Here is a 65,571-nt window from a genome sequence, read left to right as displayed (position 1 = left end):
GTTATATGGAAGAGCCAGCCACGAAGAGATGGCCCTCTTCAAGAGAAAGGGGAGCGTGCCTTAAAAGGGCCCAAAGAAGGAAGGGGAAGGAAAAAGGCCCAATGGGCAAGCCTAATAGAAATCAGCAACAGATAATAAGATGTTGGAAATCCCATAAGCTTAAGAAAAGATAAGATGGGAGGGGGGGGGGGGGAGTCCAACGAGCCCACATCGTTCCTCATAAAGGGCAAACACGAGTGAGGGGCTTTAGCCTCAATAAAGAGCAAAAAAAGACAAAACTGAGTAGTAGAGGTAGAACCTGTGTGAGAAAGGAAGAAGACAAGGCAAGAAGCAATAAAACAACCATGCTATGGCCGGAGCACCATAAACTTGTACCCAACCAATGCAGAAAGGGGTGGGCCCACAGTCAAGGGACTTATAGAGGGTATGGTTTGGTGAAGGGGGGAAAATGACCTATTTTTGGTATCCAGCCAAGGCCTCTTTTAGGAGGCATTCTGCTAGGAAGGCATCTTTGCCTAAAATATGTAGCAAATGCCTGAGACCACTTGATGAATGCTAGAGAGATAGGTAGAAAGAGCCCCTAAGCTTTACTCGTCGAGAAGAGAGAGAAAGACTTACAACAAAATCAAATGGATAAGAATTTTTTGTGAGATGGGTAGTGGAAGAGAGAGAAAACATTGGGCATGCCTAGGTTTAGAGGAGATCGAACGACCAGTAGGATAGTGGGCAGCTCTGAAGAGGTGTTCGCAGCAGACAAAATTGGTTGGTAAGTAATAAGGGCAAAAGAGAGAAATTACATAGGAGATAAATAGGAAAAATAGCCATAAGTGGAAAAAAAAAAACCGACTCAGGCAAGAAACAGAGGGAATTGAAAAGGAAATAAGGGAGAAAAAAGAAAGAGCGAAGTAAAAACTTAGAAAGGCAAAATGAGTGAGTATGGCATAAAAAGCATGCATCAATAGACATTCTTTTCCCCCCCTCTTGTAGCAAACCCACTCTTTGTAATCCCAATAAAACAAGAGGTAGCTATCTAGACCCATTCTCCAAAATGCACGACTTTAATGGCGTAGTCCAATAATAAGGTTGTCCAACTTGGGGTTCAGGTTCTCTTTAGTTCACTTCTTGCGGAAAGCCCATCATTTTACATTCTACTGCTTTAAATACGCTAACTATTTTCTCTAACTAACCTTTTTGCCATAATACATATACCAATATATATATATATATATATGCGCGCGTGTGTGTACGGATATATATGTGCATTCACTAATATACATTTATTGTTATTTGTTGTCTTTCTTTTGGAATGTTTGTCTTGTGCACAGACTAGTGCTTTAGCAACATCCTGCTAGGATAGTGGACCAGACCCAACTCTCCAACCCACAGCAGAAAGGGCCCTTGCCCAAGAGCACAAAGAGCCCTTACAATATTTTAAAAATTGTATAATTTTTTTACTTTTCAAAAAATTTGTGACTACCCTAATTTTTTTTTAGGCCTAACATAATTACATTTTGGACAAATTTTAGCAACAAACTTGGTTGTAAATTAAAACTATAACTCCACTTAATATTTTTTTATTGGATGTGAATTTTGACAAATCTGCCATTGGATTACCATTGCAAACTTTCAAGAAGATAAAAAAAATAAATAGCTATATTATCAATCAAATGCTTAAATTTTGAGCTTTTATAGTATAAAATTAGACATAAAAATAAGTTTATGGATCGAATATTAAATAACATTAATCGATTGGCATAAAATTTAACGCGTGTTTTAAAAACATAAAGAATATATAATTCAATGGTTAGATTTTCAAAATATGTTGTCATGCGTTGTAGTTTTCGGCTACAACTAAGTTGGAGCTGAACTTTGTCCTTAAACTTTGGCTCCCTTAACAATATATTAGTCCTTTACAAACAAACAAAAAAATGCCAAGAAAAATTATGTTTAACTAAAATTTTGAACGAGATGTAACTTGTAGTATTGATAATGAAACCATCATGCAACGATTTTAAAATAATAAAACTCGTAGAAGAAAATTGTAATACTTTTATGTGTGTGTGTGTGTGTGTGTTTTTTTTTTTTTGGTCAATATATGAAGTTCTCTTTTTATTAGATTTGGTATAATTTAAGTTTTTTAATGACTACCTTGAAAAAAATTCTTGAAGCCACCATTGCTTGTTCCTTTAGAATATTCATTAATAAAAGTCTCTATTTTTTTCTTTCTTTAAGTTAGACTTATGTACACATGGTAATTTTTGCAAGTAGGACGTAATTTAAATTTGAGCGGATTAAATTCCCTTTAATTTAAAATGGAAGTATATTGTATGTTTTTTAAGTTTTGGAATCATTTCTAAACTTTCAAAATTTATAATTTACATCATCGATTATATTTTTTAGAGATAATTACAATATGCTGCTAATCCCACAGTTTGAGCCCTTTTCCCCTAGATCCCTAAGCCCTTTATGCATGGGAGGTGCTAATTCAGCTACCCCATTGAAGATTATAATGATATTAAGTGTCCATTTCATTATAGTCCATCACATTTTTGTAGTTAAAAACAAAGTTTTTCTATTTTTCTCCATTATAACGTTTTTTTTGGGTGGGTTAATGGAATTATTTTAGGATATATTCATTGAAAAGTCACATTGACATTACCATAATACTTGATGGTGTAAATTATAAGTTTTTAAATCAAATGAACATTTTTTTTTTTAAAAAAAAAAGGCCACCAAAAATTGAAAGAGTGTGCCCAATACACTAGCAATTCCAATAATATGAAATGGGTTAAATACCCAAATAATTCAATTTTTATGTAAATGATTCATTTTTCGGAAATTAAGAAGATTTTAATATAATGCCAGTAGATATTTTGTTTTAGGAGATGGAGGACACTTGTTTGTATGTCAGCTAGTATAATTTTTGTACGAATAGGACATGAGTTGGATTTTTAAAAATTATTTCCCCATTCTTGAGAAAGATGTTTTTGTGTGTATATATATATATTCCTTTTAGATAGAGATTAGAATTTAGATAGATTATAATTTTAACATATGACGTTTGCTCTATAATAATTGTTTTTTATAATTAGACAAAAATACTAATAATTTTTTTAAAGGCAAAATTCAAATCAAGGTTTATTATTTAACAATAATAAATTTTACCGGATGAACTAATTAAAACCTACAAAGAGATATAATATTATAAATAATATTTCAAGAAGAACTTCCTACCACAAAACTTTGGAACTTAATGATATTTATCTGCTTTTTAGAGGTGGAACCGTGCAAACCTAGATGCCATAACACGTACATTGCAATTTAGGAATACCATGGTAAAGTCTCTAATGCTTGAATAAGTAATCTGGGGTTCAATCCCTACCTACACCAAAAATCGATTGGTGTCTCGGTTTGATAATAAAGAGCTATCATCAGGATTTAGGAGCGGACGCTATAGGTTGAAACTCTTTCCAAAAAAGAAACTGTTCCCCTTGATAAATATTTTATTCATTTACCAAATCATATTATAAGAAAATTATTAAATATAAATGGTTTAACAAAGGGGTGTGTGATTCATAACCTTATAAAATTGAAATCCATTTATTAATTCCAAATAAATTAGCGGTCTTGACATGTCTTGATTAGAAAAAAAAAGCCATGGGGGCATGAAGCATTGATATAAGTTAAATAACTAATAACTAATCCAAGGAAGGTTTATAAGAATTAAATGGTTTGTGAGTTATGAGATTGTGATGCACCCAAAGAATTAAGTGAAATTGTCTTCATTTTCATCAAAAGAAAAAAGAAAAAGAAAAGTGAAATTGTCTTCTTAATATTACACATTAAATATGACATCCGGAAATAACTACCATCCAACAGGCCAACGCAACACTACATATCATCTTTTATAGAATAGTAAAGTTTTGATTTTGATTGATAAAAAGGTTTGACTTGTGATGCGAATATCTTTATAACAAAAACAAAACAAAAATCACGGAGATTGGAGATTATCATGTGGCTCCCCGTGTACTTTTTCATTCACACTTCATTATATAGTAGTAATTGAAAGTTTGAAACTTGGAAGATTCTCATGTGGACTTTTATGGCTATAATTTGAAGCACGTATGCACAACATGAAAACCACAATGCAGGGTCCTTTGTGTTACCATCACCACCATCAATGCAAATGCACTTTTGTTGTCCTCTAATGTGAGGTTCAATTTCTCTAATGATTTGAATCTTATCATAAAAGCCATAAAGGCTCTAATTATGATAGGGATTTTGTTTAACTTTAATTGTGGGTTTGATAGCACAATTAAAACGCCAAGAATTCAACTTTGAAGCCTGCGATTGTACACTTTAAGCATCAAATATTAAAGAAATGGATCTCAATATATATCACACATGCATGGGAATACAAATATTAAAGAAATGATGGTTGCCAGTAATACATTGCAACACCTTTCTATTTAATATTTGTTTTTACATGTGAAATAGATCTTCATCTTAATTACGATCGTTGTATATATAGGTATATATAAGGATATGTTCTAATAATGATGTTTGAGTTTGGAGAATATGGTATCATAAAGTGAAAATTCAAGTTCTGAAATTTTCTAAGTGAAAATTTGAAATTCAGCATTTTCGATCAATCGAATCTTTGGCTTAATCGATCGAAATGATGGAGAAAATAATCCTAAAGTCTCTGGATGATTCGATCGCTATTCGATTCCTATTCGATCGATTGTTCAATTGATCGAAAGGAACTCTCGACTAATTGAAACTCAAAAACTGAAATTTTTTGCAGAATTTTTTGGTGAATATTCAAAAAGATTGAAGAGGTTTCAAGCTTTGTAAACGATTTTATGAAACATTTTAACTCTCCATACGTGCCTTTTGACGAAATATAACCCTATGAGTATAAATAGAGGCTTATGTTCAGGGTTTAGGGAGAAACACAAGAAATCTTGTAGTCATTTTGTAAAATTGCTATCTGTAAAACCCAACATCTTGGTTGTATTCTGGGGACAAATTTGCGATAACCCTATAGTAACAATAGTGTGGGCAAATATTGTCTAAGGAAAACAATATTATGCCTCCAAGTTATCTATTTTCTGTTTATCTTTTGTGTTAATCTTGTTCTTTCATTATTATATTGTGTAATATCCCTAACAACGATAACATTTAATCCAAATTCTAAGATCCCAACCTCGAAAAGAGAGATAAATAGCATCAAGATATTCTTGATTCGGAAGTATATTTACATATTTATGTAGTAACGAACTGAATGGTGGACCACAAATAGGGAGAATCATATTCCTTTCTCCAAAGTTTTTGAAAACATTTTAAAAATATGCTTAGAGCATGTTTGTTGGATTATAATAGACACTATAATTTAATAATTAGGGGTTGTAAATAAACTAAGTTGTTCATAAATAGTTTGGGCTTGACTCAATTAAAAGCTTGTTCATATTTGTTTGTTTATAAACAATCCAAGCTTGAACCTTAGTTTTAGGCTTGTTTAATAAATGAGCCAAGTTTAAGCAAAAAACATTGTTCATAAACAGGCTTGTGAGCATTAGGGGTTTATACAAAACAAGCTGAGCCTAGTCTTGTTTATGAGTTTGGTATTAGTTTGATATGAGATTGACAATTAAACTCATGTCTTCTTAAGACTTTTAAGTCATTGGGAGTTGGGACCACTATTCCAACTAAATAAACTTGATAATTAGTTTAAATAATATAGACTTGATAATGCACTTATTTTGGATCTCAAGTTCAAAAGCTTGATATTGAGCTTGAATTTGGCTTGACTAATGAATTAAGTCGAGCTAAGCTGAGCTCAAACTTTAAACTTTTTGATAAGCTCAAGCTTGAATATCATTTATAGGCTTGGTATGAGCTCGAGTCAAGTTTGAACATTTTACATTCATTATTAAACCAAGATAATGGGATGAGCTTGTTTAGTCATAATTTGGGACTAAGCTTGATGTTTTGAACCCTTTGGACTGGACAAAATCATTTTTGAGGGACCTTGCTAAATGTAACAAACCTTATCAAAGAGCTTTCAATTAAGGGTCCATTTGGGAACAACTTATTTAGCTAAAATTGAAAACTTTTTGCTGAAAGTGTTAAAAAAAAAAAAATACTAAAAGCTAGCTGAATAGTATAATAGAATCCATGAATAGTACCAAAAAGTGCAACGAGACTTATGAATAGTATCAAAAGGTCAGGTGCTTTTTCTTGGCTAAAGATGTTTAGACCGAAATTTTAGCCACATAAAAAGTAGAGCAATGAATGTATCATAAATTTGATAGTGGCAAACAAGTGAGCTTTTCCGATTCTCATATTTTGCAAGTGGCCCTAATCCACTTAACAAAACCTATATTTTGGGTCAATGAAAAAAAAAAAAAAAAAAAAACCTTAAAAAAAAAAATATACCTTTCAAACTACACTCCCTTAAATCTAGATTTAATTTGCATGGACTTTAGCCATGCATAAACAAATAAAATATGTATGATGGGCCCAAAGAGAGTCAAGCTTTGCTTCGCACTGGCTTGGTAGAATTTTAACAAAAATGGCCATCAACAGATAGAGAATTAATAAAAATTTTATTTATTTGATTGAGAAGAAAAATGAGATGATGAAAACAAGTAGTTTTTGTAAATTTACTTATGCTCCTAAAGGTAATAAAGTGGCTGGTGTTGCTAAACTTATAAATGAGAGTATTTACATTCTTTTCACTTGGTTTTCTCTTTGATACAGAGAGATTGAGTTTTGGTGGATCAGGTTGGAAAGTACTTAGGACCACTATTTTATTTTCTTAGCTTTCCTCCCTAAACCAAATAGGGGAAAACACTGGTTTTCTCCCACTTTTCCCTCCCCTTTCAATTTGCCTAATTTTCACCCCAGCCAAACAAGCGTCAACAAGATTTTGGTACGCTACAACCTGAGAGATATGCAGAAAAAAAGGACAAAGTTTAGCTTTACACTTGTTTGGACTATCTTCTACAACCCACTATGTGGTAATTTATAAGACTATCCATGTGTATTATTTAAATAAGTCACATGTTTCAAAAAAAAAAAAAAAACATATAACTAAAACTACACATAAATGATATTTTCAATCATTATATAATAGGTTAAAGGAAGATAATTCCAAGTTGGTTTGGGGCTAACCTTTTTCCATGAAAGATACCTTACTCCTTAGTCCTCTTATGGTTTGATGGTCAACAATGGGCATCTAGCTAAGAGTATTCATATCAAATATGCTAAAAATAGCATAAGGCCCAAAATTTACCCAATAAATCCCAAAAAACATCCTTATCAATTTATATACCTTGTGAGGCAAAATAGGATTTAGCTACAACACTTTTGCAAATTTAGAAGTTACTATTGCTCATGCAGAAGAATTCTTTATCATTTCTTTGCATTTGCATAAAAGAGTTGATGATGATTGTTGTGTATGAAGAGAGAGAAATGCTTACAAAAACCAATAAAAATTGATATTTGAATAAAATAGAGTACTAAAATAGATAATTTGATGTGAGTGTTTTGAAAAGTGATTAGGTGAAATTAAAAAAGTTAAGTTCTTATACTAAAATAAACATAAATTTTTACACAAACTAATGTGAATACTACAACAACTAGCCAATTTCTTAAGAGGGTGTTTCTGAAGTAGTCCTCAAATTGCTGTTAAGTGAGGAGATCTCTCTGGTGGTCATCTTGTAGATGAGACCAAACTTCTAGCAAGTACTTTTGTTTAGGTTAAAATTGAGAAGACAATTCAATTATTCATAAGTCATGACCATGTTAGTTATGCTAGAAATATTAGTGGTTTATTCGTGTGGATGAATGATGTTCTCCACAGCTTAGTATTGTAGTTTTAGCCGATTTGATTAAATTATCTTAATAAAAATTACAGCCTTTGGAAAAAAAAAAAAAAAAACAATAACAATAACAACATCAACAACTTCTATTCCACTTATTTGTTACTCAATGGGCCTCCGTGTTGCTTGCCAATCTAAGCCCAAGCCCGCCAACCAACTGAAAAGGAAACTGAAAAAAAAAAAGAACAAAGAAAAAGCAGCACAGATCCACTGACCGTTCGCTCACTCTTCTCGGCCTCCTTCAACGACTCTGGTTTACAGAATTCAATTCGTTTGGCACAGCCTTCCTTCGGATTAGGTATTCATACTCTATTTCAATATCAGATTTGTGTTTTTTAGTTAAACCCAACGTATTTATTATTTTCAATATCAGATAAAATTTTTGTTTCCTCTCCTCTGAGATATGAAAATTAGGAAAATTTGGATCTTTGGAAATGACCCTTTTGGGTTTCATGATTTTGGGTGTCATAATTTCCAGTTCAATTTTGTTTCCCTGGGGTTGATAGATAGCTATCTATTCAGGTGGAAAAATTAGACTTGAATGAAAGGTGTTCGATGAAATGCGCCAGAGACATTCATTTTTGCTTCCCCTTCATTTTTATGTACTAAAGCTTCACATGTTGATATGCATGGTGCCACAATGAGGGTGTATTTATTTATTTATTTATTTTTTTTGGGGTGTTGTGTATATAATGCATCATGATGTACTATATTCTTGTTAATTAATTGAAGTTCTGTTACACTTTGCAGGGTGTTAATGGCAACCACAGCTTGTTTTATCATTGTAAGCAGGAACGACATCCCTATATATGAAGCTGAAGTTGGATCAGCTGCTAAAGTATGACATTCTTTATTCATCTTTGTATTTACGTTTTCCTTTTCCTTTTGTAGAAACTGTAAATTCTTTTTTCCTTGTGAATATCTATTTTATTTTTCTTCTTTGGTAAAGAAATGCCTGTATTTTAGAGTAAAAAATTGGGAATGCATAATTGCGTGTGACTTTTAGTGTTTTCTCTTTTATAGTCATGTAAATTCTATTGAAGTAATCTGTAACGCATATTTTCAAGGCTAACTACTACCAGATAAAGAAACATTCTATTTGACATAGAATTTTGTTTTGATATCTTGCCTGGATGTAGAATCATAAAAGGGAACAAATAATGTAATGCTAAAAGCATTGGTCAATATCATGATCTTTATTTTTTCATAATTCGATTGTTGGGGAGGGGGGATTTGAACCCTGAAATTCTTCATTGGAAACACCAAGAGTTGCCAGTTAAGCTACAAGGCACTTGGTGATCTGCATGAAGAGAGCTTTGCTATTATGTTGATTCATGATTGAGTTTTGTTTCCTTCTTTGCTGCAGTGTGTTATCATCACAATCCTTTTCTTTCTCTTTAGTGTTTTTTAAAAAAAAAAAAAAAAAAAAAAAAAAAACTCACCATATGCGTTTACATTAGGGTCTTTTTAAAAGCTATTTGTTGTTGGTGTTGTATATCTTGCTAACAGAGAGAAGATGCTGCTCAGTTGCATCAGTTCATATTACATGCCGCTTTGGATATTGTTCAGGACATTGCATGGACTACTAGTGCCATGTGAGTTCTGTCCCTCATGATATAAATATGTCAATGTATTCCAGAGTAACGCCTATGCTTTTGTCTATTATTCTTTGAGAAATGCTATGTCCACAACAATTTCACAGCAAATACCATGTGGTAGGTTATTAGTAGTGGGTAAAAAAGTAATTTCAATTGTGGATTCAAATTAAAATTAGTAACAACCTCCACCTAAGATTTGTTGTGAAAATGTTGTAGACATAGCAGTTCTCATTATTCTTATGTTACACTTATTTTTGTCGTCAATGCACCTCCTGACATTCTCCTTTCTTACATTCTTAATACAGGTTCTTGAAAGCAATAGACAGATTTAATGATTTGGTGGTGTCAGTATATGTTACAGCTGGTCATATCCTTTCTACTTGTGGATGATTTATGGATGGCATAAAATTTGTGTTACTTTCTATTTTTGTCATTAGAGAAAGTTAAATTTAAAATTTCTTAATGTTAGACACGTTGGGGGGACTCTTGCATGTGTGTCTTGGGAGGTTTTTTATTTTATTTTATTTTTTTATTATTTAATTTTAAAGTTATGTTTTTATAATTTTGATAGTTGTTATTTATTTTGAAAACTTCAAATAAATATAAAGTAAACTATGCGTAAATAAATAAAATATACCTAATGAATATTAATTAATTTATTGTCATATCCCCATTGTGTCATGTCCTAAATTTTCAAGAATTACTGTGTCGCTGTGTTGTCGTGGTGTGTCCATGTCTGTGTCTATGACCATGCTTCTTAGGTTATGCATTGGTAAGATGGTCACCATTGTTTGGATCCTGTAAACTTTTATATTTAAAATTAGTATAAAACATAACCCCCATCATATGAAATCTCCAAGTTGAGAAGGCCATCTCTGACGGATTTTCTCTGGTCATTGGGATAATCTCTTAGTGTTCTGTTGTATGACTTGTGTTGAAAATGGAATTTATTTGCCTCTTACAATAAGTCAAAAAACTTTTCACTAGTTAATGTTAGTTATTTAAAATCTAAACAATGACATGGCCATAGCTGTATGGTTGTACCACACACATGAGAAACACATAGGATGGGATAATAATGATGCCCACATGTCTTCTTTATCTTCTTAATACCCAGTTTGTGGCTGTAGTCACTGTTGTATTGTTTTGGCATGCTACAAAACTACGACAGTGAAAGGTCTTTTTGTTATTTTTGTAGTTTTCTGCAGGTATATCAGTTATAATTTAATATTTTCTTTGACCACAAGCTTACATACACGATTGATGCTGCTTCATGACTCTCGTAATGATGATGGAATTAAGAGCTTTTTCCAAGAGGTTCACGAGCTTTATATAAAGGTAAATAATAGATTTCAACTTTTCTATCAAGTTCCTTTTTTACTTTCATACTAATTATTTTACTATGTAACATGTTCTTTCTGGTAGACTAACTCTCTTTAAATGATCATGATGTAGAGTAGTTATTTTTGTTCTTTTACATGTTATGATTTTATGCTGTTAAGAGTATAACTCTTTATCCAGAAGCTTTAGGATGTTAGAAATGAACTGCCAAATGGTATATAGTTACTTCCTGGTTTACATTCTGCAATTACAGAATGTAGAATCAATAGTGAAATTTTGATCAGTACCCAGTTATTACACTTTCATGAAAGGGCCACCTCTAGAAGGAAAACATACACTTATTCTGGTATTCGCTAAAAAGGAGCCAATGTTAATCCAAAGATCTGAGTCATTGGTTTTATGCAACCTAAAATTGCTCATAGCTGACAAAGAGCAGCTCAAAAAAAAAAAGAAAAAAGAAAAAAAGTGAACTCAATTAAGTGAGTTAACAATTGCAGCATAGTGCAAAAAGTTACAATTTGATTTGTGGCTCTCATGCAAATATCTTAATGTGCATCCTTATCTTTCTTCCTTTTCAACTTGTGCACAGAGTAACCTTACATTTTGTTTCATCTATCTATTTTTATTTTTTATTGATAATTTTCAATTCAGCTCCTTGTTCTGAAGAGGCTCATAGGTGGTACCTTGGCTGAATGGCATTAGAACCACTAGATAACATACCAAAAATAATTATGATTATGTTAAATGCTATCATTTTTTTTTTTTTTTAAATGCTATCATTTTGATGGTCAGTTCCCTTCTTTGAAATGGGTATACAGGAGGCACCAAATTAAATAATGTTATGTATAATGCATGCTTCATGACTATCTAGACCAATCAATGGCAATGAGAGTTTTCTAGGTTTGTCTACTGCCAGCCTGCCACTTCTTGTGGTAGCAGCTTGCTTTGTAATTTTTTATTGCTCTTTTCTAATATATTTAATACTTATCAAAAAAAAAAAAAGAGCAGTTTTCTAGGTTTGTTGACCTTTTAATTTGTCGTATTGCACGCTATCATAGATTTTAACATTTCATTTTTTGAAAAGATTCTACCTATCAAAAAATAAAATAAAATGATGAATGACAGTCTAGGCTTTAGTTGATGCAGGACAGTCCATGCCACTCAGCCAAAGAATGTTGATGGTTAGTTGGCTGAAATGGGCACTAGGCTTCACCACCTTAGTGTAATTGGACTCACTACTTGGAGCCTTTTTATAGAGCTTCTAGGAATACAAAGATTACATCCCACAAAATTCTCAACTAAAAATAATCTAAAATCTTATCCCTATATAAAAAAAATATGAAATTTGATCCCTATCAGCATTCAATATAAACAAAAAAGAAAAAGAAAATCTAAAATATTTCTCCCATAAGATATGGTGTTCGCACCAACTCCTTTGGGGTGGGAGAGACTCAACCTTACCGAGCAAAGCTCTCAATGGTCTTGTAGCAAATCAATCAACATCAAGTGAACCTACACCATTTTGCAAATGCAATTCCGTTGTTTTGAAGCATAGGTCTTATGTTGAGAATAAGGTAACTAATGCTTTGAGTCGTCTAGTAATCCTACTTTTGGTGATGAGCACAAAAGAAACACGGTTTGAAAAGACTTTGAGAAGAGTATGAATCATGCTTGAACTTTGGGGAGGTGTACACTAATCTGAGTACTGAGCAACATCCAATTGTGGATGATTACCTCCAAGATGTTTATTTATTTAAGGCTAAAAAGCTATATATCCTGCCCACATCGGTGAGGGATTTCTTGGTGTGGGAAGTGCATGCGAGTGGGCTTTCAGGGCATTTTGGGTGTGATAAGACCATTGAGGAGGTTGAAAGACAGTTCGATTGGCCAAGCCTTAAAAGGGACGTCTCCAAGATAATTGACCAATGTCACCATTGTCAACTAGTCAAGCATTGTAATCAAAACACTGGCCTCTACACCCCTTTACCTGTACCAGATCACCCTTGGGACGATATATGCATCGATTTTGTACTATGTCTCCCCGTACCCTTAGAAAGCATGATTTCATTTGGTTGTACATAGGTTCTCTAAAATGGCTTATATCATCCTATGTTCCAAAACAACTGTTGCTTCCAAGGTTGCCAAACTTTTCTTTGACAAGTTTGTCAAGTGATACAGCCTAACTAAAACCATTGTGTCTGACAGGGATGTTCGGTTCATGAGCTATTTTTGGAAAACCCTTTGGCACTTGCTAGGCACAAAGTTAAACTTTTCTGCTGCATACCATCTCCAGACTAGTGGTCAAGTAGAGGTCTTCATTATTTGCTTAAAAATCTGTGTAGATGCCTCATAGGTGAGCATGCTAGGAATTGGGATTCCATTCTTCCAATAGCTTGCACATAAAAATTCAGTCAATAGGTCAATAGGCATCAGTCCTTTCGAGGTTTTGCATGGTTAAAAACCTAGGAGACCTTTAGACCATCTCCCAATGTCATCCAATGCTAGGGTTTCCAAGTCTACAATAGAGTTTGCCAGTCGCATGCACAAATTGCATTAATAGATCAACAAACGAATTTATGCTAGTAATATTCAATATAAAATTTAGGTTGATTCACGTCGATGTCATTTAGAATTTGTCATGATTCAAATTTGGCCTTAATGGTTTGCCACAGGAACTGTTAAGAAAGAGCTGGCCCATTCAAGGTTCTAAGTGAACCGGTCTGAATGCATGTCATAGATATTCTATTCCAACTATGGTATTAGCTCAACTTTTAATATAGAGAATTTGGTTGCTTATAAATGTCCAGCAGTTATCCCTTGTGATCCTTTTTGAGGACCCTCTCCAGTCTCCATGTCCCACTGGCGAACCTTATCCCTATGCCCACACCACCAATTTTGCCACAAGCACATAAAGAAGCTATTGGTTCCATTTTGGATGAGCATATTGTTTTCACTAGGGATAGAACTATTCAGATTTTCATTATTTATTTATTTTGAATTCAGATAGAGATCAGATTTCATATTTTTCAGGTAGAGATAATATTTCGGATTATTTTTTGTTGAGGATTTTGTGGGATGTAATTTTTTGTATTCTTGGAAGCTCTATAAAAAGTCTCCAGGTGGTAATTTAATTAGACTATTATTGAATAACAACTTTCTTTTATGAGAAGCTTCCCTATCTGCTTGGTGGTGATTCCAAACACCTTTAGGTGGTGAATCCTAGAGTATCCATCATCTTTCTCTTACAATATTTATGCGATGAAGAGAGTACAAGGACAACCTATATATTACTAAAAGCTGAAGCGTAGCGTTTAATGCTGCTGCTTTCATGTTGCGCTACATCAGCTGCCACGTCATTTTTTTTTTTTTTTTTTTTTTAAATATAATTTGTCCTACAATTTTAAAATGGTTTTTAAAATTTTCAGTCTTATAAATGTAGCCCACTACTTATTTATTTACTTCCACTATCACCCTATAATAAATCTGTATAATTAATCCAACCTACTTCTTATTTATTTAGTTCCACAACCAACCCAAAACCTTTTCACTTTCAAGCTTTAGGGTTTTTTTTTTTTTTTTTTTTCCCAATTTTCTTATAATTTTTTTTAATATTTATTTTTTTAATATTTACACTTCTCCAACCTTTCTCTCTCCCTTACCATTTCATCTCCCCACTACTTCAATCTTTCTCCTTCCCTTACCTTTTCATCTCCCCACTACCCTCTACATTAATATCATTCTTCTTTTTTTCTCTTCATCTTCCTTTATTTTTATCTCTTCTTATTCATACCCTCTTACTATAAATTTGTCACTATCTCTTCTATTCTATGCATAATTTTTCCTCACAAAAAAAAAGGTCCCCTCTCCCTCTCTCTCTCTCCCTCTCTCTCTCTCTCTCTCTCTCTCTCTCTCTCTAAATTTTTTGGTGGGTTTTTTATTTTTTATTTTTCTTGCATCTCTACTTTAGGTTGATAATTTTTTATATTCTTTAAAACTCTATTTTGGGTTAATGCGATTTAGTTTTGTTTTTAAAATTGTGATTTAGTTTTGTTTTTTAAATTGTTGTTGTTGTTGTTGGTTTTTTTTTTTTTTTTTTTGTTAAATGTTATCCTATTGCATTCTAAAGAATTAAATATAGCATATAAAAATATAATATTATTCTATTACATAGCATGATTTGGATAATTTGGAATTTATTTTGTTACATAGCGTGATTTTTTATAGCGCTCAATTTAGATCTTAAACTATGAGACTTTACTAATTTTTGTTTATTTTCTAATCCTTTTTGGTGGACAAAGTACTCTTAATAGTTGTATTAGAAGTACTCTATAATGCAATTTATTTAAAGAAAAGCAAAGGTTAGCCAAACGAAAATAATTGGATAGGTGACAAATTTTAACTTTTGCAATTTTATTTTTATTATTATTATTTTATAACAATGCATTTATAAAAATTTAATTCTTAGATTTTGCTAATAATTGTTTATTTGAAAATATGTTTTGGGCGGCTGAAATTATAATTTCTACAAAGAAAATAACCTTAATAGATTATCAAAAACAAAATTTTATTCTAATATTGGTTCAATTAATCATTGTTAAGTTTTATTAATTTTTTTTAGTTTACGTTTTTTTGGTGTTTTAGATTGTTCCTATATTACATTTATGATTGTTCCTATAATAAATAAAAATATAATTACAAAATACATTACTCATTATTAGATTAGTTTAAATTGTAAAAAAATAATAATAATAAAACCACCATAAAAATAATTATCACGCGCAACGCGCGGATTCGCGGCTAGTTTATTTAATGTTAGAAGCCAATAGTTTATTACTATTAGTCCATTGGATTTTATTTTAAGTCTTATTAATTAATTATGTTATTAGTACTTGCTAGAAAAAAAAAAAATAAAAAGAAGTTAATTATGTTAGTATTTTTTTTGGGGTTAAATTAGTCCTAGTAGTCTGTATAAGCTTGCTATTGTTTTTCAATGAGGATAGCTTGCTTTGATCTAGGAAATTTTTGTTGGAATTCTCTGATTGCTTGCTGGTGATTCTAGGTGAACCTCTTGGTGGTGAAACTTAGGGTTTAGACTATTCTAGATGGTGAAGCCTTGGGTTTGTTCTACCTTCTTCCTAAATTCCTACAATATTCCTTTTGTGCTACACCATAATGGCTAGGAAAAAAAAAAAAAAAAAAAAAAAATACTGGGCACTTTCTGCTAGAAAAGAACATTTGTGATTACATCTTATTTCAGCGACTTTATTCTGACATTGCTGTGCTATGGAATAAGTTAACTGGGTGATATGGTGTCTGGGAATATGCAGGTTCTTCTTAATCCCCTGTACTTGCCTGGTTCTCGCATTGCATCATCACACTTTGATACAAAAGTCCGTGCCCTTGCACGAAAATATCTGTAGGGGTCACTAATTCTGTTGGGGACAAGCTCAAGTGGTTCTGGGAGTGAGTTGCAAGTCTGAATAGCCTGAGTTCAATCTCCCCTCTTTCTGATCCTTTGATCTTTTTTATAAGCTCAAATGCTCTTTATGATTTTAATTCATGATTGTAAGGGGTTGTTATTTGTTCTTTATACATCAGATTTTCCCCCCTATCTGTGCATTAATCACTAGTATTGAATAACTTTTGGCTGGTGTATATTAGTCCTAAATTTGTTGTCATGGAATGCTGCACTGCAAGTCTCTACTTTTGCCAGTTTGGAGACAACGTCTCCATCTCTTGTATCTACTGATTTGATTTGACGATTAAAAATTTATAGGATATGTTATAACAATGAGTTGCAGCCATTCTGAAGTGGAATATAATTTTTTGCAAAGACCCTTTGTGAGTTGTAATTGCAAACTGTAGAGGAACTTATCCAACTTAAATGTGTGTATTTATCTTTCTTCCATTGCAACGCCATGATAGAAGAGATGATGTACAAAGCATACGCTGCCTCTCTCCTAAATCCAGAGCACAAAGAGATGATTGTAATTACGGGACTAAAACAGTGGATAATTGCCTTAAGTTGACGGATGTGGCTGCATACCAGTCCGACCAATATTAATTGAAGAAACCTATAGGTCGACTATATTAGATACGTGGTCTAGTGCTTCAAATACAATAACTTTGATAACATAATTTTCTCAACTTATTTTCACCATTGCTCATGTGGTCTGTTGTAATTGGTGCAGAACATAGCTGGTTTCATAGCTCAACCAATGTGGAACCGATGTTATTTTAACTACAATTTATCATCCTATAACTTAAAAGTTTTGAAAAATTTTTATATCTCTAAATTTACTCGACAACATTGGGTTGTTGCCAAGCCAAAATGCTACAACACAATTGCGTCATAACCAAAAAAACTAGGGCTTTTCTATTATGGCATCGTATCACCAAAATTAGAAAACTTGAGAATGATAGTGTTCCCATCAAAAAGAAAAAAAGAAAAAAGAATGATAGTGTTGTTAATAGCCTTGTAGCTCAAGTGACATATTTTGGTATTTGCAATAGAAACATTCGAAGTTAAAAAAGAAGACAGTACCATATAAGATTACCAATCAAAGATTTACATTGGCAAATATTGCTTTGTGGGCGTGTAGGATTGGAAATCGCTATGTGTAGTGATAACCACTGCTCACCCATAATTATACGACAGCAACACACATGCCATGTTTGTTGCTTCTCTTATCAACATGCCAAGTATTTCTCATGCACACGGCCTACACAACTATAAACACGCATGCACAAAGGGTGCACAAAGCACAATAATTGTAACAAACAAACACACACACACACACAGCTATGAACATCGATTCGGATTTTAAGTTATGGGCCACTTTGTTCCTCTGCATGTTGGTGCCGTTTCTGTGCAATGCTGGATTGGTCTCTGCTGAGGAAGGAGAGCATGTGCGTGTGCTTACGTTGGATCACTCCAATTTCACTGACATTGTCTCCAAACTCAACTTCATTGTTGTCAAGTTCTATGCTCCATGGTATGCTTCTCAATGTATTCACTCTTTTTCTGTGTCTTTCTTCATAATGGTTTTGTTTGGTTCATTGGAAAGGTAGGACAGTAGCTTTGAGTTTGCTTTTATATTGAATCTTTTAGTCAGCATCCATTAATAGTTTTTTTTTTTTTTTTTTTTTTTTCAAAAATTATCGTTATGCATGTGATTATGATAATTTCAGTTGTTGAATTATATGGGTTTTTCTGAATATTGTTGTTTCATTTTGTAAATTAAAAAAAAAAAAAATGACCATGTAATCTAGTCTTCTCGAAATAAGAAATTTAAAAAAAAAAAAAAAAATCTCAAAATAACTTTGACAATGTAAACTCCCAAAATGATAGTTGAACTTAAAACGCATAAAGAAAATCTATCCAAATGTATCTGTGTACTTGAAATCTCAACGAGAAACTTGAAGGGAATAAGGAGCATGTCCTAAACGATCATGTTAAGACTATAAGAACGAAAATTGATGTGAAAAATATTGAAATAATATATAATGAACTACACAATCCAATAAGTAGGATTAGGGTGAGTTCCAGTTAACTCAACTAGTAAAGTTTCTTATGTGAAAGCTCAGATTTGTGCTAAAACACAAGAGCTTGTTTAGATTCCCAATTAAAAATTACGGTTAGATTGCTTTTATTCTAATTTAAACAAAGTGCAGAACAAGAGTAAATAAGCGCAATGAACCAATAACACTACCCTAAGCCATATTCATCCATTATCAACAATAAAATGAAAACTTAAAAAGTAGGGAAGAGAGATGCAAACACAAGATAACATTAAGATGTGTTATCGAAGAGCAAATCGAAGAACTCAGCAATAAACCTCTCCGCGATCCTCTAAGTTGAAATTGATCCATTAGAGAATAAAGTTGGAGTACACGAATAACAAAAGACCTTCCAAACCTAGTTTACCCCATGTACTTGAGCCCTCCAAGCTCCTGCTACCAACGGACTTCTCGGAGTCTTGTCTCTCTCTAGCTTTGTAGATCCCGCAATTCAGCCTGATTGCATCTGCCAATGAATGACTCCTTCCAATGCTTCCCAGTAACACCAAAATCTCACTTATCACTCAGAATGGGTGTGGTAAGTGTTTGGGTTAACAACCTCTCAAGGATTTAGAGATGAAGAGGTAGGAGTTTGAGAAAAACCACAAGGAAATGTATAAATGATTGTGTGTATAACAATCTCTAACTCTCTAGTGTAGTTGTTAAGCTTTTCTCTCTGAAAAGCATTCCTTACAATTCGTGGGTTATAAGGGTATATATAGTGTGAGTAAAAGATTTGGTAAAGCAACACAACTTTTTGCCAAACAGATAGTTTTGCGGGTGCTTCACAGGTTGGTCCTTCTTGCGAAACACTCGTGAAATTCACAGCCTGACATGACTCTTCAGCTTCTAGTCATGTGTTCCACATATGGCCTTTTCGTGGGTTGCTTCTTGCGAGCTAGTCGTAAATTCCACTGATTCATCTTTTGAAGCTTGATTCTTCACCAATTTCTCACACTCATCCCTTACAAATAAACCAATATACATACAGGGAAAATGATTGAAGAAATTACAATCAAATTTGGCACGGAATTAAAGCCAATACAAAATAGTTGGAAATCATAACTTTACATTACGATTGAATAAGAGATCTGGATTTCAATTCCTACCTATACCAAAAATCGATTGGTGTCTTGGATTGATGATAAAGAACTATCATCAGGAGTGGATGTCATAGGTTGAAACTCTCTTAAAAAAAAAAAATGTAGGACTAGGAAGTGGCATACTAACAAGACAAAGATAGGTATAAAATAATTTATAATGAGTACCAAAGTTATATATATATAGGTAATACAAAGATAAAGGTGCAATGATTTAGTTACCAAAGTAACAGATTTACAACAATTAATAACAATATGAAACTTTAGAGTAAATAATGAAAAGGAAGTTTCTCAAAAAAAAAAAAAAAAATGAAAAGGAAGAATATATAGATTCACTACCACATGAACATAACAGGAATGCAAAAAGAGATGTAACCAAAACATGATTAACAGCGTCATATCTAGTGTATTGGCCCTATTGGGTCCGCAAGAGTAATGTCCCATGTATTGGCCATATAGGAGAGGGTCACTTATTGATAGTGGCCCAGCCTACGCTTCTGCCAATAGGAATGTGAAGGGGCGATCACAACATAATAAATCTCACACACCATGTTTTCCCTTAGGGATGATGATAGCTTCCCATTTAGATGTTTGGCTTAGTGAAAAGATATAAAATTTAAAAAGTTTACATCCATTCAGAGGGTTGTCATCCTTCTTTGGGACCAACAATACCGTGGCTGGTGAGCTAATAGTCCTCTAATAGTAAAAGTCAGTGATTTACTGAGAGCAGCCTATTCTGAGCATTTTTAGCTATACTGAGCATTTTTGGCTATAAGAGTCAATATGACCTCAAGTTTATCGCCTGTATTTATTTCTTGCACATTTTACATTTAATTTAACCATCATTCAAACTGTTCTATAATTTAAATGATCCTTCAAGAGTTTATGCTTAATTAGATTCTTGTTCAAACTTGTGTGATTAAAACAATGCTTGTGTTCAAGCATGTGTATTAGCTACCACATTGTTTCAGTAGAGTTTTTTTTTTCCCCTGAGTTTGTTTCCTGTGACCTGTGTACTCTTATCTCTCTCATTCAGAAGTTTAAATTATTATTTTCTTGTTTGTTTTGTTAGGTGGGTTGGGCTCATATTTTAGTCTAATATATCTTTCCCTTCCCTTGTGCAGGTGTAACTTTTCTATGAAGCTTGCTCCAGAGGTAATTAATTTCTTTTCTCATTAGGTTAAAGTCATAGTTGTCCCCATTCTTTGCAAATGTAGGCCAAGTGCATTCTTAATTGAATAAAATTTTTTCAAATGCAAATCTTGTAATTTGTAGTATGAAAAAGCTGCTTGCATTTTGAGTAGCCATGAACCTCCAGTCATTCTGGCAAAAATAGATGCAAATGATGAAGCAAATGAGGCACTTGCAGACGAATTTGACATAAGGGCTTTCCCTACTCTTAAGATTTTAAGAAATGGAGGAAAGAATATTCAAGAATATAAAGGCCCTCATGAAGCTGATCATATAGTAGCTTACATGAAAAAGCAAGTTGCACCTGCATCAGTTGAAATAAAATCTGTGGAAGATGCTGCTAGCCTTATTGGCGAAAACAAGATCTTAATTGTAAGAATTTTTGGTTTTAGTTTCAGCTTCTGTTTCTTCCCTTGGCAGGTCCACTTTGTACCAATAATGTGTGTCCAATTCAACAGATTGGAATTTTTCCACAATTCTCTGGGGAGGAATTTGATAACTTCACTGCTTTAGCAGAAAATTTGCATTTTGACTATAAGTTTGGTCGCACTTTGGATGCCAAACTCCTTCCAAAGGGTGGATCTTCAGTGGACAGGCCAACAGTGAGATTGATAAAACCATTTGACGAACTGTTTGTTGATTTCCAGGTACTGTGGAATGCAATTTGATTACATAGATCTTATGGCATTTGGTATACTTCTTAATATGATGAACAATTTTTTTTATGCCTAATTGTTTCCAGGATTTTAATGTGGATGCTTTGGAGAAGTTTGTTGAAGAAGCTAGTTTGCCTATTGTGACTCTTTTGGACAAGGATCCAAGTAACCATCCATTTGTTATCAAGTTCTTCAACAGCCCTAATGCCAAGGTCACAATTTATTTTTGTGCTGAATGAAACTGTCATATACTTTTTCCTTTCTTATTTTAACTGGTTGTTGCTGGGTGTGGATGTGCACTTACATGTTTTTCTAGGGTCTGGTAATCCCCACTGCCCTTATTTAAGTCTGCAGCCTTTCAGTTTTTTAATATTTGAAATTCCATTTGCCTTTTTTCCCTATTGTGCTTTCTTGGTCTATAAGAGTGCATTTTTATATGGAAAAATTCATCCAATACATTTTTTTTTGCCTAATATCATTACTGATTTTTTATGTGCTAATAGTTAAAAATAAATAAAGAAAGAAAAAATAAAAGCTGTTATACTAGTACTAGTACACAAGGCTCCCACTTTTGTAGGATCTGGAGAGGTTATTGGTAGATAGCCTTACCCGCAATAACCTTACTAATAGTTTCCTTCTTTATTTTTGGGGGACACTGGTAGGTGATGCTATTTTTGAACTTCACTGGCGATCATGTTGATAGTTTCAAGTCAAAATTTCATGATGTAGCTTTGCACAACAAAGGAAAGGGCATAAGCTTTCTAATAGCTGACGTTGAGGCGAGCCAAGGGCCACTTGAGGTTATCGTTTTTCCAACCCACCCATTTTTATTGTTATTTTTTAATAGCCTACTCTTTTGGTATGTTTACTTTGTATTTGGTTTGGGCGGGCAGTACTTTGGATTCAATGATGACCTGGTACCTCTCCTCTTCATACTAAAAAATGATGGTCAGAAGTACCTTAAACCAAACTTGGAGCCGGAACATATTGCACCTTGGTTGAAGCAATACACGGTAATGCTCTCCTGCTTCTGTTGCCACTAATATGATTCATATTAGTGATGCATTATTCTTCACCTCATGAATGTAGTTTGTTCCATTTCTTGACTTGAAAAATCTTGCTCAGTTATTTTATTGCTTGATTTTTTGTCTTATTCATTAAAAAATTTCTGATTTCCAATGTGGTCATGTTTCAGGATGGAAATTTAAAGCCATTCATAAAGTCACAGCCCATTCCTGAAACTAATATTGAGCCTGTGAAAGTGGTTGTTGCTGAAAGCCTACATGACATGGTTTTCAACTCTGGAAAAAATGGTCTGTCTTTATTAGTGTTTCATTAGTTGCATCATTCAAAGTTTATTCCTATAGTTGTTTGTCTAAAACCGCACAATTTGAAATTTTTAGAAATTTCTTCCAAAAAGAGCTGTTGAATGGATTTTCTAAAACCTAATTGAAAAGCTAATGATCTCTACATATGAGTTGGGACTCTAGACCAGTCCCACTGATGTCAGTGATATCTGTTTCGTTTTCACTTTGATTATTATTACTATTTTTTTCATAAAACATATCATTTATCAGTATTAATAATAATATCTGATTTATGCCCATGAAGCCAGAAAGACATATTGTAACTCGTGCAATCTCACTTTTATAAAATAGAACCCTTAATTAGAATGCCATAAATTACCATTTTAACAGTGCTGTAAAAGTCCCTCTATGAAGTATTCTGAACCTACTTGTTTTAAGTTAAAGAAATTAGCCTTCACTTTTCTGATGCAGGACTAATTAGATAATATTTCTGTCTGTACTAGTGGTGGGATTTTGGGCAGGAAAAGTTATGATTTTGGGAGTTGTTATGGTGAGGAAAGGCTAGAGTTAAGGTTTGTAGGTTGAAATAGGGTTTGAAAAGGTTTCACATTGGTGGCTAATACAGACTCCAAATTTAGAAATCTGCTTACTGGAAATTGTTGACAGCAACAATATTAGGATTTAAGTGTTGTTTCAAGGGGTTCTTGCCTTCTTGGGTGTCTGTTTGGTAGAGAAAGTATGTGAATTTTGGAGTTTTGATATGTAAGGAGAAGAGAGAGAGAGAGAAGTTTGTTATTGTTTAAAGGTAATGAAAATAATGACTGAATAGTAACAGTGAGGCAAAGAATAAGAAGAGAGAAAACTCTAGGCATGCATTTTTCAATAAAACAAATTAATCATAATTTCATTTATGAAATATCAATTCTTTGAGTACATTGATTGAACGCAATATATATGAGAATTCTTTCTTATAAAAGTAGCATTAAGACTCCTAATTTAACTACTAAACTAAGGACCATTGAATTCAAAATAAAGACCAACTTGGTCCCAAAGTAGAAACCCCTAGAAAGTTTTATGCTTGAATTAATTACCAGAATATCCTTAATGTATTACAGTCAAATATGGATTGGGCTTAGGCCTTACGCAATTGTTTGCAAAAATTTGTTCAGCGATTGAAAGTTGAATCTTTTCTGAACTGCTTTTTTTGTAAGCAAAATGGTGTTGTGAGAGTTTTAAATTAACTTCCTTAAAATAGCATTATGATGTTACACAAAAAGTTTATAAATGTGTTAAATTTGTGTCTTGTGAGGATGGCAATGATTTGTTATATGGGCAAATATATTGAAATGGAGTAAATATTATATTTTCTTTATCTTGATAACTCTCCACCTCTCTGCCTCAACAATTCTTTAATGCTTATTATGGAAAAGAAAAAATATTAATGGTTTTTACTTGTTCTACTCACAGTTCTGCTAGAGTTTTATGCACCTTGGTGTGGACTTTGCAAGAAACTGGCCCCAATTTTGGAAGAAGTTGCTGGCTCATTTGAAAATGATACTGATGTTCTCATTGCAAAACTGGTAAGAATCTTTGTTTTTTTCCAGTCATGTATTTCAAAGACAGTTCATTTACCCATTTATACATAACTAATACTTCATATTGTGCTACTAATTTTAGTTTTGTGGTATTTGGTTTAAATCTTTGTTCTTGTTGTCATGGAGCACAGACTTTTCCACAGCACTTTACAACATTTTGCCCCTGTAGGCCATCGGTGAAAATAGGTTAAGTAGTTGAAACCAAAGCATCCATATTTAATGCATTTTGAGGCTAATAGCTTGCAGCTTTGCACAACTTGAGCCTCAAGGAAAGAGCACTGAAGACAAAACCTTGAGACAAAGTGATTTAGGACTAACATTTAGCTACAGACCCAAGAATCAGTGAAAAACAGACATCCAATCTACACGTTGTAACTTGTCTTTTTGTCTAAACCATTTTCCTTTCTTGCTGATCAAACCCGGTATGAACTCACAGTAAAAATAAGCATAAATAATAAAAAACGTGTTAACCTTTGTGTTGCATTCATTTATCCCTTTGAGATTGGTCAACCAAATTTAATAAACATGTTACATCAAGTTTTATGCTAGTCACATAGCGTTTCATATAAATTATGTCTATTCTTTGTTACCTATATTTTTGATATTTCTAAACATGTTAGATCCATAATAGCTAGCTTTTATGCAATTACTGACTGCTATTCTAATTAGTCATCTACTCATCTGTCTGATCTGTTTTGTTAAATACTTTAACTTCAGTTAATTCTATCATGTTTCTCGTACTTCTTCAGTCTCAGATACATTCTTAATTGGTTTTGATTTTGAGTTGGTTTGATCTTACTACTGTCAAGGATGCGACTGAAAACGACATCCCAAGCGATAGCTTTGAGGTACTAGGATACCCAACTTTGTACTTTAAATCTACAAGTGGCATCCTGTTGAAGTATGATGGGAATAAAACAAAGGAGGAGATCATTGATTTTATTCAGAAGAATCGGGACCAGACGGTCCAAGTCCAACCAGATACAACAGTGAACGATGAACTGTGATTAAGGTAATTAAGTACTAACATTTTTTTATGCTTTAATTTATCCAATGAAGTACTGGAATCTTAAGATGAAACTAGTGACTTCTGAGTCCTATTTATAATGTTCTTTTACACCTTGAAACTATATTAGTATATTGTCTACCATATTTATGTCTGGAACACAGGCCATCATGCTTGGCTAAAGTGTATTCTTCAAATATGTAAAAATCTATGCAGTGTATGCCTCCATCAGCACAATCTGATTTTTCTTTCTTTATTTATGCTGTGTAAGATATGTTATTTAATGGATGTGTACTTAAGAATTCTATTTGTCTGTTTCCTTGTAAATGTCGCAGTAGTGCTTCCAACTATAAAAGGAGATACTTGTATGGCGGATTTTACTTGACAACATTAGCGAGTCTTCACAATCTTTTTGCAGTAGGAAGAAAATAAGAGATGCAAGACAGTCTCAAGTAGTGCTACATGTAATTCTCAGTTTTTCCATTATCAAAAAATCCTTAGCTTTGCCATAGTTTCCTTAGCTGTGACATCGTGTACTTTTTACCAAACATTTATTTTAGTTCCATTTAGCATGTATCTATTGTGAATCCTCTCTCTATCTATTTGGGATGGTTAAAGTTGGGCGGGCTAGCACCGTTAGGATTCACCTAGTAATCTTACTTTTGATTTTTTAGCCAACCATTTAATAAGACACAAAAATAATACATGCTATGTTTAATCCATGAATGGAATAAAGGAAACTTTTGTAATCTTAATTCTTATGTCAACCACTGTGATTACTGAATTATACTTAACTTCCACAAAATATTATTATATATATTACAACCAAAATTACATATTTCTATGTATACAACATTTTTCATAACAGTTAAGTTAATAAGTCATTAATTTTCATATGGCCTTGTTATTACCTCAACTTTATTATCTACCGTTAACAACTTAACAAGGTTTTTTTTTATTTTTTTTATATATTTTTAAATTTAAAATTTTTTAAATATATATATATATATTATTTTTCATGAAGCTAATTTTGCAAACATATCAGTTATGTGACCAAAATTAAAACATATTAGTTATGTGGCCACTTTTGGACTCGAGTTCCAAAAGAAGAACACGAGTCTCATGGTAAAAATCATGAGATGATATATTTTTTAAATTTCCATAAGAACTCGAGTTCCAAAAGTGGTCACATAAATAATATGTTTCAATTTTTGTCACATAACTAATACGTTTGCAAAATTAGCCAAAGGCAAAAAAAAAAAAAAAAAAAGCTCAACTTAATATCTCAGCAATTGTAAAACAATTGTGAGAAAATTTATGTTTATACTTACTGAAATTACAATCAAGATATCAGTTAACACCATATAGTAGCTAGCTAGTAGATAGAGCAGCACCAAACACCTACCAACAAAACTCTAGCACGACATAGAAGTTCAACAAAAACTTCAAGATGCCCTTCATTCTGATCCTACCCAAGTGCCTAATTCTCCAAACTACTTCCTGAGCTACACATTTTTGGATTTTTCTTTTCGTTTTCTTAATCCAAAAACATGCAGCCACTACTTATTTGTGCCTTTCTCTAAGCTTGTATCCTTAAAACAAAAAAGTAACTTCAAGCTAACTTCTTTCAAAGAAGCCAGTTTATTGGCTTTAGATTTAAGCATACAAGTTTGTGAAACGCACAAGTTGATCAATTCCCACCAGTACCATGGTGTTGCCTTGCATCCTTCTTCTTCCCCCAGTCATGAAACCTGAGGTGTAACTCAGCAGCAGCAATCAAGAAATGCACAGCCTGCATTGGAGTGACAATATCTAGAATGGCTTTCAGAGTTCTCAAGCGTAAATCATCAGCGTTATGCAATATCTCCTCCAAGCCCTCCTCCTTTGCCATTAGAGCCAACTCAACTTGTTCCTCATCAACTCCGTTACCGCATGTGACAACCCAACCATAGTTGAATCTGCCACCGTCTCCTGATGCTTCGCGATCTTTTCAGTTATATTTCTCTCCTCCTTTATTGTCCTCATCTGCACCTTATCAAGCTGGTTGAGCTGACTTGGAGAGAGATCACCCAAGTCACCACTGCTCAACCCTTGAATAAAATCAGCAAGTTGGTCCTCAAGTTGCATCCCTGACTTGGAGTAAAGCAAACGAAAAGCCATTGTGGGTCGCTACCCTCCTATCCACATGAACGCGTCCTCGAGTGTGCTTGTCCATGAGTGTGTTAGGATGCTTAGCACGTCTTTCTTTGCCCACCATGACTTAACCTGATAAATTATCAAAGTGTACCAAAAGCTTAATCTGTTAACAAATGAGGATAGAAATTAACACGTAGGATTTTTAAGTTTTTAAATGAAGGATAGACGGAGAAAGGTTTAAATTCAGGGGAATTATTATTAGTTGCTACACACACTTTCTTGCACAAAACTTTATACACACGCAAAATTTGGATTGAAAACATGACTTGAAGTCATGATTTCTACTTGAAAATCGTGACTCTAATCACATTTTCAGTACAATTTTTGTTTGTGTGTAAAGGTGTGATAACAAGTAGTGTGTAATAAATACTACTAATAAATTTAGCGTGTAATATATCATCAAAAGTTCAAAATGTTTGTTAATGGATATGGATCGAAAAGTAAGAGACATGCATGTGTTATAAAGGCATAAAAAATTGACTATGGCAAATTGTATTAAATGCTTCCTTGTTAAATGCCCTATGACACTTGTTAAACCAGATAAAGTTAACAATTTTCCAAGAAGCTTAAGCTGTTATGAAATTGTAAATGTAATTATTTAATTATGAAATTGTAAATGTAATTATTTAATTAATTATTCTAATATAACCTGATAATAATACTCGTAATGCTAAATGACTTGGTTGATGAGGAGCTGTAAGGGAGGCTTGTTAGCGATGGTGGTGTTAGTGTCTATGCTTTTATTGTGTTGCTTAGGAGTAAATCTATTATGTTTCCGTTGCATGCTTCCTCTCCCTCACATGAGGGTGGACCCCACAAGTTTGTTGTATATAGTATCCTGTTCTATTCCACATCTTCCGGTAATATTGTATGTATTGTTAGCTGTTTACATCCTCAACCAACTTCCATAATAATCTTCTTACACCCCCTTTGAATCTTTGTGTCTTCCTCTATATTTTGTCTTTCTATATGTTCTCTCTATATTTGGTATCAGAGCCATATCATGTATATTCTCCTTTGATTAGTATACTTTGATTATTGTCTTGATTAGTATGCTCTATGGTTTATAGTTGCAACAATAAGTGGATACTCTGTATTAATCACATCAGAACACAAGACTATATAATCAAGTAGAATGCTAAGGAGTCTGTTTTTAAGTGAACCAAAAAAGCTAGTTTTCCAATGTCACCTTGTGGACTTTTTAGCCAAAAGTTGGTAGTGTGGTCCTGTTTGGTGTGTGGAAAACAACTCTTTCTGTTGAAAACCATTATGGCTACCACATCTTCTACAATGAGTGATACCTCTAAATTCCCTTTTGACCCTTCCTTTCGTAAATCCATAGGAAATAGACTAGAATATTTATATGAAATCTCCCATGTACCAGAAGATAGTGAAATCCCTATTACTGATCCCCCTATTGTAAATTCCTACACTATATTTAATAAACCCCAATCCTCTTTCAAAAAAACCATAAAAAAATATATTGGTCCTTCTCATCCTTCTACTGTAAAAGAATATGTCCAAGCCTCTAAGTTTGACCAGTTCAATATTCCAGCAAATGATGGTGAAAACTTCATTACTCTTTCCCTTCCTAGGGAATTTGTTAGCTCATGGCAAAAGCAAGGGTATACTCATCTCCACTTTGGTGCCGTAAGGTTGGCATTAACTTTCCATGGAAGAAAAGGACTCCCTACAGTCTCTAGAATGGCACTTCTTGACTCCATATTTTTGGAGTATCAACATGCAGTCATAGGAACTGTCCAGACAACTCTAAATGCTGGAATTGTTTTTGTCACATTATTCCCAAATTTCAATATACCTTTAAAAGATCCCCATCTGTGTGATGCTCTTAAAGTTCAAGTTCAGATTACTGGAGCTTCTCAAGTACAAGATACTTATGCAACTACACTCCATTATTAGCTTGTTTATAGGCTCCAAAATCATGCCTTTGATGTAGCAGTCCCAGAAATTGCTCAAACTGATGATGCATTGCTTATTCAAGTTGATCCGGGATTAACTCCGATGTGTACATTTGTCCCTAGACAGCTTACATGGGACCAAATGACTTCCCTTTTCCCAGAGTCATGGATCATGAAGTATGAGTCACTTCATCAAGCAGTTCAGCCGATCTAGTCCAATAATCCTTTCTTTATCAGGAAAGAAAATGGAGAAGTAGAGACAAGATTCGTGAAGGCTCCACTAGAAAAAAAGGATATAACAGTCTTTCAAACCCAGATGGCAATGTTGCAACCCGTACCATATGTTGCTGAAAAAAGGTCTTGTAATTAAAGCATTCTGTGAAGATGGAAAACCTTGTTATGAAGGAAAATCATCCTCTGGCCATATATGGTGGGATATTTGTGATTGTGATGAATGCAAAGAAGAATCAATTGATGATGATGATCAACCAAGAAGAAGAAAGAAAAAAAAAATCTCTCCATCAAAGCTTGAAAGAAAGATATAAAGCTGGTGATCCTGAAGTAGACCTCTTAGGAGAACCTTCTGAAAAATTTGACTATTATGTCTTTTATCCCAGAACCAAAAAACAGAAACCCCAGTCTTCTCCTCCTCCATGCAAAGAACCCAAGCCTAAACAAGATCCTAACCATGAGCCTAAACCTCCATTGATTCCATATTACCAGAATATCCTTCCTCAATTACATAAATATCATTCTCCTCCTTTCACACAAACCTAGACACAAAACCCTTTACTTTGCTACACTATTGACAAACATTCATCCTCTTATGATCAAGATTTTCCTCCACTAGAAAACTTTGACCACCCCCAGGCCAACACAAGACATGTTTGAAAGATCAAAACTCCTGTTGGAACTAATTCAGATGGAACTTGAAAACAAGTTTTGTCAGCAGAGGTAGCTTTAAATTGGCAAGCAGAGAATGTTGTGGCCCAAAACCAAGCTCTTTTAAAGATTCTTGACAACCAGCAAAAATTGGCAAAAGTAGTCACACAAACCTTTTCATCTTCTGAATCTCTTACCAATTATTTGAAGAAGAAAATCAAGAAAGTAGAACAAGAGCTTGCAACAATTGCATCCACAGTCAAAGATATGTCCGTTTCCTTCCCCCTTTTGGGACAAAAAGAAAAAGAAAGAAAACAGTTGTTGTCACAACTCCAGTTTATAGAAAAATCCCAGAAGACAGAAACACAGGCTTGTCCAATGTTTGTCTATACCCCCACCAATCCAGACAGTCGCTGTACAAAGATTTGTTTTTACCCTTAACCTCTCCATTCTTATCCAATTCCACAAGTCAAAACTTCGAACCCTTAACCACAATACACCCTGATCATAACCTTCTCAAGAGTAGTGGAATCTTTCCAGCCGTAACATATCCAATCCAACCCAAAACAGAGACTCAAAGCCAATCACAGAATAAACTCTCCCCTGATAAGTACCCATTATCCCAACCCTCAGATCCAATTGTTGGTGCATCCTCCAAGCCCCTAGATATGAACGTGTTAACCATAGATCCTGATCCTCCAAACCCAATTTCATCTTTGCTAAAAGCCATCACTTTAGAAGACTCAAATAACCCACCTGTGCTCCCAATCATTACTGATACTGATTTGGATCTTTTTGATCTTGGTCTTGAAGGAATATTTATGTATCAACAAGATGACCAACCAACAGTAGAAGAAGATGATGTTCTTCATCCTTCACCTCCAACACCTATTTTTCCACCTCCACCTTTTGTTCCTGACAACCATACTCATCTCACCTATTCATCAATGATAGATTTGAAGCATTTATTCACCATTGATGATGCTCCTCCTTCCAAGTGGCATGAAAAGTTTTTTGACATGTACTCATGGTGTAGTGACCTAAAAAGGGGGGGTCTTGCCCCAACTGTGTAGATATTGTCTGCTTTGGGGCCCATGCCCCTCACGGTTTTGTTTTCCCTCAAAGCACACAGCAGTGGGGGAAAAAATCTCTACACATTAAAGGAAGGTCACCCCTTATAAGCACATCCCCATGTGCTTCCCTAGGCAATGTGGGATTTCATGGATTGCAAGACCCCCTTTTTGGGTCACTACACATGGTGTACTGCTGAACTCCATGCTCTAAATTCCACAGTTGCCTAAGTAATTGCTAAATTTGTTGCAAGGCTTACAGGAAGATTAAGAGAATGGTGGATTTCCTTAGGAGAATTTCGACAAAGGCATGTAGCCCATTCTCAAACATTGGAAGATTTCTTTACAATTATTCATAATGAGTTCCTTGGGGGCACCAACACACTACACAGAAGTTGCACGAGAAGAATTTCTTGCCATGAAATGCTGTTCATTTGAAAGGAAAGATTTAGAAAGACACTTTGATCGGATGTCAAGGCGATTTTATACCATTGATGACGTGGATGATGTGAATATCAAGCGGACTTTTCTCAATTCTCTTCCAGAACCATTGGGAGACGAAACCCTTCGAATGATGAATATCCAAAGAATAACTTTGAATCAAGCCTTATTGGGAGAAATTTATCAGCATATGCTTATTGCCTTGGAAAAGCTTTGCAACCAAAGGAAGTTCCTTTCAAAAATGGAGAAGATTCATAATAAACTCAAGGATAACTACAAGAGGAAAGATTTATAGATAAAATGTCATGAAAAAAGCTGTGATTGTTCAATAAAAAAGAGAAGCCACTTCAAGAAGTATTCTTTAAAGAAGAGATACCAGGCAAAACCAAAGAAAAGGTTTTTCCGGAAGAAGAAATGGAGATTCCTCATGAAAAAGCAGTTCAAAGGAAAGACTTCCAAAGTTTGCTTTGTATGTAGAAAACCAGGACATTTTGCAAGAAATTACCCGAGGAAAGAAAAGGCAGCAAAGCTTCTTGAGCAAACCCAGATTCATGCAGAAGACACTCCCTTTTCTAATGTAGAATCACTCTATTTGTTAAATGAGGAATATTCTCCTCAAGCCCTAGTAGTCATGGGATACTCTACAACAGAAGAAGACTCAGATTCTGAATCAATGGCCTTAGATCCAGAAATTCAAGCCATCTATACTTCTCAGCCTACTTTAGTCTCTTTGGAAAGCCCCATTCCTAATGCCCAAATTCATATTCTCCTTGACTCATTTTAGACCTACCCCTGTCATTGCCCTTTTTGATACCGGAGTAGCAGCAACAATCATTCATCCCAAAATTTTACCTAAATAATTTTGGTTACCTCATTACTAGATGTCCCGTACAGCAAATGGAGAAACATTCCCAATCACCAAAAAAAAAAAAAAAAAAGCAAACCTATACTCATCAGAATTTTCCCAACCCTCACCATAAAACATCAGGTTCTTGGATCACCTCTCACTGGTAGAGACCTTCTTATAAGCTTTGATATCCTTCACCAAATACCTAACCTTTGATGGTCATCAAAAGGACTTTCACATAAACAACATCTCCTTACTTGGACCCAAGTTCCTCACTTGTTCGTTGTTGATCCTTATGATTCCCTAAGACTCCAAATCATTAATGATTGTTGTGCAAATAGCCATTTTGAGTTCTTACAAAAAATCCAAATCCCTTGTGGATGAATCCAGACTTTTTCATACACCTTCCCTTTAAAAAGAATGAAGATGTCAATCCTAAAAAAGCCAGCCATAGAGGAATGAATCCAAAACATTTAGCTCTATCCCAACAAGAGATCTCTACACTCCTCATTGAAGGACTCATTGAACCCACCTCTTCCCGTGGGCTTGTGAAGCCTTTTATGTTAACAAGCATGCTGAGCAAATCCGAGGAAAACTCAGATTGGTAATCAACTACCAAGATCTCAATCATTTTCTAGCATATGATAAGTTTCCTTTGCCAAACAAAAGTGCTCTTTTCCAGCATCTTTCAAATGCAAAAGTGTTCTCGAAGTTTGATCTTAAAGCAGGATTTTAGCAGTTAGGAATTCATCCGGAAGACAGATACAAAACAACATTTTGCATCCCAAATCATCATTACCAGTGGACGGTTATGCCTTTTGGACTAAAAAATGCTCCATCTTAGTTCCAAAAAGCAATGGTGACCTTGTTTCAACCTCTCTTGGCAAATGCATTGATCTATGTAGATGATATTCTTCTCTTCTCAAAAGATGCAGATTCTCATGAAAAATTGCTCACTGAATTTTACAATTTAGTGAAATCCCAAGGAATTATGCTCTCAGAGAAAAAAATGGTCATTGGGCAGACATCAATAGAGTTTTTGGGGATGACTATTTCTGATGGAAAGTATACTCTACAGCCACATATTGCTACATCTCTTAAAGAGTTTCCAAACAAGCTTTCTACTGTTAAACAGATACAACAGTTTCTTGGAATTGTTAATTATATGTCTGATTTCATACCAAAGATTTCCAAGTACAAAAACCGTCTAGCTCACCTCTTGAAGAAGAACCCCCCTGAATGGGATTCAACCCATACAGAAGCAGTTCAGCAATTGAAAAAATTTACAGAGAAGCTTCCTCAATTGTGCTAGCAGTCTTGTAGATAGGGATCATGCAGCCTATCCAAGATGAAGGCATTCTATTTAGGGGGATGCAACTTTGTGTGCCTCAATGCTCTTTAAGAGACTAAATTATGTAGGAAGCTCATAACTAGGGTCATTTTGATAGAGATAAATCTATGCCCTTGCTACATCAAAAGTTCTTTCGACATGTCATAGAAAGTGATGTGTCATGTTTTAATATCTTCAAGACCACAAGAATTTATTAGTATGAATTTCATTCTTGCACTACCTCCCACAATAGGATATGGGAGAAAAAAATAATGTATTAACCAATTATATAAACTAGTCACAGACCCGCGCAATGCGCGAGAAAATTTTTTATTTACAATAGTGAAAAATACTATTTCTATTACTCAAATGGTTAAGCTAAAAATAGTTCATTCCTAACTAATAGTTAAAAATGAATTTTTTTTTTTTTCTCAATAAGCATACATTAGACAATCTACCTCTCTCAAATAACAATAGCATTTAGTTTATTTTGAGAGCACAAAAATTTGGATAGGGAGCTAGACTACACAAGATATACCAACTAAACACCCACATGGCCACGATCCAAAAACTTCACCAAACTATTCAATGGATAAGAGTGATGAGCAGTGTCTACAAAGGGCATGGACGTAGTCAACGTGAGCTGATGACTCATGTAGTCGTGCTTACTGAGAATTCCTCATTAATTGAAGATAAACGATATTGAAACTTTACCCTGTGGAAGTAAAGCATAAATATGTTCAGCAATTGCAACCCCCAATTTAAGAAAATTCAGGCCAAAATATCTTAGAATCCCAAGTAACTTCATAACTACGACACTAATGCAGAGTGTTGAAACCCAAGCAAGTACTTCTATAAAGTAATTGTATCTCCAAAGTAACTAACCCCTATATATGCTTTGATTTCAAGCTCTTAACAAAGTTTATCACAAAAGATATACCAACCCAATATGACACATTTCTTTGAAGATTGGAACTTTTTTTGGTGCGGTTCATTAGGGAATTGAAAAGGTAATTTCAAAGAAATAAACAGTAGATTGATACCTCAATGCATAAGACACTTTGTAGAAATTGTGTTGTCCTTAAAATATGCATGTTAGCATAGAATGAAGTAGTCCAAACTCAATTAAATCACATATAAGCAATGAGAATGAGAATTATTATTGGAAATTTAGAATATCAATCATTTGGCATTGTGTCAAATCTAGTTAGTCATCATTTCTTCCTAATAAAATAATACAATTTTTTTGTAAAAATATATATGATTTATGACTATTAAAAGGGACAATCAAACAGGGGGCCAACTTCAAAATCAGAGGTGTTGACAATCTGTGCTACAAAAACCAACCTAAGAAATCGAGGAGTAGATATAGTGGAGAGAGTGACTTTACCACCAAATCTTAGATGTGTGTTTGGTTCATTAAAGCTACATCGAAAGGGAATCTCCTTCACCTGCCAAATCATTTTGGGAACCTTAGGCGTCATAAATGGTGTGGGGTCAAATACACCAAGAGAGGAAACTAGAACGATGCAAAGTTGCTTTGAAAAAAAAACATGCATATGGAGTTAATAGTTCAATTTTGGAAGGGATTAAAGAGAGAAACCTTCAAATGTGCATTGTGTCATTTTCTCTCCCAACCCCAAATATTCCCATCATTTATGGTCCTAAATCTGGATTTTAAATACCTTTCAAGACATCTCAAAAAACCTTTAGTCCATAAAAGAGTGTGCAAGGTTACTCATGAATCCTGATTGCTATCCCTAAAGTGAACCTCCACTGTTGTAGATGATTTACAAAAAATGCAACTTTGAAATGTAGATCATTACTAAAATATTGATACCCTCTAAGATATATTTACATTTACATTTAAATTTATTTTATATGCACATATGCTCATTATGCATCTTTCATTATCTTAAAGAAAATACAAAACCATTTTTAACATTTAATGAGGAAAACCCAAATTGAATTTATAGTTATTATTATTTTTACATTAGAGCATAAAACTGCTTGATATAATTTAATGAAAATAAAAATACCTTTTATTAAGCATTGTGGTTGAAAACATAGATAAAAATTATGTGATATTTTGCACCAGTCATGTTTTTCAACATAAAAAAATCTAACCTTTGAACATATTACAATCTCATCTAACATTATCTCAAAATCTGAATATCAGTCCAATGGTACTGCAACATGCTAAAAAAATAAACCAACACCCAAAATCATACAGTCCCAACAAAGATATTTCAAAATTTACAGTCAATTCAAACTCTTGATTTGTTTTGCATCTAGTAATGGTGAAGTAATTGTTCATCAAATTGTACTGTATTATTAGTTGTACCCATGCCCATTTGTCACCAAGCCACATCATGGGGTTCATCTAAATATCTAGTCTAGCTACCGTTGGTTTTGAAATATCAATGGATATTAAATTGATAAGTTTAGTTGAGTTAGGAAACAATAAATTGACCAGTTCAATAGGGAATATATACTTCCGCAAGAAGATGCTTAAGAATTAGGAAGCAATCTACCAACCCATCTTAAAATAAAACTGCAGCATATAATCATACTAAATCTGTTGAGTTTTGAATATATAATAAATAAACAAAAGAAACACAACTATTTTATCAAACAATTTGCATGCATCTAACAAAAGAAAAATTTAAGAGATATCGGTAGTTTTCTAAAGAATGACTCAAGGGCAGAAGAGAAAATAAAAGAAATAAAAGAATAAGAAGTATAGAAAAAAATAAAAGAGACAAAATACCTTGAGCTTTGGGAAGGTAGGAAGTAGCGAAGCATACATGTATATTTGGATTTGAAGCACAGTTGGGACTTGGGAGAAGGAGATTGCCATTGATGGTGGAAGGAAGGACATGGGTAGCTATATACATCCTAGAGAGAAACGTTATAGTGTTACACTAATTCATTGTCTGTGTTGTAACTTATAATGGCAAGGTAGGAAACGGAAAGCTTAAGCTGGAGAGTCTAAAGAAAGAAGGAGAAACAGTAGTCTGATGTGGTACAAAAGGAGGCCAGCCGACTAATGGTTGAGGCACAAATGAATAATAGCAAGTGCATCAACGGTTTTGTCAAAATTATCAAAATTTAATTATATTTATTCAAAATAGAAAGAGGAAGGGAGAAAGAAAAAAAATGATGTAGACGCCGATGTGGCTCAACTGGAAATTAGCAACAACAAATACTACACTTCAGCTTTTAGTAATATATAGATATAGATTTATCTATTTTTAAGATAGTATACCTACGTCTATATAATTGTAGTTTTAATAAACAAACTAGGGGTCGTTGCTAAAATTTATTTCTAAGATCATATATATTTTGAAACATATATGGGAGAATGCAGATTTTTCATAAGTTGGGGGCTATCCCAAGCCCTTGGCCAAAGACCGTAACTTTTGTCACACTTTATTGAAGTGATTGATTGTGAGTGTTAAACAATCACTTTTACATGTGTCCATAACTTTTTTTCCATCACTTTCGATCGACCGTATCAAAATTATGGAAACTGTTGTAACAAAAAAATGTATCCTAAACTTTCTCTAAAAATAATAGACCATTGCCAACTATTACCTACAGGTTAAAAGCGTTGAATACATGATAAAGTAAAGTCAAGAAATGCAACTCTTTTATCAAAAAAAAAGAAAAAGAACAAAAAAGAAATGCAACTCTTCTTTATCTTGAACTCTTCCCACGTTATTAATTTTCTTCATAATTTGAGTGTGAAAGACGACAACCTATCAACATGCAAAACACATGGAAGATGCTTTAAAACAAATCACCATCATATTACTAAAATCGATGATAAATATTACAATGGGCCCAATGCCACAAGCATTTCTTTTTTCTGCTTTTCTTTGGTAGTTTTGTAAGGGAAAAAAAGAAAAGAAAAAATGAAAAGGCTAAAATTTGATTTAGCCCCCCTAAGTTGGGAATATAATTTTTTCTTAATTTTTTTTGGGTCAATTTTATCTTCCAAAGTTTCTAGCATCGCATCACATTTCTAGATTTCAAAAGATTAATAAAAAGCTCTGGATGATTAAATTGATCTAAAAGAGAATGTTATTAGAATCTAAATGAAATTGTTATATATTAGAATCTTAGGAACTTCTAAGCACATATCAACCACATAAATGGATGGAGTTTTACATTGCTGACTTCCACAACATATTTTCTAATAATAATATTACAAAAGGAATGCAATTCAAAAATAGTGTTGATTAAGCACCCATATACTTACTCACAATGCCCCCAACAACACATAATTAAAACTTAGAACATTAAGTCAAGTAAGCCAGTCCCCGTTTAAATTCTAACTAGTAATTCCAATTCTTCTTCGACCATAACTTTCACCGCAATTTATTGATGTGATCGATTATGAATATTGAACAAAACACTCTCACATTGATTTACCAAGTTTTTTTTACTACTCACAGTCGATCATGATGCCAAAAATTGTGGTACAAAATTTCTGTCACCGGTCAGTGCCACCAGTCCCACGGTGTTGCCTAACCACATCATCCCTCTTCTTCCCCCAATCATGAAGCCTGAGGTGCAACTCAGCAGCAGCAATCAAGAAATGGACGGCCTGGATTGGAGTCAAAACTTCAAGAATTGCTTTAAGAGTTCTCAACCGTAGATCATCAGCTTTCTGCAAGATCTCCTCCAACCCTTCCTCTTTAGGCCCCAGAGTCGACTCAACTCGCTCTTCCTCCACTCCATTAACACTACCACCTCTTTCCCTCATCAACTCAGACACCACATGTGACAACTCAACCATGGACGAGTCTGCCACAGTTTCTTGAAGCTCTGCCATCTTCTCAGTAATCTCCCTCTCCTCCACAATAGTCCTCCTCTGTAAAGCATCCACCTGGTTGAGCTGACTCGGAGAAAGATCACCCAAATCGCCAGAACTAAACCCGCGAACCAACTCAGTGAATTTCTCCTCGAGTTGTAACCCGGATTTGGAGTAAAGCAAGTGAAAAGCCATACTGGGTCTCCACCCTCCTATCCACATGAACGCGTTCTCAAGTGAGGACCTCCATGAAGGTGACAACATGGCAAACACGTCTTGCTTAGCCCACTTCGACTTTGCACCATAGTATTGCTCGTAATGGTTGATGACTCTGCCGATGAATGGGCCCAAGATCACGGAGTCATCCTCAGAGCTAATGTTGGAGCTTTGCTTGTGGTGTTGAGAGGCAGAGATGAGTTCTTGGAGGTATTGGTTTTGCTCGGAAACCCAGAGCTCAAAGAAGTTGTGGAAGCTATCAGGTTCGGAAGTGCCATTTCTGATGGCCATGGATTCGGAAACTGGCATGTTGCAGCGTCTTTCAGTTTGGGAGTAAAGACAGTCAAAGAATAGAGACAACCTCGGAGTTTGCACGCCCAACTCCCAACTATATGAAATTGCACAAACCAGAGTTTGATTCTGCTTCTGGATTTTATGCTGAGGAAGATCGGTTGGACAAAAGGGTCAATTTGGGATTAGTAGATTTGGTTCGGTGAACCAGAGAAAATAGACAAAATTTCTAAGAAAACTGAAAAGAGATTTGGATATGCTTTTATATTGAAAGGAAGTCAGTCAAGATTCAAAAAGGCAAGAGACCTTGTGGCCTTGGTTTGTCATCTGTGTTTGTAGTTTTCTGAAGGGTAAGATTTTTTTATAAACCAAAATTATTGGTTTATTTTACTAAGCAAATGTGTACAATATTATACATTTTTATGCAAATGTATACAAATATTGATAGTATAATTAAACTAATAATTTTACTTTTGCAGAATAACACCATTTTCCTAACAATTTCGTTAATTAGCAATGTTTTCAAACTATTTAGAAAACTAGCATCTTGAGTCTCTCAGACTTGAGTTTCATGTACTGGCAGTACGGAGGTGGATTAAAATCCACATGGAACTTGAGTCTTAGAGACTCAAGTTCTAGTTCCTGCACTGAGTTCCTGTTCTTCCTTTTTTCTTTTTTCTTTTTTCTTTCTCAAGACCCAAATAAAAAACCAAACCAAAACATGGCCCCACGAAGGAAATTGTTTCCTAAAAAGGAAGAAGAAGAATCTGACCTAGAATGAGGATCTAACCAAAGAAGAAGAACCTTAACAACAAATTTCATTTCTCAGAATCCCAAACTTAAAAATAAAAAAAATACTCCCAAATCAAAACACGACCCCATGGTAGTTTCAATCTTGGCACCAGAGCAGCTCTCTTAGCTTGGGTTTGTTGATCTTGGCACCAGAGCAACTTGAGTTTGTTATTTCTCTCTAGGTTTGTTGTCTCCAGTGCTTGGGTTTGTTGTTTTTGGTAGTATTGTTGCTTAGTTTTGCTGTTTTCTTGGTTTATTGTCTACGATGCTTGGGTTTGATTTTGTTGTTTTCCGGGTTTGTTGTCTCCGATGTCTCTGTCGTATTGTTGCTAATGTCTCTTTGGTTGTTGCTTGTTTTCTAGGTTGGGTATTGTGTTTTCTAGTTTGGGTCCATGTGGATAATTTTCCACCTCAGCACTGCCAATACATAAAACTCAAGTCTTTGAAACTCGAGTTTCTATTGTGAACTGAAGTCTAAGAGGCTCGAGATGTTACTTTCTTGAATAGTTTGGAAACGATGCTAACTAATGAAATTGTTAGCATTTTGGTGTTAAATTGCAAAAAAATCCCTGGGTTTGTCAACTGTGTTTGTAGTTTTTTTTTTTTTTTAAGAAAACTAAAATTCAGTGTTTGTAGTTTTTTGAAAAAGGTAGGATAAGATTTTCTTATAAACAACAATTATTGGCTTATTTTATGAAGCAAATGTGTACAGTATTATACACTTTTATATAAACTAGTTGCAGACCCACGCTATGCATGGGAATGTATCATTCTCTACAAATATATCATTCTATTATTATGATTTTTTTTTTTTTTTGGGAAAAAATTGGGTGTGTTTAATTGATATTATTCTCTTTTATTATTATTATTATTGAGAAGAGCTATTATTCTTTTTTCAAGTGATCTATATTCTTCAAACTTTTGTTATAGTGTGTTATGTTTTCCTTTTTTATTTCTACAACTAAGTACTTTTAAGGAGATTGTCATGTCAATCAAATCTCATCACAAATTTAAAATTGATATTATTCAAATAATTGATAGGCACATTCAAATATTACAATTGTTCTCTTTGTTTGTTAAATGTTATCATATTGCATTATAAAGAATTAAAAATAGTATATAAGATTTTTTTTTCGTTCTCTTTTATTGTTAAATGTTATCCTATTCTATTATAAAGAATTAAAAATGGTATATAAGAATATAATATTATTCTATTACATAACATGATTTGGATAATTTGATATTTATTATTATATATTTTTTCTTCTCATCTTATCTTATTCACCATTTAATTCAACCACATCCTCCATATTATTAAATTATTTATATTTTCTCTCATTTTTTTATTTTCAAGAATTAAACATATAATATTTTACTTAAATTCAATTAAATAAAAATTTCAAATTCTCACTTCCAATATATCTAAGAATTAACTCAAACCAAAACTATATGTGATAAGAAACTCACAAAACATACCACCAATATGCATAAAGTATCGAAAGTAGAGTTGCAAGAAAGAATATATATATATATATATAGAGAGAGAGAGAGAGAGAGAGAGAATAATCACATATTCTAGGAGAGAATGTGAGAGAAATAGCAAAATTATATAAAATAAGGTGAGTAGAAGAATATTCAAAAGAAAATATATAATTGTAAACAACAAATTATCCAAGAGACATGTGAATCGACCACAAAAAATATTGGTTGCGTGTGGCGGCGCATGGACCTAATTATTGCTGCCAGATTTTAGGATTTTTCTTGCGGCATGGTAAAGATGAGGCCTACGGAGTCGGTTTCAACATACAAAGGCTTGAAAGGCACTGATCTAAGAATGATAGACACGGCTTGCTTGAGATTTTTGAGATCGCGGCAGCTACAAAACAATATTGACGATGACAACAACTTGGCAGTAGTGTGGCATGGTCCGAGTAAGGCCGTGGCAAGCTTGACTCTGAGATTTTGCTAGAGGCCAAGAACGGAGTTTGGCTTTGATACCATGTTAAAAATATTAGCATTGATACATCATATTAAATATGCTAGAATAGATGTAGAAGTGGACAGTGGCAGCACCACGTTAAGCTCAGGAACAACCTGACCTAAAAAAAAATTTATATATAATAATTAATTTTTTTTATTTGTTTTCCCTTAAAAAAAAAAATTAGGAACACCCTCAAGAAAAATTTGGAACAACTATATATATACATATATATATATATATATATATATATATATATATATATATTTGTTCTACTTTCAAGCAAAAAAAAAAAAAAAAAAAAGCCCAACAAAAATTTTGAACTAAAATCTAAAAAAAAAAAAAAAAAAATTTGTAACAGACCAAGCCCACATAAAAGCCCAACATCAATCCTAAACAACAAATGGTAAAGCAAACCCAATCTAAAGGAAAAAAAAAAAAAAAAAAAAAAAAAAAAAAAAAAAAAAACCAACAGATGGTAAATAGGTAAAGCAAACCCACGGATTCTCAAAAAAAAAAAAAAAACAAAACCCAATATACGTATCTGCCGATTCATCAACTAAAGCAAAAACTGAAATCTCAAATCACTAAATCAGAATCCTAACCTAAAGACAAAAACCTCATTAAGCAATAGACCAACACTACAACACAATTGCCAACAGACGGATCGAGCATCAGATTGGAGATCGGTCAGCCAACACAACTCGAGCTCTAGTCCAGAGCACATCACATCGAGCATGGGGCATTAGAGATTGGTCTGATCCGCCAGTCACGCTCGCAGTGGCGTTGCCCCTCAAGCCTCCCTACAAACTGATTAGGCATCTGATTGGAGATCGGTCAGCCAACACAACTCGAGCTCCAGTCCAAAGCACATCGCTATAACTATTTTTTTTTTTCACAACTCTCTTATGTTGTTCGCTGTAACTATTTGTTTTTGTCACTTTTACAAGAATTTATTACTTTTTTTCCACTACTCAAATTCAACTATGTGAAAGAATTGGGACAAAAATTACGAATTTGTTTGTAATACTAAGGGCCTGATTGGTAGGAGGATTTTTGTTTTTATTTTCAAAACAATATAAAAAAATTTTCAAAAAATTAAACTTGAAACTAGTTTTCAGATAATAATTTTTATATTTTACGTGTTTGGCTCCCACTTTTAAGAACAACTAGTCGCAAACCCATGAGATGCATGAGAATAGATAATTTTATTTTAGTTATGGTATAATATATAGTTTTTTTTATAAATTTTGTGGAAAATAATTTCTAAAATAATTTTTCATTTATCTATCTCAAAAAATATATCATCATTTTATTAATTGGATTTATTTGATTGATATTATTCATTTTTTAGGCAATCCATATTTTGATAAATTATGTTATCATGCGTTATATTTTCCTAATTTGTTTTTCTTGTACAACTAAATTGTTTGAGTTTCAAATATATTATTCAAAACTTTCATTCTCTTAAAAGAGATTATTATATTTATAATTTTTCTTATCGTAGGTGTAGCTTCGAACTATTGATTGAGTTTTGTTTACTAATATAAATACATGAGATAGGAACTGCATATTTCTTAGACATTCCTAAGAGACTATACCATATTATAAATTTAATATTTAAAATAATATGTAGGAAAAAAGTGGACTTTATGTCTAAAATTGAACACTTCACCTATCAAAATGAAAGAAAATAATCTGTATAAAAACATAAAGAAAACATTATTAAAATTATTTTTTGACTACATACACTTTTATTTATTAAGATTTAATTGTCTCTAACTGGATCTTTATATCACATTTTTGTTACTACGCTCTTGTTAAGTCTTCTCATCCGTCACATCATTGGCCACATCATTATTCTTTTTATTATTTATTCTTTACTTTTAATTTTTTGACAATATTAAATATATAAATATATTGGCTTTACAAATTCATCTTAGGTAGTTTAAACTTTACATATTCATTTACTTTAATTTTGATGTTATAACTAAATAATAAATCAATGAAAAGTTAAAATTAAAATATTGTCTATACATATTCATCTTGGGCGGTTTAATTTTAATAGTTGATATACACATTCAAATACATATCCAACATTGTATTTTGATATAAATTCAAAATCTCACTTCCAAAATAACTAAGTATTACGTAAAAAAAAAAAAAAAAAAAATCAAACAAAAGCTAAAAGAGGGAGAGAGAAAACTAGACATGGCAATACGGGTCAGAATTTTCTGACCCGACCCGACAAATACCTGACCCGAACCCGATTTTTTGACCCGAAGTAAAAACGGGTTGACCCGTGACCCGACCCGATTTTTTTGCGGATCAACCCGACCCGACCCGGATAATCCGTGACCCAATCTGTTAAAAAAAATTCACTAAATCTTTTTTTTTTTAATTACGTTATGATACTATGTGCATAAAGCACAAAGTATCAAAACTAATAATAATATATTCAATATTTATCACACCATCAATGCTACTATGCTTAACAGTAGACAAGACAAGTCACTACACAAGTGACAAGGGTCAAGGGCCAACCGGCCAAGGTTGCCACAACCATTAAAAAAAAAAAAAACTCATTCAAAGCTTGCTAGCTGTAGTCCATCACTCGGCCAAAGCACAAAATGCACAAACACAATACAATTATACAAACAAACCTGAAAAGTGAAACCTGAAAGTTGAGTTCCTCACTTCCTCTACTTCTCTAAGTTCTCTTGCTAGCTACGTTATGTACTAAAAGTTAGCTATATGGATTTAAAGGTAATTTAATTTTTTTTTAGTCATAATTATACAATTTTAATTCTTTATTGATTTGCTTTCATGGTACATTAAGTTATATTAAAATATTGTATTGTAGAATAGATGCTGACGAAATTGGTCAACTTGAGCTACAATTTACAAGTATGAATATTTGCAGTGCTGAATTTGCTACCAACACTGAGTAGATTGAGATTGAGGTGTAATTTTTATAAAATATTTACTTATTTTTCTTTACTTAATAAGTTATGTTTATTTTTAAATATTTTTTTGTTTAGTTTATCTTTCTAAATAATCTACTTTACTATTATTTTAAATGCAATAGGAACATGTGCACTTAAGAAGACTGATAGCTTGCTACTTTGCTGGCTTACTTGTTTTATTTGTTTTAAGATCTATCCCTTTTTGAAGTTGTAAACTTGTAATTATATGCATTTTGGCAGTGAACTATTAACATTGAAGACTTTTTCCATTATGAATTTATGACTATAAATAATTTTTGTTATGCTCAAAAGTCAAAACTGTTAGAATTAGAAGGATATTAACAAGTGGCATTAAGTGCAATTCATTTGCTTAACTGATTTTATTCATTCTTTCTAAACAGATTGTCATTGATTTGTTTTTGTAATTGCAAAAAAAAAAAAAAAAAAAAAAACTTGTTTGAAAAATACGGGTCAACCCGACCCGCAACCCGATTGACCCGTGACCCGCCAACCCGATTGACCCGACCCGAACCTGTCCCGACCCGCCCGTTTTGCCACGTCTAGAGAAAACTTTTGACGGAAAAATTAAAAAAATCAAACACACTACCAAATCATATTAACGCAAAATAATATTATACGCAAAAATACAGTGATTCATAAAAAAGGATAAATAATATATATATATATATATAGAGAGAGAGAGAGAGAGAGAGAGAGAGAGAGAGAGAGAGAGAGAGAGAGAGAGAGAGAAAATAAAATGAGAAAAAGAAGCATCAAAATAAAAAAAATAGCCATAGGTCAAACAACAAATTATCTAAGCCATGATATATAATAGAATAACATTATATTTTTGTAAACTATATGTATATGCAATAGAATAACATTTAACAATCTTAGAAAAGAAAAAAAAAAAAGATAATAACTTAATAAGACAAAACCAAATTGCAACCCAAAATAAAATTCTAAAGAAGTCACAAATACATCAATCTAAAGTAGAGATACAAAAAATAAAAAAAATTTAAACAAAAATAAAACATATGAGAGAGAGAGAGAGAGAGAGAGAGAGAGAGTCATAACATTTTTCATGTGAGAAAATATGTATAAAATAGGAGAGAAAATGTCATATTTATAGTAATAGAATGGGGATAAGAATAGTCAAAATAAAAAGAAGAGGAAGAGATAGATGAAGAGTGACATTAAGGTTGAGAGTAGTGGAGAGATGCAAAGGTAAAATGGAAGTTATGGTTGGAAGTAGTGGAGAGAAATGGGAAATAGGTAGATGATGTGGTCATTGAAGTGGCTTAACGGGAGCATAGTAACAATAAATGCTACGCTTTAACTTTTAGATATATATATATAGATTTTCAAAATACTAAAAGCAAAAAATAATTGTTTGGGAGACTATTTATATATGTTTTTTTAAAAACGAAATCTTCATTCATACATTCATAAAAGACAAACATCTTGATACAAGTTTTCCACAACTGGTGGAGGAGAATCCTCTATTCAATACAAATCCTCAACAATATTTCTAGCATGTTGCACTAACACATGAGCCACCTTATTTCCACATAACCTTGTGTGATTGATACTCACTTACTGTAAGCCCCTAATTAAATGTTTGATATCTTCCACCACATTCCCTAACAAAGATAGGTTGGCTATTTGCGGTGAAATAGCTTTTGATAGCTCGAATTTGTGTGAGAACACAAGAACTTGTTTAGACCCCCAATTAAAAGTTACGGCTCAATTTTTTTTACTCTAACTTAAACTAAGTGTGAAATAAGAGTAAATGTGAGCGAACAAATGATAAAACTACTCTAAGCCATATTCAACAAATATCAACAATAAAATGAAAGCTAAAAGAGTAGGGAAGAAGGATGCAAAGACAAGATAACACCGAGACGTGTTATCGAAGAGGAAACCGAAGAACTCAGCGAAAAACTTTTCCGCCGCCCTCCAAGTGGTAAATTGATCCACTAGAGAATAAGTTGGAGTACATGAATAACAAAAGACCCTCCAAGCCTAGTTTACCCCATGTACTTAACTCCTCCAAGCTCTTGCTACCAACTGACTTGACGAAGCCTTGTCTTCTCTAGCTTTCGGGATCATGCAATTTAGCCCGATTGCATCCGCCAAACGATTGGCTTCTTCCAATGCTTCCCAGGAGCATCAAAACCTCACTTTACACTCAGATTGGGTGTGGTAAGTGTTTGAGCTATCAACCTCTCAAAGATATGGATATGGAGAGGTAGGAGTAGAGGAAAACCACAAAGGATTGTGTAGATGATTATGGGTATGACAATCTCTAACTCTCAAGGGTAATATCTAGGGATTTCTCTCTGAAAAACACTCATTATAATATGTGGGTAATGAGGGTATAAATAGTGTGGGTGAAGACATGGGGGAGCACATATGACAATGTTAGGTTCTAAATGTTTAGAACAATTGACAAATCGTGAACACAAACTTGTCTAGATATAGATCTTAGAGTCTATAGGTTTTATTAGACAATGCTTAATGTGATTCAAGTCAAGATTCAAGAACATACAAGCTGCAGGAAGAAGATTTCATAATCTGTCTGGTTCGATCAATCGAAAGACAAGTTCGATCAATCGAAAGTCGTATCTGCAGAATTTTAATTAAGCCCAAACAGTTTGTATGTTCTTGTTTAGATCATCAACACAAGAGAGTTTGTGTTGTTTGTGTTGATGATCTAAACCTTCAAGGGTGGTCTTGGAGTCACAAACAGGAGAGTTTGTATTGCTAAACCTTTGAGTAGGATCTCAAAGTCACAAACGGGGGTGTTTGTGTTTTGCAAAAGCCAAAGAAAGAAGGAGTCCGTGGATTCGGAGCTTGCACGTGGTCGTGTCAGTAAGTTCTACTGGTGGGTAGCAATAAGAAGTCGAGCGTGGGGGCTTGTAAGTCTTATTGTATGAACTTCGATTCTTTCTAGTGGATTTGCTTTTTACCTTGAGGATAGCTAGGTTAAATCCTCCCCAGGTTTTTTACCGGTTTGGTTTTCCTGGGTGATCATATCATTGTCTTATTTATTTTTCGCTGCTTTGCATGATTTGATCTTTTATATTGTGATAACCTAGACTTGTTTAATTGGACTAAGTAACAACTTGGCTAATTACCTAGGTTTAATCAATTGTTTAAAGGGTCTAAAAACTGACAAGTGGTATCAGAGCGGGTAGCTTTTTTGTTTTAGATCTTTTGATCTCTAAGCTGATCCTTGACCCCTGTTGTCATGGATAATTTTAAGTGTCTTTCTGGTCATGTTTCTGCTCATGCTTCTGTTGATTTTATTGATGCCTGTGAAACACTTCGTAAGGAATTATTGAAATCTATGAAAATTGCTAAGAAATTCAAGGAAGAGTTAAAATTGGCTAATCTAGAAAAAGAGGAATTGATCGTTAGATTAGATGAATCTAATAAAAAGAATGAATTTTTGAGAAATCAAATTTCCTCTCAAGATGAGAAGATGAAAAGCTTGGAACAAGAGTTAGTTGAATTTAAAGTTAAAATTGAAAATTTGACTAGTACCAAGCCTGCTGTTGATAACAGAAGTGTTTCTGTTTCTCTTAAGCCTAAAACTGAGAAAGTTTATATCCCTCCTTTTAAGAGGAATAATAAAGAAAAGGCTTATTTTGCTAGGTTAGACAAAGGTAAAAGTTTTGATGTTGACGCTGAAGTTTCTAAACCTAAGTCTAAACCTACTGTTAGAGAGCATAATATAAATCTATTTTTGTGCCTACTTGTCACCTTTGTGGTGTTGTTGGTCATATTAGACCAAATTGTTCTTTGTTGAGGCAAAAACCAAAATCTGAGACTAGACTTGTTAGGAATACTGATGTTCCTAAATTTGTTTATGTTTGTCACTTTTGTGGTGTCTCCGGTCACATTCGTCTTAATTGTAATGAACTAAAATTTAAGCATTCTATGTTTCAGTCTAGGATTTGTGATGATATTTCTCCTGCCATAAGTCCATATAAATTGTTTCATATTTTTTTGAAAAATTTGAGCTTGTTGGCTTGTGAAAGGAATTTGCAGGATTTTAGTCTTTCTCAGAAGATTGGTGTAATTCCTCAAATACACTTTGCTTCTCATGGATTTTCACCTACAAAGCCGAAGACTCGTGCTATATGGGTGAGAAAAGATTCTCCAAGGTGAGTGTTGCTGACTTGTCCCTAATTTAATTCTTTCAATTGTTTATGGACATGCCTTGTTTTTGTTTTTTGGTTGTTTTGTTTCTTTTAGAATTTTTTTTATTTAATAAAAAAAATCCAAAAACATTGAAAAATTTTCAAAAAGACAAAAATATTTTATTTTGAGTCTCGTTTTATTTTTCTTGAGGATTACATGAATTATGATATCTCTCTTGATTTAGAACATGCTTGACATTGTGGAGAAACTTGGATAGTATGTGTTATATAAGTGCTAAGCTATTTCTGATTTTATGTGAGTATGTACTAGTTTGTACATGTACTCAAGGGTTAATTAAGAAATTGATATTTCTTGTTTGTGTACCCTCTATAGCTTAGTTAAGTACTGTCATGCATTACATTTGCATTATTCGTTTAGCATAATGTGTGCTTTTTGTTTTTGGTCATAAATTTTTTAAAACCAAAAAGATTTTTGTGTTTTGTATTTCACATCTTGGATTTATAATCAAGGATTGGCCATATTATCTTTACATAACAAGTTTATGTACCTTATTTAGCTTTCATGAGCTTATTTATTGCATTTGACTAGTTAAAACTTTGTAGTGCATGTTGTGTGGGAAAGATGTTTATGGTATTTATCACTTTGTCTTAATCTTGAAGTCACATGTTATTTGACTGTCGGACTTGATCCTTTTAAGAAAGGCATAAATAACCATCTCACCACTGTTTACTAGCCAATCATGAACACCTTAGTGCATATCGTAAGATTTTGTACTCGAGAAAGTGTAGCACATGCACAAAAAGAACATAAGGTGAAGCCTCGATTTAATTGCTTAATACTTAAAATTGGTGTGTACTATTAGGCTTGATGCCAAATCACATAATTAAAATTAGTGTGTATATTATGAGGCATAAAATCAAGAAACTTACACGATTGCAAGCTTGTTTTCTAGGAGATGTGAGAGTTATATGATGTAACTCTTTAGGTGATAGTCTCTTTCAAATTCTATGTGATGAATTTTGTAGACTTTGTGATTGATTTCTATTTATATATCACCTCACATGTATCTCAAGCTTTTGCTAGTTGCACACACTATACAAGTTACTCTTTGCTAAACTTGGTACATTATATTGTGTGTGATCTTTTTGTGGCCATCCAAAATTAAAAGTTCCTTGATCTTAATGCAAAATATGTTTATTGTTTGAATTTTTTAGGACAATTGGTTGAAAAGCTTGTTTTTTTTTTTGGAAAGATCTGGGTTGAATTCAAGTGTTTTTGAAAAACTTACAATCTCATACTCATGCATTTCATTCATGAAATATTGTGCTTTGAGGAGTTTCTGCATTAAATTGTTCTATTTTTCAAAAAGTTGATTTTTCCATGCATCATTTATGTTTAGGATTCACATGCATTGCATTGTTTTTATATCCATCTTGTAGTTTTGTAGTCATATCTCTCATTGTTTTCACACATAACATGCATACACTTTGCTACATTGGGTATTCAACTTGATAAAAAATTGATTGATTAATTTTTGAGCTATGTACTTTCTAGTATATGCCTTTTTTATGTGTGAACTGTAGAAAATATTTTTCTTAAAAGATGTGATGGATAATTAATGTGCAAATATTTTCTCTACTCATGCAACTGTTTATGGGTCACATAGTACCATGTTTGCATTTTATTGAAAGAGAGAATTTTTTTTTTCATGTGTATCCTCAACTTAGTTTTTTTTTTAAACTTGGTTTGTGTCTTTTTATTTATCCCCACCCCCTTTATTTTTCCCCAAAACTGTTTTTTCCAAAACTTGTTTTGTTTTTCCTATTTTTATAGGGGGAGAAATTTTTTTTAACCTTTGTGGTTCTTAAGGGGAGTTGTTGCTCTTCATAGGGGGAGTTGTCTCTATTTTCTATAGAGTTGAATTGTTTTGTGTTCCCTTATTTCTCTATTTTCTCTTATTCTCTGTTGCGTATGTTTTCTGTCGACCTTCTGATTGGGTTGTCTTTGTCGATACGTGACAAAAAGGGGGAGAGAGATTTAGATGATGATAGAGAAGCGGAAAATAATCCATCTCCAGCTCGTCCAAATAGATCGTCCAAAGCCTACAGTGCAGGTTGATCCAAGAGTTAACCCAGAAGAAGGAGAAACGTTCATGGACAATAGCACCACTATAATTTAAGTCTCCCATGGACGACATGCTCGTCCATGAGGGTCGTCCATGAACAATCATCTGATATCCTTGGACGACCAAACCGTCCTACACCAGACGGACGAAAGCGCAACACTTAGAACTTTCGACTAAACCCGCAACTATCTCAACAAATCCTTCAAATAAGTTAACTTCCGTTAGCGGTTACAGTTTTATAGCCGTTGAGGAAGTTAACTCCGGACTTGTTGGCTTCCACAAATCCTGGGGAGGTTATTGGACAAATAACCGTCCTAGGCTCCCTATATAAAGGACCGGTCTGAACCCGACAGCGGTAAGATTTTTCTGAGACAATTTTCCCAAATACTTGGAACATCCTTCTCTGTGAGACTAACTTCTCCATCGGAGGGGGTTCAACTGGTCTTCTCCGGTCTCCTCTTTGATTGTGTTTTCTTCCTTGTAGGCCTTCAACCGTTTCGATAGCCCACCGAAGCCAGGCCATCCACCTTACTGATTCGGAGCGATATCAGATGAGAAATGAGAATCTGTGGGAATCCTGTTTGTTTTGTTTAGGGGAAGTTGAAATTGTTTTTTGAAAGGGGGAGAATATAAAAACTTTTTGATATATTTAACTTAGGGGGAGAGTTAGAATTTACTTTTGTTTTTTATATTTTGTTTCATATTATTGTTTATATGTCTTTCTTTCCACACATGCGGTGATGTTTTGTTGAGTGTTTCAAGAAAGACAGGTGCATTCTGACCAAGACCTTCTACCTCTTCTTGCAACTTCTAGGTTAGGAGTCTTAGATTGGGATTTGTTGTAATGGGCATTTTATTGTATTGGGTTGTTCTTGTATTTGAGCATTTCATTTTGTATGAAAGTTTTGTCACGAGTTGCCAAAGGGGGAGTTTGTTAGGTTCTAAATGTTTAGAACAATTGGCAAATCGTGAACACAAAGTTGTCTAGATATAGATCTTAGAGTTTATAGGTTTTATTAGACAATGCTCAATGTGATTCAAGTCAAGATTCAAGAACATACAAACTGCAGGAAGAAGACTTCATAATCTGTCTGGTTCGATCGATCGAAAGACAAGCTCGATTGATCGAAAGTCGTATCTACAGAATTTTAATTAAGCTCAAACAGCAGTTTAAGCCTATTTAGGATTAGGGTTTCTAATCTACTTCTTCCAGTATATAAAGGAAACCCTAAACACGTTTTTATGTGGCTTTTCAGAGAGAAAAGAGTGTGCCTCTTTTGTATTTAGGGTTTTATTTCTAAAAGCTCTCTTATGTTTTCTACCGGTGCTATTCCTTGAAGAATCTCAAGATCCGGTATTGTAGAAGTTGTTGCCTTCTCTTGTCATCAAAGGTGTTGATGATCTAAACCTTCAAGGGTGGTCTTGGAGTCACAAACAGGAGAGTTTGTGTTGCTAAACTTTTGAGTGGGATCTCAAAGTCACAAACGGGGGTGTTTGTGTTTTGCAAAAGCCAAAGAAAGAAGAAGTCCGTGGATTCGGAGCTTGCACGTGGTCGTGTCAGTAAGTTCTACTGGTGGGTAGCAATAAGAAGTCGAGCGTGGGGGCTTGTAAGTCTTATTGTATGAACTTCAATTCTTTCTAGTGGATTTGCTTTTTACCTTGAGGATAGCTAGGTTAAATCCTCCCCAGGTTTTTTACCGGTTTGGTTTTCCTGGGTGATCATATCATTGTCTTATTTATTTTCCGCTGCTTTGCATGATTTGATCTTTTATATTGTGATAACCTAGACTTGTTTAATTGGACTAAGTAACAACTTGGCTAATTACCTAGGTTTAATCAATTGTTTAAGGGGTCTAAAAACTGACAGACAAAATAGCAAAACAAAATGTTTTGCGGGGTATTTTGCGGGAAGGCCTTACTCGCGAAAACCAGCTGTCATGACTCTTTGCATTCTAGTCATGTGCTCTACATGTGGCTTACTTCACAGGATAGTTTCTCGCGAATCTTCTCACGAAATCTACTTGGTCTTCAATGAGAGCTTGAGTCTTCACACACTCTCTCACACACAACCATTACAATAAAATCCCACATAAAATACAGGGTAAACATGATTGAACAAAATTACAATTAAATTTGGTACGGAGACATGGAATTTGATATGTTTTGGGATTTTGTTTTTCTTTCTTTTGTATAATGTTATAAATCACTTCAAAATGTGAATCTGATATGTTTTGTTTTTTCCTTTCTTTTATGTGGTTAATGAATCGTATAAAAAAAGGATAGATGAAGATGTGAAATTTGATATGTTTGGGTTTTTATTTATTTATTTTCTATCTTTTATCCATACCACTTGAAAACATGAATCTGATATGATTTGTGTGCATTTTTCTATATCCTTTTTCTTTAATTCTTTAATGTCTTCTTCTACTTTCTAAACTAATATAAAACAAGTTGCAATGAACCTATTAAGGTAATTTTGTTTAAAATTACAAAATCAATTGGCGGTGAAAACAATCCAAATGAGTTGCTAAAATCTAGTGGGTTTTACAGGTTCAATTGCATAAGCAGTTGAAATAAACAACTAGATTCTCTTTGGTACAAGTTCACTAGGTATTAATCCGGCCATCAAGGTAATTACAGGAAGATTCTCTTCGGTATAATCTTTGCTTTCCTTTTATTTCATTGTATATTCATAACTGCAAGTACTATTATTACGTTTTCCTCAACCAAAAAAAGAAGAAGAAGAAGTAAATGCACGTTCATCTCATATCTAGAGATTCTCTTATTACTTGCAATTTAGTTTCAAACTATCAAACATGAAGGTTATGACTTTTTTCGTTTTTTTCCTCCTAAAACAAGCCACATGGACCAATGAAATGAAAGTACCTTCTGAGTATATGACACTAAAGGGAACAGTTTTTACTTATTTTTAATTTTATTATAGTTAAAAGATACTAATGCCTTATGCGTTATGCATATATTCAATAGTGCAGCAAAACATAGTAATGAAGGTGCAAATGAATTGCAAAAAATGCAAAACAAAGGCCACAAGGATTGCTTGTTAAAAAAGGAAAAAAGAAAGAAAGATTGATGAAGACGTGGAATTTGAAATGTTTTGGGTTTCTGATTTTCTTTCTTTTATATAAAGTTACAAACCACTTCAAAATGTGAATCTCGTATGTTTTTTTTTTCCCTTTCTTTTAAGGATTTAATGAGTCATAAAAAAATAAGGATAGCTGAATATGTGAAATTTGATTTGTTTTGGTTTTTATTTATATATTTTCTTTCTTTTATCTATACCATTTGAAAATGTGAATCTAATATATTTTGTGGGTGGTTTTTTTTTTCTCCTTTTTCTTTTATACTTTAATATCTTCTTCTACTTTGTAAACTATTATAAAACATGTTGCAATGAACCTGTAAAGGTGATTTTGTTTAAAATTACATAATCAATTGGTGGAGAAAACAATCCATTTGAGTTGCAAAAGTCTAGTGGGTTTTACTGATTCAATTGCATAAACAGTTGAATTAAACAACCAGATTCTCTTAGGTACAAGTTCACTAGGTACTAATCTGGCCATCAAGGTCATTACGGGAAGATTCTCTTTGGTATAATCTTTGTTTTCTTTTTATTTTATTGTTTATTCATAACTGCAAGTACTATTGTTACGTTTGCCTCAACAAAAAAAAGAAGTAAATGCACGTACATATCATATCTAGAGATTCTCTTATTACTTGCAATTTAGTTTCAAACTATCAAACAAGAAGGTTATGACTTTTTTCCTTTTTTTCCTCCTAAAACAGGCCACTTGGACCAATGAAATGAACGTACCTTCTGGGTATTTGACACTAAAGGGAGCAGTTTTTATTTATTTTTAATTTTTAATTTTATTATAGTTAAAAGATACAATTGCCTTATGCATTATGCATATATCCAACAGTGTAGCAAAACATAGTAATGAAGGTGCAAATAAATTGCAAGAAATGCAAAACGAAAGCAATGAGGATTGCTTGAAAAAAAATTTAAAAAAAAAATAAAAAAGATCGATGAAGCCATGGAATTTGACATGTTTTGGGTTTTTGTTTTTCTTTCTTTTATATAAAGTTACAAACCACTTCAAAACGTGAATCTCATATGTTTTGTTTTTTCCTTTCTTTTATGGGTTTAATGAATCACATAAAAAAAGGATAGATGAGGATGTGAAATTTGATATGTTTTGATTTTTATTTATTTATTTTCTTTCTTTTATCTATACCCCTTAAAAACGTAAATTTAATATTTTTGTGTGTGTGTTATTTTATCTCATTTTTCTTTAATTCTTTAATTTTTTAATGTCTTCTTCTACTTTGTAAACGATTATAAAACAAGTTGCAATGAACCTATAAAGGTAATTTTGTTTAAAATTACATAATCAATTGGCGGTGAAAACAATCCTTTTGAGTTGCAAAAATCTAGTGGGTTTTACTGGTTCAATTGCATAAACAGTTGAATTAAACAACCAGATTCTCTTAGGTGCAAGTTCACTAGGTACGAATCCGGCCATCAATGTCATTATGGAAAGATTCTCTTTGGTATAATATTTGTTTTCTTTTTATTTCATTGTTTTTTCATAACTACAAGTACTATTGTTACGTTTTCCTCAACAACCAAAAAAAAAAAAAAAAAAAGAAGTAAATGCACATTCATATCATATCTAGAAATCCTCTTATTACTTCCAATTTTGTTTCAAACTATCAAACATAAAGGTTATGACTTTTTTCCTTTTTTTCCTCCTAAAACAGGCCACATGGACCAATGAAATAAACGTACCTACTGAGTATTTGACACTAAAGGGAACAGTTTTTATTTATTTTTAATTTTATTCTAGTTAAAAGATACTAATGCCTTTTGCGTTACGCATATATCCAATGGTGCAGCAAAATATAGTAATGAATGTGCAAATGAATTGCAAGAAATGTAAAACAAAGGCCATGAGGATTGCTTGTAAAAAAATAAAAAAATGAAAAGAAAGAATGATAGATGAAGACGTGGGATTTGAAATATTTTGGACCTACTGAGTATTTGACACTAAAGGGAACAATTTTATTTATTTTTAATTTTATTCTAGTTAAAAGATACTAATGCCTTTTGCGTTACGCATATATCCAACGGTGCAGCAAAATATAGTAATGAATGTGCAAATGAATTGCAAGAAATGTAAAACAAAGGCCATGAGGATTGCTTGTAAAAAAAAAAAAAAAAAAAAAATGAAAAGAAAGAAACATAGATGAAGACGTGGGATTTGACATATTTTGGATTTTTGTTTTTCTTTCTTTTATATAAAGTTACAAACCACTTCAAAATGTGAATCTCATATGTTTTGTTTTTTCCTTTCTTTTATGGATTTAATGAGTCATATATAAAAAGGATATATGAAGATGTGAAATTTGATATGTTTTGATTTTGATTTATTTATATTCTTTCTTTTATCTATACCACTTGAAAACATGAATCTAATATATTTTGTGTGTGTTTTTTTATCTCATTTTTCTTTAATTCTTTAAGGTCTTCTTCTACTTTCTAAACTATTATAAAACAAGTTGCAGTGAACCTATAAAGGTAATTTTGTTTAAAATTACGAAATCAATCGGCGGTGAAAACAATCCATTTGAGTTGCAAAAATCTATTGGGTTTTACAGGTTCAACTGCATAAGCAGTTGAAATAAACAACCAGATTCTCTTAGGTACAAGTTCATTAGGTACTAATCCGGCCATCAAGGTCATTACGGGAAGATTCTCTTTGGTATAATCTTTGTTTTCGTTTTATTTCATTGTTTTTTCATAACTACAAGTACTATTGTTACGTTTTCCTCAATAACAAAAAAAAAAAAATAAAAAAAAATAAATAAATAAATAAATGCACGTTCATGTCATATCTAGAAATTCTCTTATTACTTGCAATTTTGTTTCAAACTATCAAACATGAAGGTTATGACTTTTTTCCTTTTTTTCCTCCTAAAACAGGCCACATGGACCAATGAAATGAACGTACCTACTGAGTATTTGACACTAAAGGGAACAGCTTTTATTTATTTTTAATTTTATTCTAGTTAAAAGATACTATTGCCTTTTGCGTTACGCATATATCCAACGGTGCAGCAAAATATAGTAATGAATGTGCAAATGAATTGCAAGAAATGTAAAACAAAGGCCATGAGGATTGCTTGTAAAAATAAATAAATAAATAAATGAAAAGAAAGAAAGATAGATGAAGACGTGGGATTTGAAATGTTTTGGATTTTTGTTTTTCTTTCTTTTATATAAAGTTACAAACCACTTCAAAATGTGTATCTCATATGTTTTGTTTTTTCCTTTCTTTTATGGGTTTAATGAGTCATATAAAAAAAGGATATATGAAGATGTGAAATTTGAAGTGTGTGTTTTTTATCTCCTTTTTCTTTAATGTTTTCTTCTACTTTGTAAAGTATTTGGTAAATGGAACTAATATTTGTTTAGTTCAAAAAATAAAAATAAAATATATGCTTTTGCCAGTGAAAGATTAATTAAATAAGTAAATAAAATGACACGATCGTGTGGTGAGGTTCATTTTTTTTTTTTTTTTGGCTAGTTTTTTTATTTATTTTTATTTTAATAGGAACTTGGGGTAGTTGATTTTTAATTTGTTACAAACCTAGTGGTTCCTATTGGGGATGGATAGAAATTGTAGGGTATGAGAATTATAGAAAAATTGTCTTAATTCAAGGTAGTCACCTCCACAGAAAAATATTAAGAGAGGGAGTGAGTTGCACTAAGCAATCAATTTGTTTATTTTTCAATGATATCTAATATTGAATTACAATAATATATTTATAGGAGACTAGCTCTAATGGCATTGGCCTACATAACCTAAAATAATTAGCTAGTTAATTCAACATGTGCTCTATGAATTAAATTATGTGTTAAATGAGTTACATGTACTCAATTCCTACCTAACTCATTCTTATCTCAACTAACTAATTAACTAAAGGACCAATATATGTAATTAACTACTAAATGGATGAAATTACAAGAATTGTAATGATATTAAAATATTATAACAAATATGAGATTTCTAACAATTTTACTGGGTCTATTACATTAGTTGTTAAATTAAACAACCACCAAATTTTCTTAGGTACAGGTACAAGTTCATTGGCCTACTGATCTGACCAGCAAAGTTAGTCAGTGTTTAATAATATTATATTTATATATGCTTTTCCCATTAGAAGAAAAATGAAAAACATAAAATGATATGATTTTTTTTTTTTTTTTTTGTGTGTTGTTGAGAGAAACATAAATGATATGATAAGAAAAGTTTTTCAAATGATTTGACTATAGGTTTGTATAATATCATGGAAATAAAATTTCAATGAACGCCGAAATGGAAGTTTTTGGGTCACGCCGCTTAATATTATTATTTATTTGAACCAAATGGTAACAAGGAATCGTCACTCTTACTAAATTTCTTTTGCCGAATAAAGAAAGACTGGTACGTGCCAGTTGTCAGTTGCCACCCACATCTTTTATTTTTAGGAACTGATCTCATTCTTTGCCTATATAAAGAACCTCACTCTCTCCTTAAGGAATCAACCCAAAGTTCCACCAATTCTCTTTAGTAGTGGTCCCCTATTCCTCCCCAGCAATACTAATAGCTACTTTAAGATGTGGTCTGTTTGGCTTTCTGTTATTAGCTTGCTTATTGTGATTTTCACGCATTTGGTTTATAGGTGGAGGAATCCTAAATGTAATGGAAAATTACCTCCTGGTTCTATGGGCATCCCAATTATTGGGGAGACCCTTGATTTTCTAGTGTCAAACAACTCACTGGACACCCCACCTTTTATCAAGAAAACGATGATGAAGTAAGTCCCCGACAATGTGCATGCAACCCTTTTTTTTTTTTTTTTTTTTTTCAAGAGTCTTGTTTCTTGACTGATTGACACATGTTGATGTTTCCAACAAAGACATATTTTTTATTGTATTATTTATGCTTATTTGAAATGGGTTCCTCATTTGACTAACTAATCATCTTCTCTCTTTTCCTAACTCGTTTTCTTTAATAAATTTTTTTCACCGTTTTAAATATGAACCATTATTAGCTCAAAAAGTCTACTACCACGACAATTTTTATAACTTTTGCCATAGTTTACCACATGAATAAGTTGTGTAGCTACATGCAATTTTTTGCATTATATATATATATCATCTTGTTCTAACTAATCTGTAATTTATTTATTTAATTCATATTGGTAATGTTTTTTAGATTTGGGCCAATATTTCGGACAAGTTTGGCAGGACAGCCAATGGTGGTATCATCTGATCCTGAATTCAATTATTATGTTTTTCAACAAGAAGGAAAATTGGTTGAACAGTGGTATATGGACTCCTTTGCCAAGCTTCTTGTAACAAGAGTTAGTAGTCATAGAAATATTCATAAGTACCTTCGGGACTCAATCTTGAGTCATGTTGGTCCTGAGGCTCTCAAGAACAAGTTGTTACCTCACTTAGAGGATGCGATAAGTCAAAAATTGCAAGGTTGGTCTAAGTTACCCAGTTTGGAAGTGAAGAAAAGCCTTGCAATTGTAAGTTCTTATATTAATCCAGGGATCTTATAATGCTTGTAAATTTGCATGATAGTTACAAAATAACAAAGTTTTCCTTCAAATAGAGCTGAAGGAATCTCCTTCAACTCATTAAGTTGCGGTTCAGAAGACTATTCATGTGTATTAAGTCACATAGTCACATGATTATTAAGTCATGTGACTAAAAATATATGTGAATAGTCTTAAGTTGTCAAGTAGTGAGTTGGAGGAACATTTTTACAAAATGGTTTGGAAGAAAGATTCTATTTGTTATAAAAACTTTTTGCATTTGAAAATAAAAGAATAAATCTAAGTAAATAATGGCATGGATAAATTTACAATAACAGTGAATTTAGGTTTATTATTATTATTATTTAATTTGTTTTGGTTTTTTGATGGCTTGAAATTGAAATAGCTACTACAAAAGATACTTATCACCTTTCTTTTTATGCAGATGATTTTTAAACTTACAGCAAAACTATTGATAAGTTATGACGCGGAGAAATCCGGAGATAATATTGATGATTTTTTTAGTAACTTCATGGAAGGATTTATGAAATTACCTATAAACATTCCTGGTACTGCTTACCATAAATGTCTACAGGTATAATTCCTTCAAAACACTTAACACTTTTCAATTGCAAAACATATGATATCTCTTTTTTTTACTCTAAAATTTATTTAAATTTAATCTAATATAGAGGCACAATTGTCATACAGAATCGACAGAAGGTGCTAAACTTGATAACTAAAATATATGAGGAGAGAAAGCGTAATCCCGAAATTGGCAAAGGAGATTTTCTTGATCAAATTTTGATGGACATGAAAACTGAAACATTCTTGACAGATAAATTCATAATCTATGTGATGTTTGGGCTTCTCCTTGCCAGCTTTGAGACTATATCCTCAACTCTTACATTAGCTATTAAGTTCCTTAGCGACAAGCCAAAAGTGGTGATAGAATTGACGGTTAGTGACACAAAGAGGAGCTAAATTTTCTTGAATTAGATTTAGAAAATGCCCCTTTTGTGTTTAATACTACTAAAAAGAACAATTTTTTTTTTTTTTTTTTTTTTTTTAATTAGGAGGAGAATGAAGCAATTCTTAAAAGTAGAGAGGATGCCAATTCTGGACTCACATGGAAGGAATACAAATCTATGACATTTACTCATAACGTGAGTAGATAATTTCACCTTTTTTTTTTTTTTTTTTTTTTTTTTTTTTTTTTTTTCTGGGCATATTTAAAGTTTCTTTTTTAATTTCCTAAATAAAGGGGCTCTAGCTATTGACAACATTTCTTACCGTCCATTGAATCGGAAAAATAGGTTGTCAATGAATCACTTAGGCTGGCTAGTGTTGCTCCGGGGATTTTGAGAAAAACAATACAAGACATTGAAGTAAATGGTAAGCTCAAAATCAAATTGGTTTGGTCTGATGTCAACATCAATATTGACATCTTTGAACCATAATGATTCTTTTTTTTTTTTTTTTTTTTCTCCTCTTATCTTTGATACATGAAAAGAATACTTGATATTATACATTAAGATAAATTTAAGAAAAAAAAAACATTTTCATTTTAGGATATACAATTCCAAAAGGCTGGTGTCTTATGGTAGTTCCTTCTGCCATTCAACTGAACCCAAACATTTATGAGGACCCTCTTAGCTTCGATCCATGGCGATGGCAGGTGTGTTAAAAAAAAAAAACCCTTGATACTCATCTCTCACCACTCACCACTCACCATGCATGATCACCCAATCTAACATAGACTGAATTTTGGTGGGATTACCTAAAACTATCTTCTTAGTTTTTGCTGAATTTCATTCACTTTGATCTAAAAGGGAATCTCAGCGAACGTCACAGCAAAGAACTTCATACCTTTTGGAGCAGGCATGAGGACATGTGCGGGAGCAGATTTCAGCAAGGTTTTTATGGGTGTCTTCCTACATGTGCTAGTCACCAAATACAGGTGCTTCCAAGCTCTTAGTCTTAATTAACTGCATGCATACATATCACACTAGAACTGGCTTTTTAATTGACACTACAAAAAAACAGGGCTATCCCAGCGTTTTGAAAAGCGCTGGGATAGCCCCAAAAAGCGCTGGGATAGGGTCAAAATTCCTATCCCGACGTTTTTTTTCCGGCGCTTCAAACCGCTGCGGTTTGAATGTCGGGATAAGGTCGCCGGACCTGTACCAGCGCTTTTTAAAAGCGCTGAGACAGGTCCCGGCGCTTTTCAGACCCTATTCCGACGTTTTTACTTGTGTCGGGACAGCCTTTGCAAAAATGTGAATATAACCTATACCAGCGCTTTTGAAAAATCCAGGGTTTAATAAAAAATCATACATAAAATAATGATATAATTGAAATTAAATGATAATATAGAAAGTAAAAACAAAGGAACAAAATTACTAAACGTAAAGTGGGGAAAGTATATTATGTGAAATTGATTTTTTTTTTTTTTTTTTTAAAAACTAAAAAAGTCGTAATAGATTATTAAAATAATCTAAAAAGAATAATAAACTTGTCTTAAATTTGTCAAAACTTTTGGCCATAAAGTTTTATCCGGAATAATAGTTTAAATTTTGTGAAACTTTGATAATAGATTTTTACTTAAAACAAACTATATTAATTATTTTAATTATACTTATAGTTCAACCATGGAAAAAAAAACATGTATAACACTTACATTTAGTCACATAACGGACGCAGGATATGTAAGATCAAAATTTAATTATTAAAACAAAAAATTATGGTGGATAATTAAATAATTAAAAAGGAATAGTGAAATTTCATTTGATTTTTTTAGATATTTGGTAATTTTTTAATTATAGGAATAATTTAAATTTCTCGAAACTTAGGGCAAGCCACTTGGTGCAGCAATAGTTTCTAGGTCCCATATTAGTTAATTCAAATAATAACTCTTTAATAAAGAAGTATACTTGGAAAAACAAAAAAAAAAACAAAAAAAAGTAACCACTTGGCATAGTTTTAACTTTTAAGACTCAACTTTTGTTATATAGTACATGAAGTAGATGATTTGAATCATGTGTAGGTGGACTATAATAAAGGGTGGAGAGGTGATGCGGACTCCTGCTTTAGGATTTGGAGATGGTGTTCACATTCAGGTCTTAACAAAGCATGCATAATAGTTGTATTTCATCATGAAGATCGCGGAGCAAGACGACCATAATATTATATGTTAATTAAGTTATGTGTTTTTCTGTAATATATAATACATCTTTATTCCCTAAGGTATGTTTGGAATGGAGGAAATGGAACAAATAATAGGGGGCAATGCCATTAGAATATATTGTAATTTAGTACATTCCGGTTAGCTTCCCATCTCTTCTCTCCTCGTATCCTCCCATCTCTCTCAATCCAAACATAGAGTAAAATTTCAATTATTATTGTATTGTCCACATTATTAAAAATAAATAATAAATAAAAAGGTAAGGGTTTTTAAATAAAAGGAATTGTCTTTCCTCTTATAAGAATCTCTATCCCTTTGAGAGAGAGAGAGAAAGAGAGATAGAGAGATTTTTAACTTGAGGAACAAATACAACTTTGAGTGAATTATGTTAGGTTTTAAACCCCTTAACACAATATGTTTAACCTAATATTAAGCCAAGTTGATTAACAAGTTTGTTATTCAAGACTAGGTTAAACTATTGTGAGCAAAACAAATATAATGCAGAAAGTAAAAAACACAAAGATCTAATGACCTAGGAAAAACAAACCGGTAAAAAACCTGGGGAGGATTTAACCTAGCTATTCTCAAGGTAAAAACAGATCCACTATGAAAGAATTGAAGTTTGTACAATAAAACTTAGACCACTAATATCCTATTGCTGCCTCGTGTAAAAAACTTACTATCACGACCATGTGACAGCTTCAAGTCCATGGACTCCTTCTTTCCTTGATCTGCAGCAACCACAAGTTCTCCTACTTGTGACTTTGAGACTCTACTCAAAGGTTTTAGATCTTCTTGAATGTTCTTTATGCAGCAACTGAAACAACCATCAAGTTTTTTATGTGAATCTTGATCTTAATAGCTCTATGTGTGTGTTTGAAAGTACAAATCTCTCAGATCTCACAAAAGACTCAACACACAACTCAACAAAGACCTCTAAAACGTAGCTAGGGTTTTTCCTTTTATACTAGGAGTGAAACACTTAACCCTACACGTCATATGGGCTTGGGCTGCATTTAGAAATTCTGCAGAAAATTTTTGATCCACGATTCTCGATCGATCAAGTCTATTCTTCGATCGATCGAGCCTTGCAGAAACTAAATAGTAATTTCCTGCAATTACTTGATTCCAAACTTACATTAAACTAAACTTTGAGCAAGTCTAAACCTAGACTAAATGTTTTGATCATGGTTTGTCAACTTATACAAATTGAAGTTCTAATACATTAATTCCTAAAGTCTTAGAACCTAACAATCTCCCCCTTTGGTAATCTACAAAACACATTAATAAAATGCTCAAAGTAAAAATAGCCCAATTACACATTATTGCCCAAAATACAATTCAACCTAACTACTACCTATCAGTTGCAATAGTATATAGCAGCTTCGAATGAATCAACCTGTAAATTCCTGAAATACTAAACAAACTATAAAAGCAGGTGTAGAAAATACAAGTAAACCAAAATAAATTTCTTGTTTTCACAAAACATAAAATAAAAGACATATACCATGAATAACCTCATAATATAAATCATAACCAATGTATCATAGTTTGTGAAACAAGAACATGAAAAATACAAAAGCATGTAAAAAAAAATATAAAAGCATGTCTCCCCCTAACATGTACAAACACATCATCAAAACATGTCTCCCCCTAAATACAATCTACAACCAAAAAAATATCCTTCTCCTCCTATCACTATGCATTCCCCCTTTTTGTGACGTATTGCCAAATGACAATCATGACCGATCCGAGGGTGGAGCTGGTGGAGAAGCACCTCTAGCGTTAGCTAAATCTGCTCGTAAGGCTGCAACCTCATTGAGCAAATCCAATAAAAGCTGTCCATGTGCTGCCTGAACTGCGAGACGCGTCTCTAGCATGGTATGCATAGAAGAAGATGATGATGTAGACAGTGGAGGATCCACAGTAGCAGTGGGATCCATAAACTCCTCAGCAGAAGGATCACTTGAAGGAGGATCTCTAGATGCATCACCTGTAGAAGACTCAACTCTAGGGCGTTTAGAGCTAGCTTTTAACTGAGCTACTCTTTGCATAAGAAAGGTGGCACCTATAGGAGCGATGATATGAACAGGCTCTAAAGCGGGGAAGTCCTCTAAACCTAAATCTAAAAGAATCCTATGAATAAAAATAGGGAAAAACAAATCATGAGACTTAGCACTACTCCTATGAACCTCTACAAGAGAACGAATGAAAAGAGTAGGAAAACTGATAGGAGCATCAGTGATGAAAGCGTACAAAAACGGACATCTCTTAATGGGAATGGTATGAATATGAGAGATGGGCCAGATGCTATGACAAGAAATCCTAAGGAAAAAATAATTGAGCTTAGTAAGCTCATTTGTGGTAATCTTAGGATCAATACCCCAACTAATGGTAGTACCGGTAAGAATTGACATGATGTCGTCAATGGGAGGAATTTTTGTGTAAGGATACACAGGCTACTGTACCAAAGTTACATTGAGAGCTGTAGC

General features: G+C 33.1%; 4 protein-coding genes, 1 long non-coding RNA gene and 1 pseudogene across 7 annotated transcripts; 3 read left to right on the top strand and 3 right to left on the bottom strand.

The window, feature by feature from the left end:
- The first annotated feature begins 8,034 nt into the window (after positions 1-8,034).
- On the top strand, positions 8,035-16,619 carry LOC126702156 (uncharacterized). 2 transcript variants are annotated; one of them, XM_050400816.1, is made up of 6 exons: positions 8,035-8,187; positions 8,640-8,727; positions 9,417-9,484; positions 9,793-9,857; positions 10,743-10,825; positions 16,156-16,619. In XM_050400816.1, exons 2-6 carry the CDS (start codon positions 8,647-8,649, stop codon positions 16,246-16,248), a joined length of 390 nt encoding a protein of 129 aa, XP_050256773.1. In that variant the 5' UTR covers positions 8,035-8,187; positions 8,640-8,646; the 3' UTR covers positions 16,249-16,619. The 2 variants fall into 2 exon arrangements, with proteins under 2 accessions (XP_050256773.1, XP_050256771.1); XM_050400814.1 differs by having other exon boundaries at positions 9,399-9,484.
- A 553-nt stretch (positions 16,620-17,172) lies between these two features.
- LOC126703475 (protein disulfide-isomerase-like) lies at positions 17,173-25,998 on the top strand. 2 transcript variants are annotated; one of them, XM_050402435.1, is made up of 11 exons: positions 17,173-17,823; positions 20,613-20,643; positions 20,764-21,051; positions 21,138-21,326; positions 21,422-21,547; positions 21,998-22,135; positions 22,229-22,348; positions 22,531-22,648; positions 24,110-24,222; positions 25,047-25,249; positions 25,579-25,998. In XM_050402435.1, the coding sequence occupies exons 1-10, from the start codon at positions 17,633-17,635 to the stop codon at positions 25,242-25,244; spliced, it is 1,512 nt and encodes a 503-aa protein (XP_050258392.1). In that variant the 5' UTR covers positions 17,173-17,632; the 3' UTR covers positions 25,245-25,249; positions 25,579-25,998. The 2 variants fall into 2 exon arrangements, with proteins under 2 accessions (XP_050258392.1, XP_050258393.1); XM_050402436.1 differs by lacking the exon at positions 17,173-17,823 and adding an exon at positions 20,042-20,168.
- Positions 25,999-26,642: 644 nt separating this feature from the next.
- LOC126703925 (protein DOG1-like 3) lies at positions 26,643-28,223 on the bottom strand (annotated as a pseudogene).
- A 6,140-nt stretch (positions 28,224-34,363) lies between these two features.
- LOC126702587 (uncharacterized) lies at positions 34,364-36,967 on the bottom strand. Its single transcript, XR_007647790.1, has 3 exons — positions 36,699-36,967; positions 35,319-35,379; positions 34,364-34,643 (listed from the first exon to the last, which is right to left on the bottom strand). It is a non-coding gene; the product is annotated as an uncharacterized LOC126702587 (long non-coding RNA).
- Positions 36,968-38,071: 1,104 nt separating this feature from the next.
- Positions 38,072-39,590, bottom strand: LOC126703101 (protein DOG1-like 3). The gene has a single exon (XM_050402014.1). The coding sequence runs from the start codon at positions 39,270-39,272 to the stop codon at positions 38,427-38,429; it is 846 nt and encodes a 281-aa protein (XP_050257971.1). The 5' UTR covers positions 39,273-39,590; the 3' UTR covers positions 38,072-38,426.
- A 19,319-nt stretch (positions 39,591-58,909) lies between these two features.
- Positions 58,910-63,330, top strand: LOC126703522 (beta-amyrin 16-alpha-hydroxylase CYP87D16-like). Its single transcript, XM_050402478.1, has 9 exons — positions 58,910-59,166; positions 59,568-59,886; positions 60,341-60,490; positions 60,607-60,855; positions 60,972-61,061; positions 61,212-61,290; positions 61,467-61,573; positions 61,728-61,855; positions 62,942-63,330. Exons 1-9 carry the CDS (start codon positions 58,967-58,969, stop codon positions 63,033-63,035), a joined length of 1,416 nt encoding a protein of 471 aa, XP_050258435.1. The 5' UTR covers positions 58,910-58,966; the 3' UTR covers positions 63,036-63,330.
- Positions 63,331-65,571: the final 2,241 nt, after the last annotated feature.

This window comes from Quercus robur, chromosome 10, assembly GCF_932294415.1.
Source record: "Quercus robur chromosome 10, dhQueRobu3.1, whole genome shotgun sequence".
Classification (NCBI taxonomy): domain Eukaryota; kingdom Viridiplantae; phylum Streptophyta; class Magnoliopsida; order Fagales; family Fagaceae; genus Quercus; species Quercus robur.
Note: the sequence above shows the minus strand (reverse complement) of the source record. Positions and strands in the feature narration are given on the sequence as shown.

What these genes read in the sequence shown, in the direction of transcription:
- LOC126702156 (XM_050400814.1), top strand. Translation starts at nt 8,647, where the DNA reads ATGGCAACCACAGCTTGTTTTATCATTGTAAGCAGGAACGACATCCCT. An exon ending in ATATGTTACAGCTGGTCATA is followed by an intron (nt 9,858 to 10,742) that starts TCCTTTCTACTT and finishes CAAGCTTACATA; the next exon opens with CACGATTGATGCTGCTTCAT. An exon ending in TTCACGAGCTTTATATAAAG is followed by an intron (nt 10,826 to 16,155) that starts GTAAATAATAGA and finishes GGGAATATGCAG; the next exon opens with GTTCTTCTTAATCCCCTGTA.
- LOC126703522 (XM_050402478.1), top strand. Translation starts at nt 58,967, where the DNA reads ATGTGGTCTGTTTGGCTTTCTGTTATTAGCTTGCTTATTGTGATTTTC. An exon ending in TGAAGAAAAGCCTTGCAATT is followed by an intron (nt 59,887 to 60,340) that starts GTAAGTTCTTAT and finishes CTTTTTATGCAG; the next exon opens with ATGATTTTTAAACTTACAGC. An exon ending in CTATGACATTTACTCATAAC is followed by an intron (nt 61,062 to 61,211) that starts GTGAGTAGATAA and finishes TCGGAAAAATAG; the next exon opens with GTTGTCAATGAATCACTTAG.
- LOC126703475 (XM_050402435.1), top strand. Translation starts at nt 17,633, where the DNA reads ATGAACATCGATTCGGATTTTAAGTTATGGGCCACTTTGTTCCTCTGC. An exon ending in CTATGAAGCTTGCTCCAGAG is followed by an intron (nt 20,644 to 20,763) that starts GTAATTAATTTC and finishes TGTAATTTGTAG; the next exon opens with TATGAAAAAGCTGCTTGCAT. An exon ending in AACTGTTTGTTGATTTCCAG is followed by an intron (nt 21,327 to 21,421) that starts GTACTGTGGAAT and finishes AATTGTTTCCAG; the next exon opens with GATTTTAATGTGGATGCTTT.
- LOC126703101 (XM_050402014.1), bottom strand. Translation starts at nt 39,272, where the DNA reads ATGCCAGTTTCCGAATCCATGGCCATCAGAAATGGCACTTCCGAACCT.